This window comes from Mustela lutreola, chromosome 10, assembly GCF_030435805.1.
Source record: "Mustela lutreola isolate mMusLut2 chromosome 10, mMusLut2.pri, whole genome shotgun sequence".
NCBI lineage: Eukaryota > Metazoa > Chordata > Mammalia > Carnivora > Mustelidae > Mustela > Mustela lutreola.
In genome coordinates this window covers 22,734,138-22,803,076 of record NC_081299.1, presented here as the reverse complement: position 1 = coordinate 22,803,076, position 68,939 = coordinate 22,734,138, and the positions used below count along the sequence as shown (strand labels likewise).

At 55.5% G+C, this 68,939-nt stretch overlaps 2 protein-coding genes across 2 annotated transcripts; both read left to right on the top strand.

Annotated features, from left to right (window-relative positions):
- The first annotated feature begins 20,827 nt into the window (after window positions 1–20,827).
- Window positions 20,828–44,567, top strand: LAPTM5 (lysosomal protein transmembrane 5). Its single transcript, XM_059136626.1, has 8 exons — window positions 20,828–20,992; window positions 34,890–34,983; window positions 35,674–35,750; window positions 37,254–37,385; window positions 38,069–38,191; window positions 39,822–39,917; window positions 41,846–41,938; window positions 43,180–44,567. The coding sequence occupies exons 1-8, from the start codon at window positions 20,906–20,908 to the stop codon at window positions 43,267–43,269; spliced, it is 792 nt and encodes a 263-aa protein (XP_058992609.1). The 5' UTR covers window positions 20,828–20,905; the 3' UTR covers window positions 43,270–44,567.
- Window positions 44,568–52,960: 8,393 nt separating this feature from the next.
- Window positions 52,961–61,951, top strand: MATN1 (matrilin 1). The gene is made up of 8 exons (XM_059136499.1): window positions 52,961–53,072; window positions 54,768–55,114; window positions 57,253–57,475; window positions 58,180–58,305; window positions 58,728–59,144; window positions 59,719–59,871; window positions 60,694–60,774; window positions 61,418–61,951. Exons 1-8 carry the CDS (start codon window positions 52,976–52,978, stop codon window positions 61,465–61,467), a joined length of 1,494 nt encoding a protein of 497 aa, XP_058992482.1. The 5' UTR covers window positions 52,961–52,975; the 3' UTR covers window positions 61,468–61,951.
- The last annotated feature ends 6,988 nt before the right edge of the window (window positions 61,952–68,939 follow it).

The window sequence follows — 68,939 nt, the reverse complement described above, 5'->3', positions numbered from 1 at the left end:
GGCCTGTTGTTGGCTGACCCTAGTGCCTTCCCCACCGCAGCTCCAATCAATGGCTCTCTGCTGGGCTTTGAGGCAACAACTACGGGCCTGGTTGGCCTGGCCGATCGCAGCCCTGTCCTCTAATAAGCCCCTTGGAGGAGCAGAGGAGGCTCACTGGGAACCATCTTGGGGCTCTGACTTGCATGGGACGTATGCAGATCATTTCTGCCTCTCTGTGCCTCAGTTTCCCTGTGACTCAACATCCTGGGGACGGTGGGAATGCTATAGTGCTGGGCCCACAATTCCATTTTGTCTTGGTCCCTGTTCTCTCTGGGAAGAGCTCTCCAGGGCAGGTGTGAGTGTACTGGGGAATGCAAGTAACTGGTGTTCCAGTCCTATTCTGCCCTGACCTGCCATGTGGCCAAGGCTCCTCCGCTCTGTAAAAATGTCCCCATTCTAAGCACCTTCCAGCTCTGTGGCTGTGAATCCATGACTCAGGGTGAAACCCACCCAAGGGGAGCTTTCAACAGATCCTGGAATCCTCAGTCCGGGAAGGTGCCCTCAGGACAGTCATCTCTGGGTTCTTGGTTCAGAGCTGAACACGTGCTGGGTTTACTGGTGTAGTGCGCCCCCTGGTGGCTTCTCAGAACCCTGTTCGTCCAGGCCCCAGTCTCCAAGTTCTCTGCTGGGCGGGGGTTGGGAGCCCAGCTGGAGGGGAAACAGCTTTCTTTCCTTTTGGGGGGGGGTGGGTGGAAGTGGGGTTGCTACAGTTCCTGGAAAGCTTTTGGCCCCAAAATGTAACCCTGAAACCCACATCCCTACTTCAGAGAAATCAAGGTCCTTGCTGGGCTTTTTACTCCCTCCCGTTTCTGGGGAGATAACAGGGGTTCCTTGACTCTGTGAGGACGGTGGATATTGCTCATATTTTGGACGAGGAGATCAGGACTCAGGAGTCTCAGTGATCAAGTTTGCTGCCGGCCTCTCCGGCCCTGGGATGCTCTGAGAACTCTGGCTCTCAGGCTGGACTCCCAGTTCCCTCTCCTTGGAGGCTCTCCCCTTCTTTGGAGGAAGGAATGCCCGCCCATCTTCTGGGTCTCGGCTCCAGTGCTCTTTTATTTATTTATTATTTATGGTAAAATATGCATAACCTAATTTGGCGTTTTAAGCATTTGTAAATGTGCCGTTCAGCGTCATTAAGCACTCACACTTGCGCCACCGTCCCCACCATCCGTCTCCAGTGCTCTCCTTATCTTCCCAAGCTCAAACTCCATATCCATCAAACACTAGCTCCCCGTGTCCCCTCCCCTGGCCCCCGGCCACCCCCATTCTACTTTCTGCCTCTATGACTTGGCTTACTGGAGCTGCCTTGTATCAAGCAGAATGCTGTCATACTTGTCCATTTGTCCCTGGCTTATTTCAGTTTGCATAATGTCCCCAAGGTTTATCCACACGGTAGCAGGTGTCTGAATTCCCTTCCTGTTTAAGGCTGAATGATATTCCGTTGTACGTGTGAACCACACGTTGTCTATCCCTTCCTCCCTGGATGGACCCTCGGGCAGCTTCTCCCTTTCCAGCGCGGCTGTGAACATGGGTGTGCAGGTATCTGTTTGAGACCCTGCCCTTAGTCCTTTCGGGAGGATGGCCCGAGGTGAAGCTGCTAGATCACATGGTAATTCCAGGCTTGGCTTCTTTTTAAGAATTGCAAACCCTTTTCTGCGGTTAGGTTACATTCCCATTGGCTGTTATCTCCAGGGTTGTTTTCTGTAGCAGCTGTCCTCCTGGGTATGAAGTGGTATTTTGTAGTTTTGATTTGCAGGTCTCTAACGATTAATGCGGTTGAGCAACTTTTTATGTGCTTCTCCGTCTTTTATTATTTATTTATTTTTACATGTTTATTTATTTCAGAGAAAGGGAGAGAGAGAGAACGAGTGAGCACATGAGCGGCGGGGAGGGGCCGAGGAAGCTCAAGCAGACTCCCTGCTGAGCACGGAGCCTGACACAGGGCTCGATCTCACTACGCTGAGATCAGGACCTGAACCGAAACCAAGAGTCACAAGCTTAACTGACCATGTCTTCTATTTTTAAATGAGCACTATTTCCTCCAGACCAGCAGCTTGAGAATCATCTGAAAACTTGTGAGAAGTGCCAATTCTTAGTCCTCACCAAGGATCGATGGAACAGGAAGCTCCCAGCCAGCTGGGTTTTAACCAACATTCTGGGTAATTCTGAGGGGCACTCAGGTATGAGAACTCCCGATCTGGGCATGGTCCCAGGCGCTTTGCAGAATTATTTCATTTATTACACCGCTATTATCTCCACTTGGCAAAGGAAGAACCAGAGCTTGGAGAGGCGGAGAACCTCACAGAAGTCATGCAGCCTCTGAGGTCAGGCTCCTAGCCTGCCCACCAGCTGCCTTCCCTGGGCTTTCCAGGAGCCGGGGACACTTTCCCTTCATGGCCAGCATGGGGAGCCCTCAACCCAGGACCCAGAGTCTAGGCTTGGAGGGAGTGGGGAGGGCAGAGCTCCGAAGCCTCTGGAAGCTGAGCAGAACCCTCAGGGTTCACCTCCCATTAGACCCACACCACCTGCCTGACCCTCATCTCTCCCACGTGGGCTCTCAGCCCTGACGTGGGGACGTGGGGCAATTGCGTCAAAGTTTGATAGGTCCCATAAACCAGCTGTGTGACCTTGGAACAAGCTGTGTCCCATGAATAGCTGAGACTGAATCATTCTGAACCTCAGTTTCCCTGAGTTTCCCCATCTCTAAAATGGGGTTTGCCATCCCTGCCCTGGGGATCCCTCGAGAACATGGAAGTTCCTTCATGTCTGAGGCACTTTGGCTTCCTGGAGGGTTGAGGCCATCAGTGCTCTGTGTGTGTGTGGGGGGGGGGTGTGGAGGGATGGAGAACTGGACGTTGGCAGGGTGCTAAATGGGTGCTGAGGGCTCTCGTTGGGACAGTCTATTTCATGCTAATGTACTCGGATAAGGACTATTATCCCCAGTTTACATGTGAGGAAACTGAGTTCAGAGAAGTGGGCTGTTCAGAAAATGGCGGCACTGGAGCTCAGACCCAGGCTCTCTCTCTTCTTCCGTAGCCATCCAACAGAGGGCCAACGTGTTGTTCCAGGAGGGACAGGACGGGGACAGATGAGGAGGCAAAGCTCCTTCCCTCCCTTCCTCCTTGGACCCTGGGACTAGGCTGTGGCTTTGGGCTCCATCCCCAAGCAGCTCCCCGCAACCCCAGGACACTCTGCATTCTAGGTGAAATATTTGTGGACCCCCCCTCCATTTATATGTTGGAACAACCCCCAAGGTGATGGTGTGAGGAGCTTCACCTTCTGAAGCCGATTAGGTCAAGAGTGCCGAGCCCTCAGGAATGAGATTAGTGCCCTTAAAAAGGGACCGTGAGAACTCCCTTGTCCTCTGTCGCGTGAGGATCTTCGAGAAGACAGCTGTCTACAAACCAGGAAGCAGGTGCTCACCAGACACTGAACCCACAGGGGCCTTGATCTTGGACTTTACTGACTGCTCACCACAATGACCCCATTTTACAGGGAAAGGCACTGAAGCAGAGAGGCAGGCAGCTGGTGAGCGGTGCGGCGGGGATTTGAACCTCGTCTGGTTCCAGGGCTCCCCCTCTTAGTTCATCTAAAGAACGACTCTAAAGATTGCCGATTATCGGAGGCAGAGGGAAGGGGGTGTTTGGGAGAAAAAAGCTATCTCCGTGCCCTTATGTCACTCGTGGGTCCTTTCACGACACAGAAGGCACCCAGCCCTGTTCATGGCACACAGTGGACCTTTTGGGATGGAAGATCCCACTACTTTTTCTTGGAAGATTGGATCTGCTTCATCACAAAGGAACCGGGTTGGAGTGCCCGGCTTAAAGGGCTCTGTGGGGATAGCCCTGGCCTGCTCCCTGGCTGGGCAAACTGGAAGAGGCCATTGGGTCACTTCCCCTGCAAACCCCACTACCTGGGACAGAGGTCTCTCTCAGTGTGTTGAGAGCCCTGGGTGAGGGTCTGGAGTCTGAGGACACCATGTTCCTTGAGGCATCCGGTACCCTCTCGAGCATCATGCTCTCTCCCTCTGTGTTATCCTTGGAGCCTCTGGGCCGTGGGCTCACCAGGGGCTGGGAGGGGCTCTGCCAGGTACACAAACACCCGTCCGCCATCCAGTGGCTCGGAACAAGGGAGCCCTCAGCAGAACTCCATAAGGTTTCCAAAAACAAGACTGGGTCCCCCTGGAATGCAGCATTCCTCCCTCCTGCTGGTAGCTGCTAGTTTATGCTAATCAGATGTATGCAAACCCCAAGTCCCCAGTGGGTCCTGGAAGGGCAGGGAGGGTCCAGCAGGCTGAGCAGAGGATGAAGTGGGCCTGTGTTCCCCTGGCTGCCCAGTCCCTGCCCTCACCAGGCCTCCTGGAGCGGTCCCAGTTCACCTGAATCCCTGCTGGGCCAGAGGGGCTAGGCCAGGTCTTTGGTGCCGGAGAGCCTGGGGAAGGTCAAGGGGATGGGGGCTTCAGGGCACACAGGCTCTCTGGCTAGGAAAAGTCCCTGATAAGCAGATAATCACACCCACCACCCCCCTTAGGAGTCACTGTAGTTGTGAGAGTCCGAGGCTGGGGGTTGGGCGGAGGGTTGGTGTCTTGCCTGAGGACGGAAGCAGTTGGTGACGACTTTGGGGTCAGAGAACCCGGCGCTGACCTCCTGGACTGGTCCCTTAATACTGGGTGACCTTGAGCAGGGTGCTTATCTTCTGTGCCCCAGAACCCTATTTGTAAAGTGGGGGTGATACCAGCACTTCCTTCCGAGTATTGGGGGATGGAGATGCTGCACCCGGCCGGCGGGAACTCAGCGACGTTGGCCGTGGCCGTCAGCAAACCTCGAGTGGAGCTCCATCTGTCTGACTCTGAGGCCCCAGGCTCTCTCTTCCCTGAGGACTCTGGGGAACAAGAAAATTTCCAAGGCCAGACCCTTTCCAGCCGAGGTCCAAGTGCAGGGTGCTGCAGGGCAGAGGTGGGGTCCCTGGGGCCCATTCTTGGCTCCTCCAGCCCCTGGGTGGACAGCGTCAGGTCATGGGAAGGACACACTGTTCAGGATCAGGGATGGGGCTCAAGCCCAGCTCTGCCATTGTCCCACCGTGTGGCCTGGGGATGGCCTTTTGCTGTGAAACAAGATCTGTGCTTTGAGGGTTCTGTGGTCTGCCAAGTGGCGTGGGGCGGGGGTCGTGTGTCCCCACCTCTGCCTTTGCCTGCCTTGCTTCTGGGCGGGTCTTTCTCATCCTCTTGTCTTTCCTGCGCGCACCTGCACTGGTAGGGCCCCTGCAAGGCCCATCGCTGACTCAAGCTGAGATTCCCTGTCTTTGAACTTTGGCAGCTCCCTCATTCTGCTCCCCGATTCATCCCCCAATGCCCACTGACCCAGCTGATTTGCCCTTAGGGAAGTGCCCGACACCTGCACTGGGCAAACCTCCCTTCTGTGCGTAGGGTTTTAGTCTGCCTTTTCTGGACTCAGTTTCCCCTCCTGCGCGATGCTGGAGGTGGGACATCTGGGCAGTCCGAGGAGCTGGCAGCTGGGTCATCCTCGTGGGGACATTTCCTGACCTCTGGCTCCACAAGGGAGCCCAGAGACCGGGGATGGGCTTCGTTGGGCTTCTGGAACCAGTAGAACCCCAGCAATCAGGTGATTCCAGGTGGCCCCTCAGGAGGTCTGGACCTGCAGCCAAGAAGAATTAATTTAAATTTTCCATGGAGGGGCTGGCTCCCAGTCCTGGCCACATGAATTATTTTGGGGCACCTAGTCAGGGCTCTCTGTCCTCATCCAAATAAACTGCCCCCCACCAGGGAGGCCTGGAAATCCCCCACTCACCCTCATTCATCACTCCGCTTGGCTCCTTGGCCGGTCAGTGGCCGGAATCCGGCAGAGGCCTCGGATTCCCTAAGCCCGGGCTGGGTGGCATGAGCTCAGGATCCTGAAGTGTCCTGCTCTATGGATGGCAGTGTGGCCTCTGGGCCGAGGAGGGGCATCCTGAACCAAAGTAAATTAAAAACAAAAATAAAATAACACAAAGGATCCCAGTGTCACTTGGCTGTGAGGCCTCGGCGGTGTGTGACGGGCCATTCCAGGTAGCTCGAGACCAGGAAGAAAGCCATTTCCCTGTCGGCCGATGACAAATGCAGACACAGCCCATGGGACGGGACAAAACAACTCTGGAATTTTCCCTCTGGAAGTGCTTTAGGCCTTGCGTAGTTGGCTCCAGATAAGTGTCCGGGTGCCTGGGGGTGCCTCTCCCTCTTGGCTTGGCTGCCCCAGTGGGGGACTCGTTACCCTACTGCTAGCTCTGGGTCCTGCCTGGAGACCGACGTGTTCCTGGCTCACCTGGGAGAGCCCGAAAAGGTCTGGCTGGCCTCCTTCAGGGCCTTGCAAATCTTCCAGGGTAGCATCCTCAAGAAAAGGCTGTTTTAGGGGGTCCCTCACAGAGGACGGCTTTGATGATCCCCTCAAACCCGACCCCAGCAGTGGGACAGGGAAGGGACAGGGCTCGGTGGGGCCGGACCCGTTTGTCTCTGTTAGGAAAACAGCCCGGCAGCAGCCGCTGCTTCCTGAACCCGCTGTAGAATCTTTGTTGATGTCCTGACCACCCCGCGGGGCAGGTTCTTGCCAAGCATTTGCCGGTAAACAGGAGCTCTGAAAACAGAGGCAACTGCCACAGTTCCCCCTGGTTGCTGGGACTCTCCAGTGGCCGGGGTGTGAACACCTCCACTGCAGCTGGCTGAGACCGTTGCTGAGCACGGGGAGGGGTGCAGGGGCCGGGCTGGCCTCCCCAGCCGGTGGGGGTCTGCTTCAAGCCCGCCGCTGGCCTGTTCGCTTCTCTCCCAGAACATGGGCTGGGGAACAGTCGTGATTTGCAAACACAGATGTGTGAGGAAGTCAGTGTTCGTTCTGTTTTCTGGACTGACCCAAATTCCTGTTTAGTGTCTTCGGCCCCGAAGTCACGAGAACATCACCACCTAGTAGTCACTGTTGGTCCCCTAGCCTCTGGGTTGCCTAAGGTCTGGGCGTTTAGGTGGCCCTGGGACACTGGGCCATGAGACCCCGACATTGTCACTCTGTGACTGTTGTCCTTGTTCTTGTCTACTCCCTGTGGGGTCCTGCTGGGTCCTCCCTTGCTCCTGATCACAGTGTCCTGTGGAGACTCTCCCTGGGTCCCTGGATCATTGTTCTGCCTGTGCCTCCAAGGGCACAGGGGAGACATGGTCCTGCACCTGCCCCTCTGGGGAGAGAGCGCTCGGGGCACTTGCCAGGGGGCGGAGGGCCGTGTCCTTGGCTCCGGCGCTAGGCAGTAAGTACCTCTGCTCTTGGCTGATCCTGGGTCCCTCCCTCTGTCTTAGCTCTCCAGAGCCATGTGGTGAACTCTGACTGCAGCACAGAGGCCCAGGGACCCCCAGCCTCCCAGCTCCCACCACGGCTCCTGGCCTGCCTCCTCTGTCGCTTAGAAGTCCACCTGCTCTTAAGGCTGGGGGACTCCTCTGGCTCAGTGCGCGGGCTTCCCCATTTTCTGTACTCAGAAGCCAAGGAATTGGACTCCTGTGTTGTCTGCATTCTTCTGTGTTATTCCCTAGGTCAGCAGCACACCCAGCTGCCCCGTGGGGACTGGAGAGGAGGCACGGCATGGCGGGAGGCAGGGTGGGGACCCAGGAAATTCCAGGGAGAGAGGCACTGGTAGGTATTTGAACATGTTATCCTTCCACGTGCTGACAAGGAAGTAAACACAGAGAGGTTAAGTGACCTGGCCGAGGTCGACCAGTAGGTCGGAGGTGGAGCGATCAAACCCAAGTCCTTGCCCCTGGCTGCATAGAAAGCCACTAGCAAGAGCATCAAAGAGACTGAGCTTGTACCTTGGTCCAGATGGGGGATGGGGGCCTAGAGAGGAGAACGAACTTAACTAACAGGTGTGCAGATAAGGGGGATCAAAGGGCGGGCTCCGTCTCTGTCTACTGCCCACCCCGTGGAATGAGCAGTTGCCCACCATCCCGGGGAGGCCTCCGAAGTCTTGAGTGGGGAGAGAGGAGCACACCATGAAGGCAGCTGCAGGTGCCTGACTGCCTCCTGGCTGTGTGGCCTCAGGCAGGGCTGTGCCCTCTCTGGACATTTGCTGGAGGTGCTTGGAACACAAGGAGATCAGGGGGGCAGGGGGAGGCGGCTTTTCTCGAGGCAGCTTGTTTCTCCTCCTGGCCTCTCCTGGGTGTCTGGGCTGGAAACAGAGTCATGACCCGCCCCCTCCACCCTGGCTCCACCCTCTTCTTTTCTAACCCTCTCAAACATACATAGGAAACTTGCAAGTACAGCACCAAAAGCTACGCCCCTTAACCATGGGAGGTTAAGTTGTTCCAGTGCAGACCCAGCCCTTTGATAGTTAGTGTCTCTTTCCTGCCTGCAGGGACCTTGTCCCCACAAATAACGCTGATGAAGTCCCCCAGATCCACTGACCGGGGTCCGCCTGCCTGCCTGCACCTCGCCCCCCGACCCCCGCATTTCGCAGGGAGGGACCTTGAGACCATGTAAATTGGCCCTTACTCATCCAACTTTTAATTCGTTTGTTCGTTTATTCACGTCAGCAAGGACTTAGGGTTTCCACAGCGAGGACTGTGTTCAGGGCATGAGAGCGTGTTACTCACGATTTTTTATTTTGCTGCTCCAAAGGTGCTGGCGAGGCCTTTCTCTCCAGAGGCCGTCTTCCCGTGTCCCCGTCATTCTTGAACACTTCCTAACTTCCTGGCACCAAAAGACGTTCTGTTACCTCGTTCCATCCCTGGCCCAACCCTGGAATCAGTCGTTTCTTCAAGGAAGGGTCTCGAGTTTAAGTTGGCGGTGTGGTTCCCACATGAGGGGGAACAGTGTGTGTAGGCGCCGAGAGAGTTTATTTATGAAACACAACATTAAAAAACCCCAGGTGTTTTATAACTGTGTTTGGGCTGTTCTTCATTTTTTTCTTTTTTAAACACACTAGAAGCTTTCAAAACTGGGTGGGTGGGAGTCGTGGGACTGTGCCCTGGGCCTCTCGTGGTCTCCACTTGGCCTCCCAGCCCATGGGGCCCGCGGGCTCCACCTGGCCCCTCCCGGCCTGGCCAGCTCAGCTGAAGCCCAGAGGGGTGTGAGCCAGGCCGGGGGTCCTGCCAGAGCAAACACAGCCTCCGCGCATGGCCAAAGGCAACAGCCCTACGTCAATATGAGCTCGTGTGGAACAGGTCCAGGGACCGGGCCGTTTGTCCCCTGTGGTTTCTGGGAGGGAGAAGGAGAGGCGGACTCAGGTGCTCAAAGGAGCCCTTGATGTCACTGGGCCCAGCTCCGCCTGTGGGGCCGGGGGAGCTGGGGCCTGGAGGTGGCCGGGACCAGCCTTGGGTCACAGTGTGAGCTGTAGGACCAGCCGTCAGAAGAACATTCATGTCTCCATGCTTTTCCTTTTGCGGGGGCATGGTGTCTCTGCTTCTCCTCCTGGGGCTTCCGGGAGATGGCAAAAGGCAGGTCAGCGAGCACGGGAGTGGGAGTTAGGAATCCCGAGTTCTAGTCCGTTCCACTGTGGGGCCCCGGGACTCCTCCCCTCGTTCCGTCACACACCCCCTCTCCCAGGACACGGCCCGCTCTGAGCTTCACAGCGTCCACCGCAGTAAATCAGGTTCTCGAACTCAAGAGTTGGGGGGCAGGCGCAGAAGGTGGGTGTGTGATGGGAGCTGCTGTGGGGCGCCGGCCGGGGTGAGGGCCGTGGGATGGGAAGGTGTGTGTCCCGTGCCAGAGCACCCTCAGTGCCACAGGGACAGGAATTGCGGGCTTTGCCGGCCTTTGCTGGTCCCCCGATTGTTTGCTCGAGTAGCTGGCTTGAGGCAGAAGGACGGACCCCTGCTTTCTGTCCCCGTCATAGGACTGTAGTGGAGATGGAGGGCTGGCCGGGGCTGCAGCACCCAGGCCCAGGGAAACCCTGCCATGAGCTCTGCAAGCCTCGGCTGACGCATGGGCCGAGAGGCAGGGAGTGGGCCGGGCCAGCCTGGAAATGATGTGGTCCCTGTTCCAGCCTTTGTGTGGGGCCAGCTGTGGGGCTGTGCACCTGGCCCGCCCACCTCCTGCCTCATCTGTGGGCCCTTGGCCTCCTGTCTCCCAGCTCTGGATGCTTCTCCCACCCACCCTCCTGCTCTGAAGGAGAGCCATGGGCCACCAACCACTGTCCTCACCCTGGCTCAGGCTCCCTGATCCCCCCACCAAGCCCTTGAAGAAGCCAGGAACAAGCTTCTGCTCATCCTCAGCCTGCATTCGAGCCCCAGCTCTCTCACGTACTGGCTGGGTGAATTATTCAACCTCTCAAAGCCTCAGTTTTCTCATCTGTAAAATGGGAATCCAGTCCTGCTGGTTTCACTGGGTGGTAGTAACAATTGCCAAGTAAGGTAAGTCTGTGTGTTACAAAGCAGGGGCTCAGTACAAGCCCCTCCTCTCAAGCTTGGCTCCCAGGCTGCATTCAAGACTCAGGTCTCAGTCCATCAGAGCCTGGCTGGAGGTCTTCCTCCTCCTGGAGGTCTTCCCTGATTGCCACAACTCAGGCTGAACTCCAGCCACCAGACGCAAAGAATAAAGAGCTCGGCAGTGGGTAGAGATAAGGAGCAGGAAGGGAGCTTGGTGAGCATCTAGGGCGGGCTTCTCAATCTGACTCTTAGAGAAGAGGAGGGTGCACTGTGGCCTAGGAGCCGAGCTGGTTCTGGAGGTCCCTACTGTTCCTCTTTGTACAATCTCTCTGCTTTTTCTGTTTAATATCCTTCCACAAGTAGCCACTGAATACCCATGGCAGGGGAGATGTCTGATTTCATACAACGTGTAAACTGAGGCACGGAAAAGTAAGTCAGGACACAAGGTGAGGAAAACAGAAGTGGCTTCTTGTACAATGCTCTTTCCCGCACAGCATGTGGCCTCCTGTGTATCTGTTACTCCTTCCCTTCCAGGAACCCAGGCAGCCTGTAGACACACATAATGGATACCAACTCCGTGTCTAGCTTCTCCCTTGCCTGACTCAGCCTCCACTCCAGACTAACACACAAGCAGAAAGAAGAGACAATATAATCAGGGCCTGAAAAGTGGTACAAACCAGGGCACACAAGTAATTGAGAAGAGGAAATGACACAGAAACAATGGCATAAAAGTACTAGAAAAAAGCCAGGTAAGAATAGTTTTATAACCTCACATTTTAACAGATACTATAACCTAAAATACCAATACATTCAAGGATTCTTTAAAAATGGTGAAAAAAACTCATTGGCAAGCCAAAAGATAAACTCTGTGAACATACTTGCAACTTACATTACTGACAAAATATTAACTTCCTTAATATGTAAAGAGTACCTTCAAATCAACAGGAAACAGATCACCAATGAACAGAAAAAAACAGACAAAGGATACAGACAGTTTATAGAAAAAGAAACACAAATGGCTCCTAAACACATGAAGATAGTCTTAACTTATAAAATGAATTGACTGCAAGGCAAGCCATTTTTTCATCTATCATACTGGTAAAGATTCAAAGTTTGATAACTCACTGTGTTGGTGAGGATGTGGGAAACGGGCGCTCTTACATTGCTTGTGGGAGTATATGTCAGTTCAACCTCTGTGAAGAGCAATTTGTCCTTAATGATCAAAATTGGCCTGTCCATGTCCTTTAACTGAGTAATTCAGCTTTTAGGGGTTTGTCTCACACATGTCCCTGAACAGTGTGAAATTGACGCATATACAATGGCATCTATTGTCGTAGTAGATATGCTACTACATTTCTGGTAATGGTATGTATATGGCTGTGTTTGTATACGCATAGTAATCTCCGGAAGGAAACACCGGAAACCAGGTAATAGTGTTGCCCCAGGAGAGGGTGATGGGGTAGATATTGGGTTGGGGGGGATGAATGCTCATTTTTCATTTTGTATTCTTTTCTGTTCTTTAAATTTTATATCATGTGCCTTTGTTATCTATGCAAAATCAATTAAAAAAATGAATGGCAGGGCGCCTGGGTGGCTCTGCTGTTTGGGCATTGAACTCTTGATTCCAGTTCAGGTCATGATCTCAGGGTCATGACATGGAGCCCTGTGCCAGGCTCGCACATACACACACTCTCTCTCTAAAATAAATTAAATCTTTTAAAAAAAAAGTGGGGGGGGGCCTGGGTGGCTCAGCTGGTTAAGGGTCTGCCTTTGGCTCAGGTCATGATCTCAGGGTCCTGGGATCAAGCCCGCTTTGGGCTCCGGGCTCAGCCAGGAGTCTGCTTGTCCCATTCCTGTCCCTCTGCCTCTCCTTTTGCTCGTGCTCTCTCTCTTTCTCTTAAATAAATAAACAAAACCTTTTTAAAAAAGTGAATGCTCTCCCCCACCCCACTGCCTGCCTTTCTGCCTACTTGTGATCTCTGTCTGTCAAATAAATAAATAAAATCTTGAAAAAAAAAAAAAAAAGTGAATGGCAAGGATAGTCCTTTACCCATAGGGAGAAGGGTTAAGAAAGCAATGTCAAGCGGGGCACCTGGGTGGCTTAGTGGGTTAAGCCTCTGCCTTCAGCTCAGGTCATAATCTCAGAGTCCTGAGCAGCATTAGGAGGCCTCATGGTGTGGAGGAAAGTATAAAGCACTTCAAGCCCAAACCTCAATTCTGAAGGTACTCGCAGCGAACCAGTTCACCACGGGGATCCTCAGTTTCTTAGTCTGTACAATGGGGACAAGAACAGCATGTTCACAGGGTGAGATGAGACGAGGCATGTGGCAGGCCGACCCTCTCGAGGTGCTCTGCCAAGGTGCCCCTTCAGCAGTGCCCGCTGCCATCTCTGGAAAAACCCTCCAGAGCAGAGCTCGGCGCCCCCCCGGCCCCCCACTCCTGCCCTCCCCAGCAGGAGCACACAGCCGAGCTGCTCAGCAAAGCGGCTGAGGGGTGGGGTGGAAAATGTCAACATCAGATTAGCCCCATGGGAAATAGCACACTTGTCCAACCACAAACACCCCCACGTTTCCCTCCAGTGTAGTGGGGTTTTAGGGGAATGGGGTGGAGCCGAGGCCGGTGAAGCCGTGACATCTTTAGGCTTGTATCCCTGGGCCCTCAGAGCCGAGGTATCTTTGGGGGGTGGGGGACTGCATGTGCGGGGGCTCTGGGCCTCCTAGCTGCGCCCCTCTATAGGATCCGGAAGACCTCAGAGGAGGTCCTGGCTTTCCTGCCCGGGCGCAGACAGAGGGACAGCCTCTGCTGTCCTCTTAGTGGCTGCTGAGAAAGGGTCCTACAGGCCATGGGGAGCCGCTGAAAGTTCTTGAGCCGGAGAGGGTGTGTTCAGAATCAGCCTTGAGGAAGTATGTCTGGCAGTGGGGAAAGGGGTTGGGTTGGGGGAGGGATAGATGCCTCATAGAGCGGGGGATGGGGGTCAGGGTAGTGGAGGAAGGAGAAGCAGACACGTGCTGAGTGTGGAACCCGAAGCAGGGTTAATCCCACGACCCTAGTTGAAACCAAGAGCTGGACACTCGTCCAACCAAGTCACTCAGGCGCCCCCATTATCTTAATCTTTATAGTGATTTTGCAAGAAAGGCCAACCTACTGCCGTACCCATTTTACACGTGAGGAAACCAAGAGAGGTGGTGAGCCTGGCCCTAGGCTGCACCGCTTAGCAGGGTCAAAGGTGAGAAGTGAACCGGGTTTGCCTCCTTCAAGGGTCTGTGGATTTCCCCCACCCCGACACCCCTCTAACTGAGGGGACAGCTATTTTAAGACCACAGGTGCCATTTCGATGATGCCTTTTACTAAGAAGTGGTATTGTTACCCGTCCGTGTGCCGCTCTTACTAATGTGACTAACCCTGGCCTTTGCCTCCCGCAGCTGGGTTTTGGCCGGAGTCACGGGAGCTGCCACCTGGGGCCCGGGCTGGCCCCAGGCTTGAGGCGGCCCCAGAGAGGCAAGAGGCCCCTGCTCCGACTTCTACGAGTAGGGGGCCGAGATCTAGCGGTCACCTGGTGCACGTAGCGGCCGCTGGCCTACAGCACCTCACTGGCTGCTTGTCTTGTTCGTGGTTCCATCCCCAAGGCCTGGCTTGGGGCTCGGCAGGTGGTGGAGACTCAGTGGCTCTCGTTCAAACAAGCGGTGCGGTCACCCGTCATGTTCGTGCACTTGCACTGTCCCCGGGAGGGGACACCCGAGCAGACCCGGCCTTCGGGCCTGTGTGGCTGTGGCGGGGTCTGAGCAGGGGTGTCTTATCAGGGCAGCCTCATGAGCCAGTGGGGACATGGGGCACCGTGCAGAGTCTGGGGAGGGTGAGGTATGTGGCCTTCGGGGCGAGCATGTGTCCTAAGTGGTCTCCTCGTTTGTCTAGTGTCTTTCACTGTTGAACGACATGCAGGTATGTGTCTGAGAGCTGGGATTGTCACCCAGCCCGGGCTGCTCTTACTGCACAAGTGTATACCGATGGCAGCTTCTGAGGCTACAACTATACACGGAATCGTCCACCTGTTCCTCAGACAGTCACAGGTGGGCAGAGGGCCCCGAAGCCCAGGTCTGACAGCAGGTCCAGCCCCTCAAGCCCCTGGGCCGAACAAACACGTTCCTGGCTCCCAGAGCCGGCCCAGCCCAGGGACTGCTTCTCTGGCCCCGGCCTCTCTCCACAGCCAAGTCCTAGGGAGGAGGTAGTGGCTGGGCCCTGGCCATGGGCACGGAGAAAGGCAGAAGGATCTGGGGGGTGGGAGGGACACCATATCCACCGCGCTTGGTGACTGGCAGGAATGGGAGGCAGGGGCGCGGAGACAGGGATGCTGTGCAGGGGGGCCGTACCCAGAGGGCTTGACATTCCAGGGCATTCAAGGCACATGGAGTGTGAGGTGGACGCAGGGCTGTGTTGGGGGCGGTGGTGGTGGGTCAGCGGCCGACCTGAGCCGTCGACTACCGTGGCTGGGGTCACCAGAACAGGTTTGGTGGCCCTGGGGCAGCATCATGATACAGTGGTGGCCGCATCATGGCCTGGCTTCCCGACCTGCCGAGGGCTGGGCCTGGTGCCGGCAGCCGGAGGTCTCGGCCACAATCGGCCTCTTCAGCCTGCAGCTGGCTGGGGACCGAGCTTTCAGCCGTTGGTGGAGATTTATTGGTGGCCCTTAAAGGGTGGCAGTCAAGAGGCCTGGGCCAGCCCCCCTGGGGCCCTCTGAGCCCTTTACTCAGCACCAAGGAATCTGAGGCCTGTGACAGGCTGGTCAGGGCAGAGGGTGTTCAGACGTGGGGTACAGCTGCTCAGAGGCGCTGACCTGCCTGGCCCGGGGGCCTGACCGAGGGGTGCCAGGCCTCTGAGAGTATGGCTGTGACTCCTTCCTCCATGTTGCAGACGGGATTCTAATAAGAGGGGACTGTCCCAGGGCCCACCAGGTCTGTTCTGGTGAGACTGGAAGTCGGCCTAGCTCGGGCCACAGAGCGAAATGAAGGTTATCCCTCACAGACGTGGCCTCGTTTCTGTGGGTCCTTGGTACTGTCCTCCCACCAGAGTCTTTTTTTTTTTTTTAAAGATTTTATTTATTTATTTTATTTATTTATTTGTCAGAGAGAGAGAGGAGCGAGAGTGAGCACAAGCAGACAGAGTGGTAGGCAGGGGCAGAAGCAGGCTCCCGGCTGAGCAAGGAGCCCGATGTGGGACTCGATCCCAGGATGCTGGGATCATGACCTGAGCCGGAGGCAGCCGCTTAACCAGCTGAGCCACCCAGGCGTCCCCTCCCACCAGAGTCTTCAGGGACCCTGTCTGTCTTGTCCGTTGCTGTGTCCCACAAGACCTGAAAGTCTTGTGTCCCACAAGACCACAAGTCTTTCAGGGAATGGATATTCAAGGATATTCAATGAAGAAAACCTGGCAGGGTTTCCTTTTCTCATATGACAAAGCATCTAGAAGGAGTGGGTTAGGGCTGGTGCAGAGGCTTTGTGACACTCTCAGGGCCCAGGGCTCTGTCTCTCTCCCTCCGTACCCTTGAAGTATGGCTTCTGTTCTCATGCTTCCAGAATAGCTGCCGCCGCTCTAGGCATTGTGCCCGCATCCCTGGCAGGAATCCAGGCATTAGGAACGAGGGTAGAAGGGCAGGTACTTGTGGGATCTGTCCCTTCTTCATCAGGACAGCTATAGATTTCCAGGAAGGCCCTTCATAGTTCATTGGCCAGAGCCATATATAGCAGTTCTCTCTCTGCCTTTCTCTTTCTTTAAACCTCTTCCAGGGCCTTGGCCCTTAGAGGGACCTGTCATTTTTGTTGTTTGGTTGTTGTTGTTTTTATTTGATTAAGTGAAAATCCCCTGTCTGGGGGAAATGCCCCAGTGAGTTTATTCGTTACTGTGGTGTGAATGGCAGGTGTGCGACTTGAGCACAAACTGTTCAGGGACGTGGATCTCTGAGGTGCTTTCCAAGGGCATGGTTAACAGCTGGGAGGAGGGAGGCACTGGGATTCGGTGGCGGGGCGTTGGCTGGCACGGCCCTTCGTTCTGCTTGCAGCCGGCACCGTCTCTGACCATGGCGCCGCGCCGCGTCGTGGAGCCCCCTGCCCAGGGGCCTTCTGCCTGCATGGCCCCTGGCAGCTTCCCAGAGCAGTATAGGGTGTGATTAGGCCCCTGGGTGCAGCCTATGACGGGTCAGTCATAGGAGAGCCTGTTCTCCCTGGCGGGCTGTTCTTGCCAGGATGACCCTCTGAGGTCCAGGCCTGGCTTCCTTCCGCAGGAGAGAGGTGTAGGGGAGCTACCTCAAGGCTGCGTGGGCAGGCCCCTGGGGAACAGGTAGGGTTGCAGGGGATGGACAGGGGAGAGAGGTCTGGGTGGTTTCTCGTGTTTTCCATGCCACTGACCTTGGCCCTGTAGGTCCCAGCTCCAAAACTCAAAAGTGGGGAGGAGGTGGTGAGGGTAGCCAGGAGCTGATCACAGGACCGTGGTGGGGCAGGAAGCTTGACCCTTGTACAGGGTGAGCTGCATAGGGCACTTGGGAGCACCCCCAGGAAGAGAGCCCCCAAACGACCCCTTGTGGCTGCATCACCCATGGGCCTCCCCATAGCCGTCCCCAGGCAGGCACGACCCACATGCGGGTTCCGCTGCTGGCCTACTGTGTGTCCCTGGGCAGGCCCCCGACCTCTTGGGCCTGCCAAGGGGCTGATAAACACCTCTTCACCCCCTTCCTCTCCAAGCCGGGACTGGGGGAAGCTCAATTGAGTTACAAGTTGGGAAAAGGGTTTAGTGACTGATCTGAGCAATAATCCTATCAGTATAGCTCCCCCGCGTTGAGTCCTTACTGGGAGCTGGGCCCTCCTAAGTAGTTCAGGTTAATTGAAAGGATGAGACTCCCCAGCTCTCTGTCTAAATATGAAAGCCGGTAGAGTCCTGGCGGGTTTTATTTTTACCTCCAGGCATGTGGGGGAAGAGAGAGGTCCCAGAGATGTTCTTTGGGCTTCACAAAGAAAGCTCACATGTAACTACCTTTGAGGAAAGTGAGATGTCCTTGGAAACAAGAATAGAGTGTGGCAGCAGATTAGGAAGCAAGACAAGACGTTTTGGGGATGAAAGGTGACCTTGGAGGAAGGGGGAATCCTGGCAGATGCCCTTGTCAGAAGGGACATTCAGGAGGACAACTCTGCCGGCAGGTGCGTCCCTGCTGGCTGGCCACTGCAGGAACACGGAGCACTGCCCTTCTCCTTATCTGGACTTTTGAAGGTCTCCAGTTTGCAAGCTCTCCACCAGCTGGCAAAGAAGTTAGAAAGAAGTCTGGAGAAGCCCAAAATGTATCATTTGTCATGGAAAAGCGCAGAAGAGGGGTGAGGGGAGTGGGAGGGTTGCCACCCCCACAGACATGTCCTTAGTTCATCCTTGCAGACGATGAGATGGGTGTGCTCATGGTCTGATAAGTGGCAGGAGGGAAACTGAGGCTCAGAGAAGTCCGTGACATGCCCAACGTGGGAGCCGTGGCTTCTGTGGTGTGTCCAGGAGACCCAGGGTCCAGGGAGGGCCAGGATGCCTTTCCTGTCACGGCTGTCACAAATGACCATAAGCTCGGCAGGCTGAACAACACAACTTTATTACTTGACTTCTCTGGAGGACAGAAGTCCAAAATGGCTCTCTCGGGGCTAAAACCAGGCTGACATCAGGTATGGGCGGGGTGCGTCCGTTTCAGACAGGGAAACTCTGCTCCCTTCTCCATCTTCAGGACAGCAAATTAGCATCTTCTGATCTGTCTGCCTCCAGTATTCCTGCCTCCCTCTTTCACTTATGATTACTTTCTTGATGATGATTATGATTACAGTTTGATGGTTCCTGTTGATTATATTGGGCCCTGGATATTCCAAGATCATCTTCCCGTCTGGATTCTTAACTTAATCACACCTGCAAAGTCCCTTTACCATGTCAGGTCACATAGATTCTCAAGTTCCTGGGAGGGCACGTGGGTCTCTTTATTCTGCTGATCTCAGTGGCCTTGGTGAAGGGGTCTGACATTTGGGATAACAAGCATCCCTTCCTCAGGAGGGTGGGAGGAAGGGGCTTCCATCCCATAGGGACTGACTGAGCCTCCCCTTCCCACCCAGGGCCCCACATGTACCGGAGGCAGGCTACTCATTGCGGGAACTAAGGATGGATCAGAACTCCAGGGCTTCGGGGAGGGAGAGGGTGGCCAGGACCCAGCCAGGATCAGGTGGATCAGGATTCAAGTCCAGACTGTGCCTCTGCCCAAGGGCCTGAGGGGAGGGAGTGGGGGTGGGGAGCAGGCTGGCCCCGGGAAGAGAAGGGAGGAAATAAACAAACCTCCTCTCATCCTCATCAAGGATGAGGACCCTCTGCCTCTGTTTTGCAGATGGGGAAACAACAGCTCAGAGAGCTCAAGCACTTTGTCTGAGATCACACAGCTCCTGTGAGCATTCCCAGTGATGCCCACGCTGGCGCTGGCTGTTTACTCCACCTGCTCGCCCCCTGGCCTGCAGCCGGCTTGGTATTTTTCTTTAAACCGACTTGCTTTTTTATTTAAATGCATCTGTTTTAAAAAGGGACTTTATATTATACTCATAAATGGAAAATCACAAAATTCATGGGCTAGTTATGTCTATTTTTATAATGCACATTAAAATGAATTTATTACCATAAAAATGAAAAGTGTTCATCCATATACCATACAAAATGGCCTCACATACCAGCAGTGGGTTCTGGCACTCTCTCTGGGAACTGGCTCTACACCTGCTTCAGTTTTCACCAAATCATAATGTTATTCATGGCTCTCGTTTATTATAGTATTAAATTTTCAAGTGGCTTCCCAGCTCCATTACCTCCAGACTCCCTAGCATGGCCTCAGGGCCCTTCTGGCTCCTGCATTTCTCATTTCCTGACACTCAGGTCCTGCTGCGCTTGGGCAAAGCCGGACTTCCCTTGCTGTGTTGGCTCCCCTGCCAGCAGGTGCTAGGATTTGAACCCAGGCAGCGAGCTTTGAGCCCACACGCCGAACCAGGACGCTGTACCTCCTTTCTGGGATGTCTGGTCCCAGCAAGGCCTGTGATGCAAATAAAGAGGCTTGAAAGCGAGGTAGGGAAGGGATTGGCAGGGTCGCCCAGGAGCCACAGGCTTACGGGGTCCCTCTTGGTCTCATAGGCAAACAGAGAAAGGTTTGATCACGCCTACCTGCTCAGTGATGTAGGTCCAACAGCACAATTCCTGCCCAGGGCGAGGAGCCTAGAGACCTTTTATAACCTCTCCAGGGCAGAGATGACTAGAAGCCGTAGTGGCCAATCCTAAGTCCCTGACCTCGTGCGGGAATGGGACTTCAGGTCCCCCATGTTCTCTTGAAGAAGCTGTATGTTGCAAGAGAGCTCTGTGTCTGGGCAGAGCGGACTTGGAGAGATTTCCCAAGTGCCTCATACTCCTTTCTTTTCCTGTAGTACGGATAATTCATCACTCGAGAAGGGAGTAGAGGCCCCAGTGTAGCCTGATAATAGTCATGCTTTATTAATTCCACTTTTTCCCAAGAATAGGGGTGTGGGGGGGTAGATCCCTGATTGCATGGGAGACTCAGGGGGTCTGGAGACCCCCAAAGAGATGCTTGGCGGAGGGTTTCCCAGATTGCTGTGAGGCCTTAAGGAGCCAGCTGTGGGGAGAGCCTAGCCCCGGGCCTGATGCATGATGGATGGATTTGCTCAGTAATTATTCTTCTGTCCTGCTTCGGACGGAACTCAGGAAGTGTGTGCTTCCATCAGAGGCTGGGGATGGAGTGAAGAGAACCGCTCCAAGGGGCTGCCTCTCGAGCCAGTCAGCCCCTCTTCAGATCCCAGTTCCTCCACACGCTAGCTGTGTGACTTTGGACAAATCAATTCCCCTCTCTGGGCCCTGGTCTCTTCATCTGGAAAACAGGGTTAGTCATAGTCCCTCCCTCAAGGGACTGAGGGGAGGGTTACAACAATCCACCCAGGATAATGCTTAGGACGTGTGCGGAACACGACACGGGAGCTACATGGGCCTCCAGGCGGATCTGGGTTTGAATCCTGCCACCGGCACTAACTGCGATGTGACTTGGGGTGATGGTCTTGACCTCTCCAGACCTCCGTTTCTCTGTCTGGAAGTGGGTTTGGTAAAGGCTGCTTCCAGAAGTGATGGGAGCATCCCGTGAGCAGGGCATGTGTCTGCTTGGCTACCGAATGGCGGGGTCCTGAGGGGCAAGAACCTGCCTTCTCCAGGGAGGCCCTCCTCCCCGGGGGGTGGGCAGTGGGTCAGCTGCAGGGCTCTGGAGGCAGGCTGTGGCCCTTCCTTGCTGCCCCGCCCCCATGGTGATGAGTGGGGGCCCCTGCCTTTCTGAGGGGCAGGAAGGAAGTGAGGAGGGCAGTTTGCAGCTTCCCCTTTTCTGCCCTGCCCCAGGCGCTGGGTTCTCCCTGTCAGTGCCTAGGAGCAGGGGACAGCGGCACCATGGCCCCCCGTACGCCTGCCGTCCACCAGACCTGCTGCTGCTTTAACGTCCGCATTGCCACCACTGCGCTGGCCATCTACCACATGGTGAGTGTGCAGGCAGGCATGGGGAGGCTGTGTATGCGTGCGTGTGTGTGTGTGTGTGCATGTGTGTGTGTGTACGTGTGCACGCACGGGTGTAAATGAGAGGGCCCCCATCTACGGAACTCCCCACCATGGGAGGACCACCGCCCACCACTGGGCCTCAGTCTCCCCCTCTGCCTAACAGGGGAGGGGGCTCTGCAGCCACAGCCGGGGAGGAACAGGGGTGGGAGAAGGGGCCTCCTTCTAAGTGAATGGAACTCACTGTTTTCCCCCAAGGCTCAGTTTCTGCCGCTGTAAAATGGGATGACTTAGCATCCACAAGGTTCCAATGCAACAGCAGCTGGGAAGGGGCTGTGGAAGGCAGGCAGGTCTGAGGACCCAGACCGCTTCTGGAGTTGGATCCGCTTCTTCCCCAGTGGGGGCCCTGGGCGTTTTGGTTGGGGAGGAAGGCGGGACTCCCTAGCAGGGAGCGAGGGGGCTGGAGCCTCTGGTTGGTAGCCTGGCACCCCACGGCCTTCTCTCCACCAAAGGAAACTTGCGATCTTGTGCTGATGGGTAGGACGGCTTGCCTGGCCCATGCTCCGGAGAAGCGGCCCAGAGGTTTCCCTTGGGAAGCTGGTGTGCACAGCCCCAGCATGGAGCCTCTATCTTCTCTGAATGTAGGGAGATACTGGGTGAGCCCCAGCCCCCTGGGGCCAGATGCTCCCCACTCTGTCTTGGTGGGTGAAGGTTGGGGTCTCTGTCCGGACCATCTCCCTGCACCCCCACCCACTGTACCACTCTGAGCCACACCCAGCTCCCCCAGGGCCTGTGGGTAACCGTTTTCTCATGAGCCTAGAAGGGCTTCCTCAAAATTAGCCTAAATCTGGCATTCTGTGGTGGGTGTCTGTGACCTGCTTCAGCCTGGCTGCACCTGCCTTCTGCTTCGGGGAAGGTCAGGCAGGGCTGTGGCCAGAGCACGGCCTCCCGAGGGGCATCAGCTCACAGCCTCTGGGTGCACGCATGTGTGCAAGTCCTGGCCTCGCTGCTTCCTAGCTGTGCGGCCTCGGGTTGCTTACCTAACCTCTCTGAACCCCAGTTTCCTCACTGAAAATAGTACTACGTCTCTGATAGGGCTGCTGAGAGCATCAAGGGAGTTCATATCTACAAGGCTCAGAGCAGTGCCTGACGGAGAGGAAGTGTTTGTTATCGGTGTGCGTCAGACCCAGCGCCCATGGCCGCGTAGCCAGAGTTAAGCTGTCAGACCCCAGAATGCTGGTTTGGGGAGTTGCTCAGAGGCTGTCTTGCCTGGCTCCAGCCAGGCAAGATGAGATGGCGAGGGCACCTTGGCTGTCCCCACCCCCAATCCTTAGGGCCTCTTTAAGCTCTGAGATAGCAGAATGTTCTCTGGAGGACAGTGATGGACGCAGAGGGTCCCTGTGGGAGGTGGGCCCAGGTCAGACCCCAGCTCTGCCACTAACTGGCTGTGTGACCTGGGATGACTTTTTCTCTTGGGCCTCAGTTTTCCCTTTAAGAATGATGGAGGGTGTCAGGGGACTGGCCCTGGGGGTTCTAACTCCATCCTGTTTGCGGGCTGGACAGGTCACGGAAAGGAGGGCGGTGGCACAGACGGTCGGCGCTGACCTGGGGGTCCCATCCTGGGTTGGCTCTGGCTTCTGCTGATTGTTGCCACCAAGGAGTAGTGGGCCCGGGAGCTGCTCTTCTGACACCTTGGGAAGCAGGAAACACAGGCTTTTATGCTGTATTTTCTGATATGTTTCTGCATCGGTGACTGATTCGAGATGGAAAGAAATTCCCGTGCTGGCCAGAAGAGGTCCATACGCAAGCCATGTGGGCCAGCCGCTGTCTGTCTTGCGTGGTGCAGACTTGGGGACCCTTGAGGTTTCTTCTTCTTCTTCTTCTTTCTTTTTTTAAAGATGTTTTTATTTATTTATTTGGCAGAGAGACAGCAAGGCAGCGAGAGAGGGAACACAAGCAGGGGGAGTAAAAGGGGAGAAGCAGGCTTCCCACAAGCAGGAAGCCCAATGCGGTGTTTGGTCCCAGGACCCTGGGATCATGACCTGAGTCAAAGGCAGATGCCCAACAACTGAGCCCCCCAGGTGCCCCGTTGGGGTTTCTTCTTTATCCCATTGTCTGAGGTCCTCACCTCTTTGTGGGGAAATGACATCGGGGCCCGCTCACAGAGCTGGAGAAAGTGTGGGCAAGTGATCAGGGAAGCCTTCTTGGAGGTGGTGATGCTGGTGGAGGCATAGATATTTCTTGTGGGGAGTACGGACAGGGTGGAACAGGTGTGCAAAGTATAGAGACTGAGGGGTAGCAGCTTGTGTAGGGATACTACCCAGATCGACTTAGAGGCTTCGGCTTGGGGCGAGGGAGGTGGTATGGGCTGAGAGCAAGCTGAGGCCTTCACTATAGTGCACTACTGATATCTGGGCCTGGAGAATTCTCTGTTGTGGGGACTGAGCTGCACATTGTAGAATGTTTACCATCATGGTTGGTCTCTACCCACAAGATGCCAACAGCACCCCTGGGCTGTGATCACCAAAATATCTGCAGATATTGCCGAATGTCCACTGGGGACAAAATCACTCCCAGTTGAGGATCACTGTCTGTAACATGAACCATGGGAGCCATGAGATGTTCTAGAGCAGAAGGCACGAGAACAGAGGGCAAGCCTGGACGCTGGACTCCTGGCCTGGGCAGTCCTCTCTGGGCTCCTTGGTTTGTTGCAATGGAGAATCATAGTCTGGAGAAGCCTCTGCTCCTTCCCAGAAAGGACAGGGAGGGGCTGGGTGGCAGGTGTGCTGGCAGGGTCTCTAACATCTGGATGGAAAAAGAGAAGCTGCTGTCCAGATGTGTTGATGGCCCAGACGGTTGTCATCTGGGGCCGGTCATGGATGACAATGGTACACTGAGCTATTCCTGGACTTGGCCTCTCTGGGGAGGGTTAAATTAGGTCTTTGGTATCCTCAGACAGCGCTACACTTTATCGGTCATGGGGGACCTCCTTATGGGAGGACCCTCTTGTGTCCAAGGTCTGGAGGGTCTCCCTCAAGGTCCCGCTGGGTTTGTGTAGAGGGTTTCCTTGGTCACGGGTGGTTTCTGACTCAAACTTGCATGTGTAAAGGAGTCAGAGAACTTTCTTTTCTTTTCTTCCTTCTTTCTTTCCTTTCTTCCTCCCTTCCCCTTTCTCTCTCTCTCTCTTTCTTTCTTTCTTACAGATTTTATTTGAGAGAGAGAGAGAGAAAGAGAGAGAGAGAGAGCATAAGCCAGGAAGAGGCAGAGGAAGGAAAAGCAGACTTCCCCCGGAGCAGGGAGTCCGATGAGGGGCTCTATCCCAGGTCTCTGAGATCATAACCTGAGCAGATGCTTAACCTACTGAGTCACCCAGGACCCCCAGAGACCTTTCTTAAATTGGCCTCTTTGGGCCTGGCTTGTCTGGCAACCCAAAGTACGTCCTAAGCCAATGACAGGAGTGGGCGAGTCCCCAGAAGACCCCTTTGCCCAGAAATAGCTCCTTCCCTGACTTTTCCCCTCCAAGCTGCCTAGAATTGCATTAAAATGCCTTGCCCAGATGAAAAGCTTGCACCTGCTTTAGGCCAAGGAGAGAAGGAGGCTAGCTCTGGCTATCTCTGGGTAATAGGGTTATGAAAACTCTAATTTTTCCTACATGCCTATATTCTCTCTACTTGGTACAATGAGCATAAACTACTTTTTTTTTTAAGCTTGTGTTATTTATTTATTTATAGTATGAGCAGGGGGAGGGACAGAAGGAGAGGAAGAGAGAATCTCAAACTGGCTTTTCAAGGAACAGGGAGCCCAACTTGGGGTTTGGTCCCATGACCCTGAGATCGTGACCTGAGCGGAAATCAAGAGTCGGTCACTCAACGGACCGCTCAGTGCGTGTACTGCTTTTTAAAGGAAATTTAATTTTAGAATGGTTTTGGATTCACAGAACTCTTGTGAACACAGTAGAGTTTCTGTTCGCTCCTCACCTGGTTTCCCCCGGGGCTAGCATCTTACATTAGAATGGCACATTTGTCACCATCGAGTCCCCATCAGGACCCTGACTCAAACCCAGGCTTTAATCAGATTTTCTCAGTTTTTCCCTCGGATCTCTTTCCTCTCTCAGCATCCCACCCTGGATACCACGTTACATTTAATCCTCGTGCTTCCTCAGGTTCCCCTTGGCTGGGACAGTTTCTCAGATTTTCCGCGTTCTGGGTGACCTTGACAGTCTTGAGGAGTACTGCTCATACATTTAGTCAAATACTCATCAAAAGGGACTTTTAGTTTTCTCTTGGTTGGGCTCCGGTGAAGTGTTCTTGGGAGGGAGGCGGCAGAGGTGAAGGGCGATTCTCAGCCCATCCTATCGAAGGTGTGGACTCCCGACATGTCTCATCACCGTTCATGGTGACCTTGACCGCCTGGCCAAGGTCGTGTTTGTCGGGTTTCTCCCCGCTGTCCCCCACCCCATACTGTCCTTTCTGGAAGAACGTCACTGAAGGAGTGGAAAGTTACTTCTGGAGGGCAGACGAGCTACCTAATATTAGAGATATGTGGAATTTCTCATGGGAGATCGGTTTGTTCTCCTTATCTGTTCTATAACTAAACGATGTATTTATTTACGTCCGTAGAAACTTGTGGTTATTTATTTTATGCCTTGGGTTATAACCCAGGGCTGCTTTATTTTTCTGGTTGCTCTAGCATGCTACTTTTTAAATTGCAAAACAAAGAAAGTCAAGCAAACCTCTCTTGTGTAAAGGAGCCTGTTTTTAATGCAGATAAATTCTCCAACAGGACTTCGTTTTTCCCGTGCTGAGCCCCAGGCCCGGGTGTGGGCCTGACACGTCCATGGCCTGTGCCTCCAGGGGCTCTGGGCTCAAGGAGAGGCGTGATGGTGGATGACACAGGCGCACTGATGAGGGGCCTGAGCCCAGTCCTGGAATGGAGGCTGGGGATTCAGGAACGGCTTCTTGGAGGAGGCCAGAGGTGTGCTTAGGATGAGGGGGTGTGTGCTTGGGGCTGCTGGGGAGGGAGCAGCCTGAGCAAAGCCTCGGGGGAGGGAGAGGCTCTGTGATGTTTGGAAGACTGAGATGTTCCTAGAGCTGGGGGTTAGGGAGGGATGGCTGTGAGGAGTAGTGGGGGAGGCTGGATGGAGTTTCTTATTTCTCTCAGGCTTCATAGCCCAGAGGATGGATCTCTGCTTGGTCCAATCCTCTCCTTTTAGAGATGAGAAAGCAGTGGGCCAGGAAGGTTCCTGGCTGGCTCCAGAGGGTAGACAGCGGCTTTTTTTCTGGGGGCGCCCTTTCCAGTACACAGGTGTGGGGAATGAACCAGTGGGTGAACAAATGAATTCCTTACCTGGCCCGTGGACTGGGGGTGGCCCGCCTGTCTGGGAGATCCTTCCCTCCCCAAGTCTTCATTTCTGATTTATGGTCTAGCTCATAGGAAGCATCCTTCTGCAGGAAGCCCTCCTGATTTGTCCTTCTCAGACTCCCAGGGGTTCTTCTTTCTGTTCCATTTTGAGATTGAAAATCATAGCACGGTCTCCATCACTAACATGTGATATGACCCGGAGTAAGCAGACACCTTTGCCGTCGGGGCCTCAGTTTCCTCATCTGCTACCCAGGGCTAGGAATTCCTGCCTCAAGGGTGACTGCTTTGAGGTATTGAGCTGGTGTGGCCCCACTGGGGTGAGGGGCTGCCAGCCGGGGCCCAGAGCGGGATGGGGGAACAGACACACCTTTGAAAGCTCATCTCATCTGTTTAGGGCCTAAAAATAGGCCCCAATTGCCAGGTGGGGAAAGCCCCAGATGAGAGTCTGTTAGGGCCTCTGCCTTCACACCTGATGCCCCATGTGGGGCAGAAAGACCTTGGTCTGTGCCCCTCCTGAAGGTGTGAAGAGGCCGCTAGGGGTAGTCGGGGAGTTGTGGTTCCTCCCCAGTGCCATGGCCCAGAGGGCCCAGTTGGGCCTGAGTTACGCTTCTCATCTCTGGGACATGTAGCTAACTTGTGAAATGCTGGAGGCCCACACAGCTACTTGTGGAGGCTGCTGGACCCACTGGACCCACTGCGGCCTGGGCGCTAGATCCCCTGGGGGCAAAGTGGAACATTTCCTGTGCCACCAGGCCTGGGGGGCTGAGTGGTGGAAGTCTCCACCCTGTGAGGTGGGAGAGGGTAGGCCAGACCTCAGGCTGGGGAGACACCAGCTGGGAGGAGGGGGTCCTCCTGTTCAGACTGGGCCCCATGACTGGAGGGCAGAGTCTGGGGGGGTCTGATGCTTCTCGGTCACCACCTTGACACTGAGCTCCCCCAGGAAATGAAGCTTTTAGTTTGAGCCCAAGGCAGCAGACCCGGAACCCAGACTTCACTCTGTGCTTGCTGTGAGGCCTGCGCTGGTCTCTTTGGGGATGGAGGTGGGAGGGGGGAGGTGACACAGAGTCCTGAAGCCCTAATGAGGCAGGAAGCTGAGCATAAAGCTGTGCAGGGGCAGGTGCTGGCTCCCTGCCCTTCCAGCCCTTAGCCCTGCTGTGAGCCCAGGGCCTCCCTCCCCCATACCCAGCCTCAATTTCCTCCCCTGGCAAATGGGGGTCAGTGACGCTAGCGTGCAGGGTCATTTTGAGACTCACAGGAAACCAGGTGGAGGCACACCCAGTACCTCATGAACACCCCCACAAATGGCAGCAAACCTGGGAGCCTCCATTCGGCCGGAGAGGACAGAAGCTTGGAGGGGCCAGTCAACTTGGCAGCCTGTGGTGGAGGAAGAAGGAGAGCCCCCCCGGCCCCCCTCCCCCCACCCCCGCCTCAGGCTCCTGGTCCGGACCTTGTAGGGAGGGTGCGCCTCTTGGCAGTGACTGGGTAAGAGTTGCCTCTAAGAGCCAGGGGGCCTGGCTCGTCCAAACTTGGAGTCCACGTGTCTCAGTTTCACCTGCAAAGTGGGGAGCAATGGGGAGAGAAGAGCTTTTCTCATGAGGCTGAGCTGAGGGTGAAGGGCTGCGGGTGTCCCCAGGAGGTCTTGGCCTCTGCCCTGTCCCGTGCTAGCAGTAGCCCTCAAGGGAGGGGGGTGGCCTCGCTCAGAAGGTAAAGAGGGGATTGATGGCTTATGAGAATAGTTTGGAGGCACGGTGTGTCCCCAGATACCCAGGAAGTGGAGGATGATGGGGGCTTTGGCCAAACCTGGAGAATGACCCTGAGCCCCTCCAAAGGCCCACCACGGTACTTCACTGTTTGAATATATCACCATGTATTTGCCTGTCCTTCTGTGGAGGCTTGCTTCTAGTCTAGGGAGGTTATAGTTAGAGTGGCCGTGGGGGGCTGTGGTTCGCCAACCACACACGAGCACTTCTGCAGGTCAGTGCGTCTTTCTGAGTGGATCCGTCTTTGGTAGCAGATACGTGTCACCTCATCTGCTCCTTGTGACCACCTCATGAGGCAAGGGATCCTTCCCTCTGTTCCACAGATGAGGGAACTGAGGCCCAGAGAGGCAACCTGGCCGGGTGGAGGGGTCAGTGAAGAGTGGAGGGGCAGGGGTGGGGGCGAGGAGAGCAGAGCAACAGCCTTGGTGGGGGTTGGGGAGGAGAGCCGGCTCTGGGGCAGAGCAGGCAGCCTGGCCCCGGGCGGCAGCAGAGCCCGGACTCCTCCAAGAGGGCCGGGCAGATGGTACCTGGGGTTGGCTGAGGAGATAATGCTGTGAGGGAATGCCCCCCGGCCCCCCACCCGCCGCCCTGGCCTTCATAAGTGTCTGCAGGAAGTATGGGCTGGTGAGGAGGGGCTGGGGAGGAGAGTTTCCTCTTGACGCTCGTGTGTCTGGTTCTCTTCTCTTATCCTCCCCCCCCAGACAAGCCAGGGGCCCCCAGGGAAAACAGGGTGGGCAGACGAGCTTCAGCGAGGGTGTGATGACGAAGGTGATGATAATGGTTTAAATGTGCTGCTACCCTTGGGTGGCTGGGCCACCAGAGCCAGAGGACACAGGGTCAGGGTGGGGGTGGCCCTGAAAAGGGAGAGGGGCAGGAAGGGGTGTGTGCCCTGGGGACCCACTTCCCATTTTGCAAACTGCATTATCTGTTGGGGAAGGGTTGAGGACATGCCCGGGCCTGGCTCCTTGTGCAACCTCTGCCAAGTCATACTGAGCACCACCATCCCCCCACCCCCCTGCCCACCGCTTTCCTCCAATGTAAGTGGGGGGACAATCTGACCTGGTAGATTTGCCAGGAGCAAATAAAGTGGAAGGCTCAGAAAGGGTCCTGCATTGGCTGGCACCTGGTAGGTGCTCACCGAGGAGTGGGTCTCTGTAAAGGGGACTCCCTGGCATCTCAGAGGGTGGGGCTCTGCCCACCTTCTTCTGAGATGATGGGTCCTGAGCCCCCAGAGGTCAGAGAGGGTGAGCCCACCTCCTCGGACTGGAGAGTGGTGTTTGAGCCCTAGAATTGGGGATTTCGTGTCTCCACCGCCATGATTGTCGTCGTGGTCGTCATATCAAGATGTCACTGCTGTCACCAACATCAGCAGCAATGTCACGGCCATATTATCAAGGCAGTCCATCACGGCTTCCCAGAATGCCCACTGGGGTTCTGTCTATCGCCTTTTGTCTGTTACCCGGTCACAAACATGGTCACCTCTATTATTGCTGCCCCTGTCGTCAAAACATTCACTGCCACATGATGGCCCAACCCAGCCACATGATGGCCCCCCACCTCCCAGTACGGTCGCCCCCATCAGCCCCGCCCGGCCAACATTTTGTCCATCACACTCAGCTGGGGCTTCGCTGCTGTTGTGGCCCTGGCCATATTCACGGGTGCCCCCGTGTCTCCCACCTTCCGTGATTTTGCCGCCTCTAGTTCATTCAAGCTGTTGGCTGCTCCTTGGAACCACCAGGCAAACCCACAGGCCTTCTCCTGACTTCCTGGCCACTTGCCCCATTGCTGAGCTCTGGGAAGTTGTGCGTGTTACTGAGAGAGAAGGGACGAGTTGGGGATGGGAATGGGAACCGAAACCGGGAAGAAGCAGAGGGAAGAGGTACAAAAGAGGAATGGAGAGCAGCGGTGATGGCGGGCTGGGCTGAGCCTGGCCACCACGGATGTGGTCTTGTCGCCTGAGCCCTGACTCCGTGTCAGGACTGAGGCTGATTCTGGTTCTGCAGCAGACTTCCCGCGTGAACCTGGGCTGGTCACTGCGTTGTCCTGGGGCTCAGTGGCACACTGGGAATGTTCCCTCCCTCAGGGAGAGGCATTCCTGCCTGTGGGTTTCCCTGGAGTTGCCCTCTCAGCCTCTGGGCCTCTGCATATAGTGTTCCTTCTTCCTGGAATGCTTTTTTTCTCTTCTCTGTTGAGAAACTCCTACTTATCCCTCAATACCCTGCTCGGACTTTTCCTATTTGTGAAAGCCTTCCTGAGTCTTCCAGATGGTGGTGATCACTCCCTCATCAGGGGCCCATGGTCCTCCTCGTGTCCTTTGTTATGGCACTGAACACACTGGTGACCTGTGGTTTCCCCAGGGTCCACGACACCTGCAGGCCAGGCCAGGGTCAGTGGTTTCTCTGGATAGAGCCTGGAGCCAATATGTGCTCCAAAAGTATTTACCAGATGAACAAACAGAAGGAGTGAACGAATATCTATGCAGATTAATGAATCCTGACCAACGTGTTCGTTTATGGAGCACAAGCTGTATGCCTGGTTCCATGCTAGCTTGTCCTTTGACCTGACAGCAGCCCTATGAGGCAGGTCTGGTTATTGTCCCCATTCCCCAGACGAGGAGACAGGCTCCGAGAGGTTAGTGGCTTGCTCAGGGGCACAGAGCTTGGGTCGGGCCCGGGACCACCTGACCCATACACCCTAGCTCTACTCTGCATGACCTCAATGCTGCAGAGGGAAGGCAGAGAGAGACGCTGTGCTGGAGGAGAGGGTGGTGAGTGGCTGCTGTTTCCCAGGCTTGTGGGAGGAGAAGAGCCCTGTCCTGTCCCCAGAGGTCGTGGGTCACGGGAGAAGGCAGCTCTTTGTCCTGGTGGGTACTCACAGGGGTGAGGGGTGGGGCGAGAGGCAGGTGAGGGCCTGGGCCCTGGGACATCTGGATGCTGGGGGGCTCCGGGCCTCTCCCAGCATGCACTGTAGGTGAGCCAGTTAGTTTCCCAGAACTACAAAGCCTCTTGGTCAGGGACATGGGTGGAGCGGTGAGGGCCTTCTGATGTGCAAGGTGCATCTCCGGGCGGGCCACCCTGTGTGCCCTAGAGGTGAGAGGGCATGGTTTGCAGGAGTTCAATCATCCTAGGGGCCCTGGGTGCAAACAGGAGTGTTTGTCCTCATTGACCAGAGCAGGTAAACTGAAGGTGGGGCTGAACTGGGAACTGGCCCACTGGGAGCTGGGAGGCAGAGGGTGGCCTCGTGTCCCAGCTGCCGGGTCCTGAGAAGGGGTGGTGGTGGTGGTGTCTAGAGCTGCCTGGCGGGGGAGTAGGCAGTTGGTTGGCAAGACCACTCAGCCCTGGGTGGAGCCTTAGGGGCACAGGCTCCAGGGTTCAGATGCCTGCTGGGCCATGTGACTTCTCCTCTCTTAGCCTCTGTTTTCTCATCTGTAAAATGGGGGAAATATTGCTTCTCTTGCAAGGTTTTGGGAGACTGATATAAGCCTGTGTGTGCAAATCTGAGCACACAATAGGTACTCAAAAAATATCAGTAACTTTCCATCCCATCTTCTAGGGAGGCGAGACTCCTATCTTTCTCCTGGATTGAGGCTGGTGTCTTCTGCCAAAGGTTAGGGGGCCAGCAGAGGGTCTGAGGCTGATGCTGAGGTTGCCTGGCTCTGAGACTTGGGGCTGGTGCCTGCCTTCTATGGGCCTCAGGGTTCTCATCTGGCAAATGGGAACAGAAATCTCTCTCTCCCCTTCCAGGACTGTCGGGAGGGTAGAAATGGAGGAAAGGCTGAGCCTGGTTTTAAACCCAAGGGGTTTGTACAAAAGGAGGATGATTTCTTGCCCCTGCTGCCCTGGGAACAAGCTGTGGGGGGAGGAGGGCGTGGTGCCCCTCTGACTCAGCCAGGGTGCTGGCATGGGAGCGGGGAAGGGGGCCAGGTATCGGGCAGAGGCCAGAGGCTGGGAGGCGCTGGAAGGATAGCGGAAGGTGTCAAATCTAGGGCTTGTTGGCCTGGGCTTGAATCCTGGCCCTACCCATTACCAGCTGGAGGCCACAGACAAGTCCCTGGCCCTCTCTGAGCCTTGCTTCCTTGGTCTGTGAAATGGGGGTGGGAGTATTCACAATAGTCCCTTGGCTTGTTCTGGGAGGATCACTGGGACGTGAGGGCAGCGCACCTTAGTCAGGGTGTACTGGGGTCCCTCCCCTTCCCTCCCTTGCTCAGGGTCATGGGATACGGTGGGGTGGGGGGGTGGGGGTAGCTGGGATGCTAATGGCAGGATGACAGGTGCCGTGGCAGGGCTGGGAGAGATGTTTAGGGCCCGAATTTAGGGGCTGCGGACAGCTGTGGGTTAGCACTGGTCTCCAAAGGGGGGTGATGCCTGAGATGATGGGGGGGGCCCAGGAGGACAGTATTAGAATTTCTACTTTTCAACTACGTTCTTTAGTAACTTCTGGGTGTGTGTGTGTGTGTGTGTGTGTGATGATGTTGGTAATAACAGAACAGTAGCACATGCATATAATTTTGAAAGAAAGAAATATAGAGGAGTGTGTTCAAAAGGTTTTACTGATATAGGTGCATGATCGAAATACCCGCACACTCTGGGGTACTGGCTAGCGGGGGCTCCGAGGTGTTTCAGGGAGTGGGGTGTGTGCGAAGACACCAGGACACCCCTGGGGGACTTAGACTCCAGTCTCCACGGTGTCCGCAACTTGCCGTATGTCCTTGGGCAAGCCGAGCTTATCAAACAAACAGAGGGTGCTTAGAAGATAAGTGGGCAGAGACCCTTTCAAGCAGCTGGGAGCTTGGGATTGTCTGATTCTGAGCTTCATTCCAGATCTCCGACAATTCTGGATTCATGGGACTTCCAGAGTCTTCTCTTGCCACACCTGGTAGATACTCATGTGCCCTTCTAAGCGCAGCTGCATCTTATTGGTGCTCTGCTCACACACCCCCAGGGATGGGGAGCTCACCCCCTCGCAGGGTGTCCTGTTGTGTCTTGGATGGACCTGTCATCTGCCTCCCTCCCTCCTTCCCTCATTAAAGGTGAAATTGGGGAAGAGAGGGGCTGGAGCCTCAGGCTTCAGGGGCTAAGGAAGTGGTTTTTCTCTTTTGCGGCTACTTCCTGTGGGTGCCAGCCACAGCCCCCACAGCATCTGCCTTCCCCTTGGGGCTGATCTCAAACTTTTTGGTGAAACAAAGCGTTTTTGGTTCACCCTGTACCAGGTAGATGGTGCAGCTAGATCGAGCTCGCTGTCCACCCCCCGGCACCCTGCTCTTGGTCTGTTCCACGACCCCCTATAAGCTCACAGGAGCCAAAAGCAGATTGTGTTTGCTGAACGCTCACTGCAGGCCCCGGGCTCAGTGCTTTATAAACACAATACAATTTATTCCTTCCTAAATCCAGTGATTGCCAGTTTCCAGATGAGAAAACTCAGAGATGTGAAATGACTTGCCCAAGGTCACATATGGACCCAGGTTCAGCACCATCTCTCTCTGACTCTGGAGCTCAGCTCTTCATCACTCTTCCGTGCTGTCCCTTTGTGCCCCCTGAGCAGAATGTAACATGGCAGGAAGACAAATTGAGACCCGTGTCTGAGCTAAAAAACCCTCACACAGTGAGCAAGGGGAAAACAGATGGTGGGTGTTTTGTTGCCTGTCAGCTAAGCACGAGTTACTAGTGCAGGGCCACCCAGAAAGCCAATGTAAACTTCGGCTATATTAAAAGAGGTAGGGCATCCACGGCAAGGAAGGAGATAGTCTTGTGATTCTCAGCGCAGCCAGACGGTGTCTGGAGAATTGTGGGTGTGCAGTGGTGGGGGAGGGGCAGAAGGCTTGCTGCAAGGGGGTGGACACACAGAAGACTGGGAGTTCCCCTGGCTGGATGTACTTAAAGGAGTCCTGTGTCTGATGGCAGAGGGCACAGGCAAGGTGACTTCCGAGGTCTTTTCAAATTTGTGGCTAGACTCCTGTTGTCACCAGGGCCACAACACTAAGGTCTGTCAGATTTGGATAGGGTATATTCATTGTCCATCCATCCATCCATCCATCCATCCATCCAACACAGTAGCTAGGCCAGTGAACAAGAGAGACATAAGCCTTTCCTGCCTGGAACCTACCTTCCAGGGAGGATAATAGCAATCATTATAGTGAGCAGAGCTACTTTAAGTGAATGATTCCACCCTGCCCCACTATGACCCTACGAAGCAGGTATTATAGTACCTGCATTTTGCAGATGGGGACATTGAGGGGCCATGGGGGATAGAATTGGCAGGGCTCCCTGGGGAGTCATGGGTCAGGTGCTGCCACGCCTCTGTGGGTAATTCCAAGAATCTAGAGCTCTATGCTGCCCAGAAACTCTGACCAAGATCCTGAAATGCCCAAAGCCCATTGTGGTAAAAGGGGTGCAGAAGAGGGACCCAGTTACTGGTAGGAGCCCTCAGACGCTCGCCCTCCAAACTTGACCTTCAGTAGTCACAGTTATTGTTTTATTGAGAACCAGATGTGGTTCTAAGTGCTCTCCTGGGATATCCTCACTCACTCTTCTTAGGTAGCTATAGGCATTAGCCTCATTTTACAGATGGAAAAACTGAGGCACAGAGAGGCTGAGCAGCTTGGCTAAGCTCACATAACTGAGAAAAGGAAGAAAGCTTGAGCCGTCTATGTGTATAGGCCACACTTGATTCAGGGTGCTCCATAGACCCAGCCCTCTGGGGGGGGGAGGGAGCAGGGGTGGATCTGTACAGGCCCCACTGATGGATGTTCTGTCTGCCCTCAGATCATGAGTGTATTGCTGTTCATCGAGCACTCAGTGGAGGTGGTCCACGGCAAGGCGACCTGCAAGGTGTGGCAGAAGGGCTACCTCCGGCTCGGTAGGTCCTGGGGACTCTGGAGCGGGAGGGGCAGGTGTGGGGAGAGCAGGTGCGGAGAGGGGCCCTGGCTCTGGGCAGATGGGCTGGGGTTAGTTGCCCTGCCTCTTTCCTTCTGAGCCACAGGTCTTTCCTCTGCAAGCAGAGACCTGTCTCCACCCAAGTCTCTAAGTGTGAGAACAGAGAGGAAAGTGCTTTGCAAACCCAACTGCCTTAGGAAGGTGACAGCAGGACTGTCCTGATGACATCCGTCAGTGACTGCCCACCACCCTGGAATGAGACAGAAACTCCCCATGGTGGGATCCCGCCCCCACTGGCCTCTCTGGCTCTGGGTTGCAGCACCCCCTCGCTCCCTGCTTCTGCTGTGTAGACCACACCGAGCTCAGCCCCGTCTCAGCTGCTTGGACTCCCGGTCACTCAGCTCACGGGCTACCTCCTGAGAAGCCTTCCCCGGCCTCTCCCTGGCTAAAGCAGACCCGGGCCACTCTCCCACCCTGCATCCCATATTACCCCAAATGCTCTTTTGCTATCTCCGTAGTCCCCCAAGACTGAGAACAGCAGGAGGGCAGGGTCTGAGCTCACTCCTCACTGTCACAGCCCCCACACCAGTGGTTCCCAAAATGTGGTCCTCGGAACCCGCCTGGGGTTCCTGGGGTCACCTCGGAGCTCCTCACTGCCCTCCTTGCCTTCCAGCTAACCTGGTCTCCAGCTTCCTGCTCATCACCATGCTCTTTGCCATCAGCTTGAGCCTGCTGATCGGAGTGGTCAAGGTGAGGGTTTGTAGGGGAGGGGAATGGGAATCAGGGCCTGGGGGCTGGCCAGGAGCCCCAGCTACACTCCTGCCAACCCCCATTCACACCTGCTGGGTAGGCAGCAATGGCCACCAAGAGGGTGGGAGGCGGGTGTTTTGGGAGACCGCCCCCCTTCGCCCTGCACCCTAGAGATTTTTACGCTCTCTTGCAGTTTGGAAAGCCTCGTTTCCATACTTTGACGCAGACCCCCCCCCCCCCAACCCAAGTGTAGGGTCAGGCACATGGACACTTCGGTCATACCAGCTGGTGACACACATGAGTGAGAAGAGGAAGGGGTCATTTTAAGGTGTGGGAAGGGGAGAGAGCAGTGGGTTTCGTAATCAGGGAGAGGAACCAGACTAGGGGAGGGTAGATGCGTCAGGCTCAGTTCCACCCAGCGAGCTGGTGAGAGAGAGAGAGAGAGAGAGGCTGTGGCTCAGGCTTCTGTGAAGAGGAACCGGGCTGTCCCTTGGCCCCCAGGGGGCAGGAAGCCAGGGCCTCAACACAGAGCCACCAGAGCAGGACCCAGCAAGAGTGTCCTCCCTGGGGAGCTGGTGGCCCGGCACTCACAAGCCAGCAGCGTGGGGCAAGGAAGGAGCAGGGGCTGTTTGGTATATATGCCCCTTGCCCGCCCTGCCCCCATCGCTCCCTGAGCCAATGGCATCCTTATGGAAGCTTTGTGCCCCAGGGGGCAATTGTACCTCGTGCAGAGCCGGGTGTGATCCAGCTAGGAAAGTGGACCAGGGTTCCAGAAGGTCCTGAGACTGAGTCTTGGCTCTTTCGGCTGCCTCCTGAGTGATTTTAGACAGCCACCTGAGAAACCACAAAACCACTCTTCTGTGATTTTGTCCCCAAGGGTGGGTTCATGAGCACTCACACTGGTCACAGTCGTCCCTTGCTTGAAGTTGAAGGAGAGGACCTTCAGTGTTGGCCACCAAGGGCCTCTGACCGTGACCAAACACCCCAAAAGCGGTCCACACGGAGGAGGGTCCCACCACCAAAGCCGTGTGGCCTTCCCTCCCCCTCACTAGACCTTTGCTTATGTTGGCCCTTCTGTCTCCAATACCCTCCCCGTTTCCTTCATGGTTCTTTCCAGATCAAGCCTCAGCGTCCCCACCTCCAGGAAGTCCTCTCTGACATGTTCCCATCTGTAAAATGGACACAAAGCCCTTCCTGGCTGGGTTCTTGAAGGCTGTCCTGGCTGCTTCTGGAGGCCCAGGGGCACTTATCTCCGTGTCTCTGGGGACACCAAGACGCCTGGCATTCAGGGTCTGGGTCTTACATTCTCCGCATCCCAGAACCTCCTTCAGGGGAAGGGATGCGGGTCCACTGGGAATGACCTGGGCCCAGTCAGGAGGGGAGGATTTGGGAGAGGGCCATATTACCCAGGGACGGAAGGGAGCTTCTAATGAGGTTGGGGGGAGGCACATGGGGACCTCAGGCTGTGGGGGACTCCCTGATAGTGCTGAGCCTATCTTCTAGAACCGGGAGAAGTACCTGCTGCCCTTCCTGTCCCTGCAAATCATGGACTACCTGTTGTGTCTGCTCACCCTGCTGGGCTCCTACATTGAGCTGCCCGCCTTCCTCAACTTCACTTCCAAGAGCAGCTGGGTGGTGAGTACCCAGCCCTGCTCCACGTCCCACAGCCGGCCAGCTTGGGGGTGTGTGTGGCAGGAGGGCTCTGTCCCCTGGGCCCTCCCTTGTTGATAAGCCCAAACCCCATCAAATCAGGTCAGCTTTCTTCCTCTGTAAAATGCACCTGTGAGGGTTCCCCATCCCCATGTGTTGGGGTCATTAAGAGAGGACAATATATACAGGGCAGGCAGCACGTTGTGGGGACTTGGCTAATACCAGCCGTTTGAGTTTACACAGCAGGAAAGGGCACATGCCCACTTCCGTGCCCAGACCCCGCTTTGTCCCTCCTCTGTAACCAAGTGGAGAGAAGGAAGATAAAGTTGATTAAAGCCAACTATGAACATCCATAGGGGAGATGCCCATGATGGAGGTGTTGATCCCTGCCTCAGCTCCCCAAAAGTTACTTTTCAGAATTTCCCTAACTGTTGTCCTGGAAGAGATTGAATTGCTGGTCCTGGGCTGGGCATCAAGAGGCCCTGGTTGGAGCCCAGGTCCCGCTGCCAGCCCTCGGCGGGATGTCTCAACAATGGGCATCCGTTTCTTTCTGGGTCCTGTGGGTTAGAAATTCCCCGGTGTCTCTGGCTGACTGTGTCGAACAGCACAGGGACCTCTGGCTTAGGGCTTCATTGCTGGTTTGTCTCCTTCCTGCCTTTGCCCTCAAGGGCCCCTCCAAGGTCCCACTGATGACCCTGCAGCTGCTCGACTTTTGCCTGAGCATCCTGACCCTCTGCAGCTCCTACATGGAAGTACCCACCTATCTCAACTTCAAGGCCATGAACCACATGGTGAGTGTGGGCTGGGGGCCCGCCCCCATCACTGGCTCTGTACTCTTGAGCGAGCTGCTTCCTCTCTGTGCCTTTGTGCTTAGGCTGGGTTCCTTAGAGGTAGAGCCGGTGGAGAGGGTTCTTGTGTGAGTACCTGACTGAGGGAGAGCTCTCAGGAAGACCCTCGAAAAGGGGAGGGAGGAGCGCGTGAGACTAAGGGAAGAAGCAGGCAGACCTGTGACTTCAGGGACGGCCTTGCCTGATCCCAGAGGGAACCTTGTGGTGTGAATTGCATCGCAGAAATAATATGCATTTTTTTAAAAAATTCATGGAGAAAGGCGGCACTCAACACATCTCAAGATGGCCCTTGAGGCTTCTCTGCACGATTTCAGGGCACTACCCTGTATAACTAAAGAGGACCAGATGACTGCCTCAGGTCCTTTCTCTACAACCCTTGATCAATGATAAAGTAGCCTGGCTTTTATAAAGATGCGTCCTCAGATTTTTGCAAATCCCCAAATTAACACCACTAAAGGATGTAATTATCCCTGGCGTGATTATCAGTGTAACCGCACATACAATACATGAAAAACTACAAAAGCATTCTGATATGACAGGTTGATTTCCAGTCTCACGTGTTACCTATACAACTTGTTCCCACATGCCAGCCTTGCAAAAGAATGTCACTGTTCAGGTAGGGCCTTTCGCATTTTTGAAATTCCGAATTCCGAAATTTCGAATTTTGAGAATTCGCATTTTCGCATCATCTTTCGTATAATCCCATGTTTTGGTTTAATGTTGGATTTAGTATTTCACTCCAAAGTGTGGATAAGCGTAACAGAAACAAAACACAACCCACAATCTCATTCTCGACCTTAGAAATCATTGTGGCAACAGAGTAAGTGATTTTGTGAAGTTCAGGCTTTAATTCTACATATACTCTTCAGACATGATGAGATTCTTGAATCAATGAGATATCTGAGTTGAAGAAATTAAGGATGTCCATGATAAGAACACACACACACACACACACACACACACACACACACACTCAGATAAACATAATAAAGACTCTCTCTAAGGGAAAAAAATAATATTCATTTTTTATAGTGGTCTAACATATTGTCCCCAAACCTAGTGACTTGAAACCATGCACAACTGCCATCTCACAGTTGCTGAGAGCCAGGAATCTGGGAGTGGCTCAGCTGGGTCATTTGCACTCAGTGTCTCTCATGAGGTCCCTCCCGCCCCCTGACATGGGGATGGGGCTGTGGATGCCAAGGGCTTGACTAGCTCTGGAGGGGCCATTCCCAAGATGGCTGGCTGGCGTGGCTTGGCGTGCCCCACACGTGTGTGGGGACAGGGTGGTTCTGTCAGTGAGCCTAGCCTCTAGAGACGGGCCTGTGGCTGCTGGGGGCTGGGGGGGTCCAGCCAGGGAAGAGCCAACTGGGCGGGTAGCCACTGCACCTGCTTCCCTTGGTTTACTCGCCTGCCGCGGGGGACTGATGGTACGGAGTGCCTGTCTCCTAGGGCCCTGGTAGGGGTCAGCCGGGACAGCGGTTGTACCACATGGTCTCATTCTTCCACGAGTGGACCCCGGAAGGGTTCCTTGTGGGCAGAAGCACTGATGCGGCCCCCAAATCTGTTGCAGAATTACCTCCCCAGCCAGGAGGGTGTGGCTTACAGCCAGTTTATCAAGATGATGATCATCTTCTCCATCACCTTCATCACCGTCCTCATCCTGAAGGTGAGAGGCCCCCCGACACGGCCCTGGGGAGGGTGGGGAGCCTGTGTTGCCCAGGCCCTCCCATGCCAGACTGTTAGGAGGCAGGGAAGTCTTCCACTGTCTCCCGCTGCTGCCCAACTTGCTCTTGGCTTCTTCCTCCAACCCTCCCCCACCAGCTCCTTGGACCCCACTTGGGATCCTTGGGGACACTGCATTGAGGGGGAGGGGGCTGCAGGGAAGACCACTGCGTTCGAGTATCAGAGACTTACTTTGTAACCCAGAGAGACCCTGATCCAGGGAAGGAGGAGCTGTTCTGTCTGAAATCAGATTCAGAAAATCTTGAATATGAGTTCCAGCTCTCCCCTTGCTAGCTGTTTGGTTGCCTTCTGAGTCACTTCTCTCTGGGCTTTAGGTCTCATCTGTGAAAGGGACAAAATTAATATTGCTTTGTCCCTGTCACAGTTTTATAAGATTCAGGCACCAAAGTAAAGATGGGTCCTGAGGTCACATTACTAGAGGTTTGGTCGTATGAAGGAGGGAGGGGAATAGTTTAATTCCTCTCTGAGGGGGTCAAGCCCAGAAGATAGAGTCCCATGTCAGGTCCCCCATTCTTAGAGAGAGAGGACAAATTGGAGAGTGTTAATAGCCACACAACCAGGAGGGAGGAGAGGTAAGAACACTCTTCCATCTGAGGGAGTCAAGGAAACCAGGGCAATTCAGCTTGGAAAGAGATGACTGAAGGGGTTTTCAAATACCAAAAGGACTCTCATGGGGATTCTAGAGGCCAGGCCTGGAGGCTGTGTCCCAAAGCTCTGGGGAGGCTGATGTCAACTCAGCAGAAGGAAAGGCTTTCAAGAGTGTTCTTTTCTGACTGTGAAAGTAAAGTAGGATCATCGTAGAAATTTGGAAACTACAGATGAGCAGAAAGAAGGCAATCAGCTCACGACCCACCACCACTCAGAGACAAGCACCCCTGATACTGGGGCGCATTTCTTCTCAATCTTTCTGTGTATGTGTGGGTGTAACTGGGTGTCGCTGCCTGATTTTTCTGGCGCCCTGAGCAGCTTCTGCTGTCATCTGTTGCCAGCCTGGAAACGGAACTTCCCCCCTCTGAGCCATCCTCAAAGGATGGGCCTAGCCCAAGGGCTTCATTGAAGTTCAGTGAGAACTTTCCTGAAGGATTCAAGGAGCCAGTGTGGGGTGGGGTGGGGGGGTGGTGGTTTGACATCCTATACCCTCCTGCAGAGCCAGTCCCCAGGGCCCAGCACACAGCTCTGTCTCCCTTGCCCCTCCAGTTCTTTATCTGCCTTTGGGGGAAGTTTTCTCTCTTCCTCACTCTGTCTCACTGGTCACCCTCCCTCACCTGCCTCCTACTTCCTTCTTTTATAATTCATTTTATTTATTCCTGCCTCTTGAGTTTCCATCATGGGGTTCCATAAGATAAGAGAAATCTCAGAAGACAGGGCCCACCCTCATTTCTTAGGAGGCACCGGGGGCAGAGACCTATATAGGTTATTGTTCCTTTGACAGGCCCCTGGGGGCCTCCCTCCCCACCCTGAAAATCCCCCCTTAACTTACAACCACTGCTAAGAGAAAGCAGTTGCTTACATCATCGGCCATCTCAGGAGGTGGTGAGCTTCTAGCCCCAATGGGGTAGAGAAGAACAATTTGCAGGACCATTGCCGGGAGGCTGGAGGGGGGCCCGAAGTCCCCCAAAGCCCCCTTCTGCCACGAGGTCGTTGGGGGGGGCGTGGAAAGAACTATATTCAGAACACCTGGGACCAGCAGGTGAGGTAACCCTGCTCCGGGACAGGGAGCTGAGCGCAGTAGCCAGATGTCACCTTCTGGGTTGAGCTGGGGCTGCCCAGGAAGTGCCTGCATCTGTCCCAGGCCTGCCGGGGCAGTGAGGACGGTCAGCAAAGCATTGTCTGATCTGGCTCTTTCTCCAGGTCTACATGGTCAAGTGCGTGTGGAGATGCTACAAATTCATGAAGTACGTGAACTCGGCTGAGGAGAGGAGCGGCTCCAAGATGCTGCAGAAGGTCAGCCCGGTGGGGGATCAAATCTCAGCCTTGCCAATCCCTGTGTCCCCAAGGGCAGGTCTCTCTCCCTTCCTGGGTTGCGGTTTCTCCCCTTGTGAGATGATTGGACCAGAAGAAATGTGGAGATCTCTTCTGGCTCTGATAGCCTAGGATTTATTCCTTCATTCATGCATTCACCATTTCTGCCTCATTGTTTGCTTTGCATCCAACCGTGAGGGTACAAAGAAAGCAGATGCCACCCCATCCTAGGGGACTGTAGAACCCACAAGAAATCCAGACACAGAGCTCTGATAGCAATGCAGTGTGAAGTATGGGGGAAAGGGAAACATTGAGGAGGTACCTGGCTTCACCTGGGGTATCAGGGAAGGCTTCCTGGAATGGGTGATACTTGTCCAAGTCTTAGACTCTCAGCTGATACAAGTTAGCTGGGAAAGGGAAGGGACCTTCTAGGTGGAGGGATGAGGTACACTTAGAAGTAGCTCATTGAATACATCATGGGAAAAGAGCAGCTGGTTTAAATTTTTGGTGTCACTTTCCTCATCTATAAAATGGGGATTGTATTAGTCAAGACCCTTTTGGTTGCAAGTGGCAGAAACCCAACTCAATCTGACTTATGTGAAAAAAAGGAATTTATTAGCTCCCAGAACTTGAAGGTCCAATGTAGGTCTGGCTCACAGAGGCTGGCTGTGAGGTTGGTCACCTGGGTGTGACCTCATCCTCTCCATCTCTTGACTCTGCTTTCCTCATGGTGGCAAAGTGACTGCCAAAAACCCTAGGCTGACATCCCCCACCCTCTTAGCAACCCCAGCAGAAAGGCCCAGGAGCATGTCTCAGGGACCAGCTTGGCTCACAAGCTATCCTCAAACCACTGATGTTAGCCAGAGAGGACGAAATTCTTCTCTGAGTGACCACACTCAGGTCACATGTCCCACTCTGGATCTGAGGGGTGGGACCAAGTTTTCTGAAAGCATGTGGATGGAAAAGGTTCTTCCAGGGAAAATGGTGCTTTGTTAACACCACACAGGGACTTGAAGCTGGGCAGGCAGAAGGAAGTCTGTCCCCTGTAGAAATAGACAGTGCACCTGTCTCGGGCATGCCGTGTCTAGTGTAGGATGTCCCCAAGGCGTGCTGGTATCACCATCATCCATTTTGTCAGAGGTCGGGGCTGGAGCCTCTTGACTCCAGGTTGGGATCCTGGTTCCTTCTGGCCAGTCCTCAGCTCCCATCTCTCTTGCTCACAGGTGGTCCTGCCGTCCTACGAGGAAGCGGTGTCTCTACCATACAAGAGTCCGGATGGGGGCCCAGCACCGCCCCCCTACTCAGAAGTGTGACACCCGCCAGGCCCCAGCCTCCATGCTGGGAGGAGTGGAGCTGTCTTGTAATCTGCTTCTCTGCTTTGGTGGCCCCTGGTGGCCCCGGGTGAATCACCCGGCTGACTTCAGGACAACCCGCTTGTGTCCCCCTCGCTGGCCTGCTTTTCCCGTGGGCCTGGGGGAGGCTCACAACTGGGTCAACTTCAGGCTGAAGGACTCCTTGAGTCTCTCGGAAATTTGGTCCAATAGTTCTTGGCTTATTGTGATCAGCCCCAGCATCTGTTTAAACCATTTGTCATTCTTAGCCCAGTGGGTTTGGTTAAAGGACGTGGAACTTGACCTGTGGAACCACGTGGCTGACAAATGAAAAGCATGCTTCTCAGTGCAGGGAACCAGTTGTGGGGGAAAGCTGCCATCCATTGCATTGGTTTTAGACAGTTGTCCCTTCACACGGCCATGCGGCCAAGTCATCGTCCCTGGGTCCTCTCCACCAAACACCTACGTCCAATTTCTGGTTTCAACAATTACAGACAGCCAACCACCAGTCGATTCAAAGCAGAGATAAAATTCACTAATAACAATAAAAATCAAATGAGCCCCAAACCATTCTCTTCCATTGAGTCCAGTAACTGGCTGCCCACTCCGATCCACCCGGTACTTCCGAGGGGCTGCGTAATTGTCAGTTCAAACGAAAATCCTCGCACTTGCCCAGTGTCATCTGACAGCTACTTGCAGGAGGTAACAGTTGTTCCCACCACTGAACTGTCCCCCGACAAACAAACACACAGTCATTTTGCTGAAGACAGTCATCAGTAACAGTCGGCCACATGTGGCTGGCTTCCTCCCGCGGCAATGGGGCTTGTGACAAGGGCGGCCTCAGGCACAGTTGTCCCCGGCGGTGAGCTGCCACCAGCCCCCAGCGGGGGCCCCTCTGTCACCAGTCTGGGCCGAGGCCCTTCTGTCCTGCCCAATGCTTGTGCTTACACAAGTTAGCCCTGACATCAGGCAGATCTGGGGGCTGGACTAAATCCACGTGTTGGTTCGGTCAAAGCAGGGGAACTCTTTGTGGGCTCAGACCCTGCCACGGGCTCTCGTGGCGGTGGTGGTAGATGGGAAGGTTGGGTTCCCACACGCCCTCTTTCGCCTGTTTCCCTGCAGGCTGGGGTTCTCCAGGGACCTGATCCCGAGGAGGAGATAACAGGGCTACGGAGGCAGGCTCTCTGGGGTCTGGGGGGGGGCTCCCCGCCAGCACCTCCTCATTTAATTGCTTTGTGTGGGATGGGGAAGAAGTTTGAATAAAGCAGCACCACGCTTCACTTTGGCTGATGTGGTTCTTAAAATGTGGCATAGGCAGGGCTGGGAGCGCTGCCTACGTATCCCACAAAACCTTCACGTGCACACACACACGCACACACACATGCACGGATTCATTCAGTCTAGAGACTCACAGGGGCCATGTCCAGCTGCAGTGTCTTGACCCCGTCCTGTTTCTCATCACAAGTCACAGACACATAAGTGCCCTGATGTCTCCCCAGAGAAGGTGTGAAGTCCACTCCCTTGGCGAGTGCTTGCCCGGAACCAGGTCCTGGGCTGGGTACTAGGGGTGACCGTAATGGGTCAGATGTGCCTCCAGTCCCCCACAGTCTGGGGTGGGAGAAGACAGATCTACAAGTGATTATCATAGCCCATGGCCAGCACCACAATAAGGAAAGTCCCAGAGATCCCTATAGTCAGCGAAGGCTTCCTGGGGGACCTTTCACCAAGCTGAGCTGGAAGGATGAGTGGGCAACGGTAAGCAAAGGGGGAAAGGACGCAGGGGGCCTCTGCGGAGGCAGGGAGAGGAGTCGGGGGAGGTAGGTCAGTGTGGCTGCGTGTGGGGATGGCAGCCTAGCGAAGTATGGGGCCTGGATCGTGGAGCCTTTGCATTCATTAAGGTCCTTTGGCCGTAAGCCCACCTGGGCTTGCTTCAGCCAAGAAGGGCATTTGCAGGAAGGAGATGGTTGCAAGTAACAGAAACTTGTGGGAGCCAACTTAATTAAAAAAAAAAAAAAAGGTGGCTGTGGTATAGCTTGGCTCACATAAATGAAAAATCCAGAGATTTCTGGCTTTGGGCATGCTTGGACTCAGGAATCATATTCTGCAATAAATCTCTCTCTGTCTCTGCCTCTGGCCTTCCTCTGAGGCTGAGCTGCTGAGGGCTTGCTTGAGTGAAGTCAGAAGAAAGCCCGGGGCAGCGTGAGTTGGGCTTGGTCCCCGGTACTAACAGAGCCTTGAATGTTGCACCCAGGAGCAGGGACTTATTCTGGACTGGGGAAGCCTGCGGGGTTTGGGCAGGGGAGTACAGGATCAGGACCTAGAGAGGATGAGAGCAGACGCAGGGAGCCATAGAGGACTGAAGAAGGAGTTACCGACCTTCGAGGTTGTCAGCTTTTCTCGGGAGAGCAGATTTCTTTATGGCTTTTGTCACTCTTTGTCAGATCCCCAGTGAACTGATAGAGTGAGGTTTTAATAGAGATGGACAGCAAGCTCCCATTCAAACATGAGAACACTGAGGCCAGAGATGTCAAGTGACTTCCCAAAGCCACACAGCATTCAACAAATTAGACTGACTGCCTTTTTTTCTATTCCAATGGTGTCTGTTAAGGTCTGAGGCTCTAGCCTGTGTGAGCCCCTGCATCTTGGGGTGAGCCACGCAAGGAAGCTCCCCAGAAGCCCCCATCAAATGGGCACAGAAGGGAGGAGAGGGGAAGACTGATCTCGTCTCCAACCTTCCATCCTCATCGAGAGGACGCCAGGGGGCATTGGTTGTGTGTCCTGAGGACCAGTGGAAGGACACCCTGCCCCTCCCCCCTCCCCCGTAGCCGGAAGCTAAGGCACAGGCAGAGATGTGTAGCGGGATTGTGCCCCGTGGCCAGGCGGCCCGGAGGGGGCTGGCCCGAGAAACAGGAAATAGCTGGGTTTGGGGAAGTTGCGTGGCCTGGCCAAGCCAAGCCAACCTGCCATCGGCTGGGCGGCCCTCACTACGTCCCTATCAATGCCCCGTTTGAGGCTTACACAGGGGTCCTTTGACAGGACTGAGCTGGGACCCACTGAGAAGCCCTGTTTGAGCTGGAGGTCCGGAAAGGAGCCAGCCCTGGGAAGGCTCGGGCTGCCTGTGCATGGATGTCTCTTGAAGGGCAAGAGAGTCAGCAAAATCCAATCAGGGTCCCCGAGCAGGAGCCCTGGTTTCTCAGGACTCTGAGGGTAGCTGGAATGTGGACCTCTGTGACCCTCCCAGACTTCAGGGTCATCTCTGCCTCTCCCCCCAGACCCCATGTGGCAAGCGCTGTGTGACGATCAGTTCTGAAGTTCAGACTGACAAATCACTTGCCCAGAGTCACGATCTGTTGGAGAACAACGCTGAGTTTGACTTCTGCAATAGGCCTGACCGGAGTCTGAGCTTGTCCCCCTGGTCCTCTCCAGCCTACTCCATCCACCTGACAAGGGCGTGATTTTAGAAGCTTGGAAAGCACCTGGCAGATAGAGACTGATGGATACCCATCGTTGCGCACTTGACGCTGAGGACAGGCCTGGCTCGAGAGCTTGTAGTGGACAGGGGTCTGATGAAGGTGGAGGGCCCAGCAGAAGGTGGGTGGGGGGCGTGGTCCAGGGGAGAGATGGTGGGGGTGTGAACTCAGGCAGCGGCCATGGGCCTGGGTAGACTCAAGAGGCATTTAGGAAGCAGAACCCAAAGGGCCCAGACAAATAAATGAGGAAGAGGGAGAGTCAAGGCTGGTGTCCACATTTGGAGAGCATGTGAGAAGGTGGTGCCCAGCTTTGAGTTGAGGACACAGAGCAGGGAACAAAAGGGGATGTGCTGGGTTTTGTTTGCATTTGTGCTACCTAGGGGGACATGCGAGGCAGGAGCTCAAGGTGCAGCTATGACTACAGGTCTGGAGGTCAGGAGGTAGAGGAAGGAGGGAGGTTGGGATGTGAGTGTCATCTGTGGACATGTGGGGGGTGACATGTGGTGGGGTGTCACCAAGTTTCATAGAGGTGTTAACCCATCGTGGGACCTAATCTGACCTGTGGCCACACTAGATGCAGCCTTGGATGGAAGCCACTGCCTCCTTGCCCTGTCTAGCCTCTGGCTTCCCACCCGATCCAACTGCTTAGGCCTGATGGACACCTGAGGGGCCTCAGAGGCACTGGTGTGTCCCAAGGGGCCATGGACAGGATGGGCACCTAGCTACATCTCAGCAGCCAGGGGCGTGGGGATGAGTATGCCCACTTTGCAGGTGAAGAACCCTTGCCCTCTGCTTCCCTGAGGAATGTCCCCAGTCTGCAATGAAAAGTGTCAAGAAAAACAGTTCCCCGAGTAAAGGAAGGGGATGACCCGCCCTTGGGACCACCTTGGATTTTTCTGGGAGGTGCTGGAAACTCTGCTGTGGATATAAGCAGCAGCTGCTGTGGGTCTCCGTCCACTGTCTTCCTGGATGGGCTTTCTGGGAGCCCACACTCGCATTCCAGTTTCCTGGCACTCCAGCAGGAAGCCTGCCTAATTAGCCACCAGGAGCGCTCTGATAGGCAGTAGGCTTGGCAGAGAGCAGCCAACGCAAGTGAGCTATGGCCCTAAATAAACAGAGTCCATCTGGTCAACCTCAGTGGCCCAGCTGGTCAGGCAGGACATTGGCCTTGCATTTTCCTCCGTTCCATGTGCTGGAGGGACAACCCAGGCAGAGAGGCAGCCTGGGTAAAGACCTGGAGATGGGACTGCCTATCAGGGAGTGACTCCGGCCTGGGAGTCTCACCTGTGATGACCATTCTGAGCTTGTAATCCCGCAGATATGGTCGCTTGACCTTGACCCAGTTGCTGAAATTTTATAGTCCCTGGAGCTGAAATCCTAACAGAAGGTTTTGGGAAGAGCCAAGGTATTCTTGAGCACTGTGTGTAGGACTTTGGAAGAAAGAAAGGACATGCCAGGAATCTTGCTGCACACGTCTCTGGCCCCTCTTCCTGGGGAGGTGATGTTGGGTATCTCAGGGGAGGGTCGGGGGTGGGGAGGAAAGGTTTAAATGTCTCTGGCATTGGACATCCTTAGGAATGCCCTTGTGTGTCTGTAGTCATTTTGTGAGTAAGGACCGTGCCAAACCTTGTTCCCCAGACATCAGACTCCATGGGTCACTTTTCCCACCCTCCTTCATTGCTGAAGGCACCACAGAGGCAAGGGCCTGGAGACCGAGTTATGAGACTAACCACTGGGCTATCCTTTTGGTAGGTCAGGGAGCACCTAGTCCTTCCCATACTGACCCCGAAGCAACTTTCCCCAAACTGAAGAATGCTAGAATTATCAATCTCTTGCCCTCTGCCCCTCTTCCCGCCCTCCCTCATTCTACACCGGTCTATACCCCCTGAGCTAGGCAGAATTCTAGGATAGCCTCCTGGGAGGACCCCATGGGACAAGATAGCTCATGGGACAAGAGCCCCCACCACTGGTCAGTAAAACTTGAAGTGGAATCCGCTGCAGTGAAGGAAAAGGAACACTTTGCTCAGTGCCAGAGAAGAGAGGGGACAGAGCTGGGGAGGGAGAGAGGGGACAGGAGCGAGACTGGAATGGCCTGGAAAAGGTGGCAAGAGACAGATTGTGAGAAGGCTCGAATGCCCGGTGGCATCTGAATTTTCACCTAGAAGGGATAGAGGGTCCACAGAAGCTTTTCTTTTCCCTCGGGAAGGTGACACTGAATACCCACGTCCTGTCCCCGGGCTTCTAGGCAGAGCCAGGCAGTGGCTACTCCTTATCAGAGGGTGTGCAGAGAGATTCTTGCTGTCATTGTCTTGTTCTCGTGGCCGGAGACAGAGGACTTGGAAATGGTGAGATAGTCTGATGGAGGAGGCTTTGGGAAGGGGCTGTGCGGGGTTGGGGGGGGGCGTGTGTCTAGTCCTGGGCTGTGTCCTGAGAGAGAAACACGCCTTTGTGCTAATAAGCCATCCGAGGGCTTATTTGTCACTGTGGCTTAGCCTGTTCTCTAACCGATACAAGAAGGTAAGGCGGAAACAAGAAACGTGGATGGAGCATTCATCCGTGTCATTCTCGACCCTCCCGTGACCTGGGCGCCGAGGTCCCAACTTGGCAGACTTGAAGCGGAAGAACAGAACCGTGAAGTCAAGTGCAGCCAGCGGGTGAAGCCACAGGGACTCCCGCCCCGGGGCTGTGTCTGATTCTGGAGCTTTGCACTTCACAGGATTCCTCAAAGTCTGGCATGCAGGCCAGTGGCAGGACCCGAGGTAATTTGCGGTGATGTGCGGATGCAGAAGTTAAATTTAATTAGTTTCGAATTTATCTGAAGGCCTCTTGGAATACCTTTATAAATTGCACAGCAACCCAGAGATTTCACGGCTGTCATTTCTCAGGAGGAGGAGGGGAATGTTTTATACCAAGTGTGTTGGTTGGTTTAGAGTTAATTAAAGAGAGTAAATAAATAAGAGTAAAAGTATGTGTGGATCCCGCCAAACGGCGAGGCTGGTGGTGACGGAGGGAGGAGGAGCGCGCGATGACCAGGTTTGCTCTTCAGGAAAAGAGTGGAGTCATGGGGCGCGGGAGGGGGCTCCTGCGCCCCTGCCATGGAACCACGCCTGCCCGGGGCCCCTCGCTTTAGCACTAAGGCTCTCTCGGACGAAACACTAAAGGCTTTAAGTTTCTGGAAACCCGAGGTGTGTGAAAACAAGGAGAGGGAACAGCGGGAGCCCTTCACAGCTGCCCGTCTGACTTGAGAGCGTTTTTTTTCCCTCTGGGTCATACCGGACACACTGTTCCTGATTTTCATTCCTGGGGGGAAGAAAATTGCTTCACATTTTGAAAACACAAATATTTATATTCTTTCCTCAATGTATACGCTGAGCTTCCTCCCTCCAAGCCCTTGCTCCTGCTGTGGAATGTGAAAGCTGCCCCCCCCCCCCCTTTGGGAAGAAACCTATCTCTGCTCCTGAAAACGTACCTGTGGCCCATTTCTGTGGCCCTGCTAATGAGCCGATGGGTGACACAGAAAAGGCGCCTGTGTTCCTCTGAGGAGCCCATACAACGGCCATTCAGATGTGGAGCTGAAAGAGCCATTTCATGGGCCCAGCTGCTGGCTCGGCCAAGAGAGCCGTGTACTCCGGGCTCCGGCCGCGGCCCGGTGCATTTGGGAGGGGATGCGGGGCTGGAAGGCTGCAGATCACGTTCTCCTCGAGCAGCTCCGCTGGGCCGTGGCCACCGCTGCAGACCCCTGCCTGACCCTGTTCGGTTCCCAAGGGAACGGAACCCACTTGTCACCTGTTGCTTCTTTTAATGCATTGTTTCGCTTGATGACCAGATACCCTGTTCCAGACTCGCGCTGGGTCCTGAAGGTCGTTGGAGGCTGGGTGGGGCCAGATGCCCCCCTTGGAGGGAGCTGATGGCCAGAAGGAAGGCAGTTAACCCATTTATGATCCGTTGTGGGGAAGTGAGAGGCACTGCAGTCATTGTGCCCTATAGTGTCTTTGGAGGAAATAATTACTTAAAAATTGTAGAGGGAAAGGGACCGGCAGCCTCAACTAGCCATTTGAAGCTGGGGACGGCTATGAAGGATACAAGACAATAAAATCTAAATGGGAAACATCAGAGGGAAATACTCTTTGCTTCCTCCTTCTCTAAACCCGGGGCAAAGAGGGGTGAGGCCCGAGTTCCAGGCAGGGCTAACTGGCTGGTGGCTTCAGGCTTCTTCAGACCTCAGTTGTCTCATCTGACAAATGGGATGATGCCCTTGGAGACAGGAAGACACAGTAATAGTGTGTGGCTGCCATTATCGCTCAAGATTGTGAGACTATTGGTTGGGTCACTTTAAAAAAAAAGGGGAAAAAAAAGGGAAAAAAGGGAACAGGGGCGCCTGGGTGGCTCAGCGGGTTAAAGCCTCTGTCTTCAGCTCAGGTCATGATCCCAGGGTCCTGGGATCAAATCTCACATTGGGATCCTTGCTTGGTGGGGAGCCTGCTTCTCCCCCTGCTTGTGTTCTCTTTCTCTCTGACAAATAAATGAATAAAAATCTTTAAAAAAAAGTCTGTACATTTCTTTTTGAGGCATAACTCGTATAGTCTTAAATGTTAACGGTCTTGTCTCCCAGAAAGATGACAATCCTTTGACCCCCATCTGCCCTGTCTTCTCATTGCCTCTTCACCTGGTCCCAGTGAGGCAGGGATGCCAAGAACCACCATTCCCACCGCATGATAACAAGCTGAGGCTCAGAGAGGTTAAGTTAGCTGCTCCAGGTCACACTGCTGTTCAGTCACAGACAGAGATCTGAACCTGGGCCTCTCAGATGGCCAAGCCTGTGCTCTTTTCATGTGATCTCATCAGTTACTGAACCTCCATGCAGCAGCAGGTCCATTTCTGGTGACGCTCCTTTATTTACAAGCCTTTATTTTTGCCTTCCAGCGCAGAGCCTGGACTGGGCCCAGACACAGGGATGAATCAGTCAGACTCTTAACAGCTCAGAGGTGAGACACACAATGACAGAAGCACGGGAAGGGGGTCCTAATCCTGGGGGAGTGAGGGAGAGGTGGGCCTGGAGAAGGCACCTCTGCCAAGCTACACCCAAGCAAGCAGGGTGGCCGAGAGCACTGGCCTGGGGCCCTGTTCTGTCAATGATACTTTAAAAAGAAAAAAGATTTATTCACTTATTTTAGAGAGAGAGAGATCATGCACATATGTGCAGGGCATTTGGGGGAGAGGGACAGAGAGAAATCCAAACCGACTCCCCACTGAGTACAGAGCCTGTCTCTGGGCTCCATCCCACGTCCCTGAGATCATGACCTGAGCCGAAACCAAGAGTCGGGCACTTAACGGACTGAGCCGCCCAGGTGCCCCTGGCAATGACTTCTTGGCAGCGTGACTTCAGACAAGTTACTCCATCTCCCTGTTTGTCAGTTCTTCTGGAAGATGGGGGTAGTAATAGTAGCTGCATAATGGGGTTGTCAAGGGAATTAAATGAGACTGTTCCTATAACTCTGCTCCTCTCACCCATCCTAGGAGGTGGGATCAGAAAGGTGAAGCAACTGGCCTGTGGTCACACAGGTAGCGAGCAGCAAACCTGGGTAATTGGCTTCAGGTCTGTGCTCCTACCCATTGCCTCTATTGCCCTGTGCACACATGTCAGAGTGTGAAAGGGAGGGAGGGGCGTTTGGGGTAGGTGACCCTGCTGGTACAAAGCCCTGGAGGGCCTGTCAGGGACCCCAGGTATGGCTGCCTGGCGGGGAGAAGGCAGGGAGGTAGGGGACAGGCCAGGTGAGCAGGGCGAGTGCCAGATAAGGAAACTGATGGAGGTGAGAGTGGGGGTTGGGGTGGGGTGTGGGGCGAGGGTGCAGGGCTCGAGGCCATTGGGCTGGCTTTCCCTGGGCTTGGAGCAGCAGCTCTGGGTCAGGGCAGGCTCCAACCCCTGGCAGAGCTGCCCTCCACCCACCTGAGATTTCCTGAGTTCCAGCGGCAGGTCCGCTTCTGCAGGCAAAGGAGCCCTTGTGGTCGGAGGGGCCTCTTGAGCCCAGGCCAGGCGGCTCCCTCCTTCTCTGGGCACACACACCTCCATTCAGCCTGGGCCACGCCCCCCAAGGGGGCTAGGGGCCCCTGGCAGCCACCCCCATGTCAGTGGGGGCCGCCTGGCCGCCGAGGTTGATAAGACCGGGACCCCACTGGCCCTCAGCACTGTGCTGGCTGCTGCCTGCCCTGCCAGAACCATGAGGCTCCTCTCTGGCACTGGCCTCGTGCAGTGTGGCCTGCTGCTGCTGCTGTTCCAGGCCCTGTGCACATTGGGCCTTGCCCCCCAGGCCAGAGGTGAGGGGGTCCATGTGAGGTGGGGGACATAGGGTGAGCGGCCTCTGACCAGCAGCCTGGCCAAGAGGAGCAGAGGTTAAATGGGGTACGGGATGGGCCGGGGTGCTGAGGGGTCGGGGGACAAGGGGGTAGGAGGACAGCAGGCTGGCCCGGGAGCCGACAGCAATGGTGACATTCATAAGGGCCAAAGCAGGGATGATCCTCGGTCTGCGCTATTGAGGGACAGGAGTGGGCCTTTCTCTGCAGCCTCACAGGCTTCCCTGGGGCTCCTTAGCTCCCAGGCCCCCCTTGGGGACCACGAATGCTGCCAGAGCCAGTCTTGTGGGTCCCTGAGGACAGACGCTGGAGCTGCACCAAGCCCAGGGCTGCATGCACACTCTATCTGGGGTCACCAGGACTCCAACCCCTTTCCTTAGCCCCTCCAGCCTCTCCGGGTGTGGGTTCTTGCCTGCTGTACCACTCCCAGAGCTTCTGCCTTGGGCACCGAGTCCCAGAATGCCCAGCTCCTCCTGTACAGATGGGGAAACTGAGGCTGGAGAAGGGTGTTCTCCTGGTTCCTGATGCTCCATGGTGTGGCTAATTCCCTCAGCCTCTCTTGGCCTCAGTTTACCCGTATGTAGCCTTAACTAGTAGGGACCAGGGTGCGGCTGCAAGGTCATTACTAAGGTCCCTTGAGGAGCTCTGATACCTAGGGCGCTGTGGATGGGGGGCTGGGACAGCCCAGGACCCCTTTCCTTTTCTGAGCCTTCCTGAATCCTCTCTTGGGAGCAGCTCTGCTCAGTTCTGGGGCACAGAGAGGAGGGCCTTTGTACTGAGCCTCTCCAGGCTGCAGGGTCAGGCCAGTGAGAGTAACAAGCAGTGAGCCTTATTCTCCCCACTGGACAGATGAGAAACTGAGGCTCCTAAAGGTGCAGTGAGCTGCCCAGGACCACAGTGGGGCTGAACCGGGATTCGAACCTCACTCTGCTTCATTCCAGCTTCATGCACGTCCCAGCCCATGGGGCTGCTTGCTGGGGTGTCTGGAAAGACATGCCTCCATGGGGATGTGTCTTAGGAACCCACCGGGTCAGGCTGCCACGGTGGCCACGAGGAATCCCTGCCCTTTTCCCTGCCCACGGACACCAGCCAGAAGACTCCTCGGGGCTGAGGGAAGCTGGGTCCCCTCGGGTGACTGGCTTTGATGCTGAGATGAAAGAGACCAAACCCATGGGCCCTGTTCTGGGCCCTGGGGCTCTGTCCTCTGCGCCCTCTCCCCCACCGCCCCCACAGGAGAAATTCTGCCGTGGCCATGGCAGCCACTCTGGGCCACAGCCTGGGAAGTGTGTCTTAAAGTCTGTCATCTCCTTTGCCGCCCCCTGGATACCAGCTGCATGCCTAGCCCTGTCCTGGCACCTTGCACGCACTCCTGCTCAGCCCTGAGGGTTCTGTAAAGAGGGGACTGTCAGCTCATTGTACAGACGAGGAAACTAAGCTCAGGGAGGTACCGTGAGTTCCCTGGGGCTGAGATTTGAGCCTCTGTCTTCCCCAAGGGGCTCAGAAGCTGGGCCAGCCACGGGTGTCCACATGTTGACAGAAGGTCCGAGCTGGCCTGGCCCAGCTTCAGGTTATACTGTCCGGGACCTCCAGTCTCGGTCTAAGCAGCCCCTGACCTTCACCCCCTGTGCTTGGCCCTCTCCCTCGTGCCCCCCCTTGCAGGGCATCTCTGCCGGACCCGGCCCACGGACCTGGTGTTTGTGGTGGACAGCTCACGCAGTGTGCGGCCCGTGGAGTTCGAGAAGGTGAAGGTGTTCCTGTCCCAGGTCATCGAGTCTCTGGACGTGGGACCCAATGCCACCCAGGTGGGCGTGGTGAACTATGCGAGCGCTGTGAAGCAGGAATTCCCGCTGCGGGCCCACGGCTCCAAGGCCGCTCTGCTCCGGGCCGTGCGCCGCATCCAGCCGCTGTCCACGGGGACCATGACGGGCCTGGCCATCCAGTTTGCCATCAACAAAGCCTTCAGCGACGCCGAGGGGGGTCGGGCCAGGTCCCCTGACATAAGCAAGGTACGCGACCCACCCCTCCCGCCCTCCCGGATTCCCCAAACATGCTTCAGGTTGTGTCTTAGGCCCAGAGAAGCCAAGGGGCAGAGCTGGGCCTTGAAGCCATCTTTATCCACGCTCTGACTGCAGGGCCTCAATCTGGAGCGTGCTTGATTTTTTTCAGATTGGTGGACCTTGGCTCCCTGGGGCTGATTGAGGCAGTCCAGATGCCTGCCCTCCACCCTGTTCCCTGGACTAGCTGTCACCCTGAGCAGCACGTGTCAGTCCCTTCACGTCTAAACCACAATGATGCAACTCGTTTTTGAGGGACTGTCAGCAGGCCTCTGTGAAGTCCATTGCACAGTGTGCTTGGAACAGGGCACGGACCCACCAAGCCCCATGGAAGGGCTAGCTCAGTTTGATTTAATAAGCCTCCGAGGGCAGGGGTTTGGAAAAATGAGGTGATGTGCCCCAAGCCGACGTCAGTACGGGCTCCAGGCCAGGTGCCGAGGAGTTCACAGACCTGGTCCCTACAGCAGGATTTCCCAGCACAGCCCAGGACCTGTAAGACCGGTCAGAGGTTGCATCCCAAGGTGGTCTGCCCACCGATGCCCACACCTCTCCTTCCTAGCCCTCAACAGCCTCAAGGAGTCAGCCTTTACCTGCCCAGGACCTCAGCCCCGGGCACATACTTTCTGACCCCCACGCAGGCCATGTCTGACATCTGCGTGCTGAAGGAATGCAATCCTGCTTGAAGGTGGTGACTTCATTTTACAGATGAGGAAACTGAGGCACAGAGGCCCAAGTTGTCTTGCCCAGCTAATAAGTAGTAGGAACATCTACAGAGGATAGGCCATAATCCCGGCCATTACAGCCCTCAAAGAAATGGCCTGTGAGCGCTAAGCCTGTTGGTCGTCCTCTGTGGGGGCTCTTTACAAGCTCTGCTGTGAGGTTGATGGTCATGGTCGTTACAGGCTGTGGTGACCTGGGGTGATCCTAATGGAGAGAGGTGGTGAAGGGGATGGTGGCAGTGTCTATAGGTGTCACACCTCCAGTTAGGGGCCTGGGGTAGGCACATGAAGACACACAGAGCCCCCAGACCTGTGCCATCCAGCCTGGAATCCACCTGTGGGAGGCCCCTACAAGGTGGGTTCAAGGTCACAAGGCTGGATTGAAGGGGGATAGTCGGGGCTCCGGGAGACAGTGGGTCTCGGGGAGTGGGGCAGCCTGTGACAGTGGACAGTCATAGCCAGGCGAGCCTCAGCCTCTGGTGGGGAAGGGCAGGGTGCAAGATCACTCCCCAGGGGTCCCCACAGTGATAAAGAAACAACCCACCCCCTTCCTAGATGACTCAGGAAGGTGAGCGTCATTTCCAACCACCATACGACAGGTCACTAAGACAGGGGTTTGGGGCCCCGGGCGGAGGGTGGGGACCCAGGTCAGAAGCAGAGAAGCACTGTGAGGACTCTGGCTTCTGGGCAGGCTCAGGTGGGCGTGGTGAGGTTAGGCCAAGCACCAGGGTCCCCTCTGTGCCCCTTCCCAGGGCACAAACAGGGGAACCTTGTGGGAGGGCAGCAGACAGTGTTATCTCTTTCGGAAAGGAAATGTAGCATCCTGGGGAACGGAGGGAGAAGAGGGAGCCATCATCTATGTGGGAACAACCCCCCTCCCAGGGCCCGGAGGGAAAGGATGGTCAGGCTGGAAGCAGAGCCGCCGTTTATTAGCCTCGCCTGCTCTCTGCTGGCCAAAGGACAGAACTGCATGGTGTCGGGCCCGCTTGCCGGGCCCCTGTCCTCAGAGGCCCCAGTCTGAGCGGGGAGACATGGTCCTGCCCTCAGATCATCACAGAACTGCGGCCTGCCCGAGCGGGGAGACACCCACAGGCCCTAGTCAGATGGAAGAACATCTCAGCCATGTCTTTCGGTGAGAGAGGAAACCTGTCTCCTCTTTTGCTAGTCAGGTTCCCCTCCCTGGGGCGAAACCCTGGCGGGGAATCAGATCCATCTGGTGTGGATTAGCTGTGTGACCTGGGCAAGCCGCTCTGCCCGTCGGGCCTCAGGGTCCTCTTCTGCCAGTGGCCCCGCGGGCTTAGTGGAGGGCTGAGCGGCCCTGCGCAGCGCGGGAGGAAGGCCTGGTCCTCACACGCGCCCCGCGTGTCTTAGGTGGCCATCGTGGTGACGGACGGGAGGCCCCAGGACAGCGTGCGGGACGTGTCTGCACGGGCCCGGGCCAGCGGCGTCGAGCTGTTCGCCATCGGCGTGGGCCGCGTGGACAAGGCCACGCTGCAGCAGATCGCCAGCGAGCCGCAGGAAGAGCACGTCGACTACGTGGAGAGCTACAGCGTCATCGAGAAGCTGTCCAAGAAGTTCCAGGAGGCCTTCTGCGGTGCGCCGGGAGAGGCGGCGATGGACGAGGCTGGGGTCTCGGGGAGCGCTCTGGGGAGCTGGAGTGGGGGCCAGACCGCAGGGGGCAGGGGCGTGGCTGAGAGCATCGGGGCCGGACTGAGTGCGCTTCGGGGGTGGGACCGGGGCGGGGCGGACGGGAATGGATAGGGCCGCGATTGAGCTCCGGGGCGGGGCCAGGGAAGGGGCAGGGTGGGGGCGTGGCTAGAGTCGATTGGGGGCGGGGCTAGATAGGGCGGGGCTGGGTAGGGCGGGGCTGAGTTCACGTCAGGGGAGGACTAGGGCGGGGAGCATGGAGGGATGGGGTGATGAATGGGGATGAACAGGGCTGGGACTGAGCGTGGGGGTGGGGTCAGGGAGCAGGGCGGGATGGGGGAGTGACTAGAGAGTCGATCGGGGCAGGAGCAGGACTGGGCGGGACTGAGTCGGCATCGGGGACAGGCCGGGGCGGGGCCGGGCGGAGATGGACAAGGCAGAGGCTGACGGGGCGGTGCTGAATAGGGCGGGAGGCGGGGCTGAGAGAGTCCGCTTGGGGCGGACCTGTGATTTTGGCCTGGGGCTGGGAGTGTGGGGCTCAGACCTCAGCTAGGGGATGGTCTGTTTCCCTGAGTGTGTGAAGGGCTACCCTGGCTGAGATGTCCAAGGCCCTGAGACCGTTAGATTCTGAGTCTCCTTTTGTCCCCACAGTGGTGTCAGACCTGTGTGCCACTGGAGACCACGACTGTGAGCAGGTGTGCCTCAGCTCCCCAGGCTCCTACACCTGCGCTTGTCGGGAGGGCTTCACCCTGAACAGTGACGGCAAGACCTGCAATGGTCAGTGGGCTGGACACAGGCAAGCCCTGGGGAGGGTGGGGAGGAGAGGGGATGGGGCTTTGTTTCTGGGCTAGTCTGCAACAGTGGTAGATGTCTCCTAGAACTTGGTGTCTGCAGAAAGTTATTTTCTACTTTTGTCCCTCTTTGTCACGGTGGGTGGTAGGTTTAGTATGGTGGAACAAGTTACATAGTCTTGAGTTCAAATCTTAGCGCCACTCCTTCTGAGCTGTATGATTTAACGGCTTTTGGAGTTTTAGTTTCCAACGCTATAAAACGAGGCCAGGAACCTTGGCTTTCGAGAGGGAGTTTTGAGGACAAAAGAGGCTGGGATAAACCTCAGGTGTGTGATGGGTTCCTGACTTGTGGTCAGGATGAACGACGGGCTCCTAAGCTTCATCTCCTCGCCTTCCTACCCTTCCCAGTCTGCAATGGCCGTGGTGGCAGTTCGGCAACTGACTTGGTCTTCCTCATCGATGGATCCAAAAGTGTGCGTCCGGAGAACTTTGAACTAGTGAAGAAGTTCATCAATCAGATCGTGGACACGCTGGACGTGTCAGATAAACTGGCCCAAGTGGGGCTCGTGCAATACTCAAGCTCTGTGCGGCAGGAGTTCCCGCTGGGCCGCTTCCACACGAAGAAGGACATTAAGGCGGCAGTGCGGAACATGTCTTACATGGAGAAGGGCACCATGACTGGGGCTGCCCTCAAGTATCTCATCGACAATTCCTTCACTGTGTCCAGCGGGGCTAGGCCTGGGGCCCAGAAGGTGGGCATTGTCTTCACCGATGGCCGGAGCCAAGACTACATTAACGATGCTGCCAAGAAAGCCAAGGACCTTGGTAGGTGGTGCCTGGACCCTGAACACCACTGATGGCCAGGGATACCTAGGGAACAGCTCGACTGGAAGTTGTCTGTCTTGAGTCTAAACCCTAACCCCAGGTGCAAGATAAATGAGGAGTTCTGGGTCTGTTCAACTCTTTCTTATCTGTGATGAGACAACAGAGTCCCCAGAAAAGTAAGAAGTTTGTTTCAAGGGTCCTTTTGTAGGTGGGGCTTGGAAATTTGTCAGTTGAATGTTCTCCAGAACACACCAACTGTTGGAAGGCAGCCCCACTTTGGGACAAGCCGGAGTCTGTTTTATCACCTACTTAAGGAGGATAATAATAGCCACCAGATGGATGGTTCTGGGGGGTATATGAGATTACGGAGTTCCCCGTCCAAGGAATCAGTGCAGGTCTGACATAAGGGAGAAGAACCTCAGGGAACTCTGGAAGTCTCTTAGGCACTCTGCTTGTAATTCCAGCAGCTGCCACTAGAAGTGTCTGGTGTTGATCAGCTGGACATTTCTCAAGAGGCTGAGATGCTGCTGCCTGTCCCCATGGCCACTGTCACTCATCTTGTTCCTCTTGGCAGGCTTTAAGATGTTTGCTGTGGGTGTGGGCAATGCCGTGGAGGACGAGCTCAGGGAAATCGCCTCAGAGCCCGTGGCAGAGCACTACTTCTACACGGCTGACTTCAAGACCATCAACCAGATTGGCAAGAGGTTGCAGAAGAAGATCTGTGTGGGTTAGTGAGGCCAGAGAGGGCACTGATGGGAGGGGTCGGGGGGGCTCTGTGGGGAGACTGTGGAACCATCCTGGAACTGGATGGGGGTGGGGAGAAGCAGGAGCTGCGGTGGCAGCAAGAGTTGGCAGAAGCAGGAGGAGGGCTGACCGTTCTCACTTTTGCAACTAGCAAACATATGCTTCTTACATGAATGGCACTGTTGTTAGTACTCTCCAAATACTAAATCATTCAATCCTAATTAGTAGAAATATTATTCCCATTTTATAGACAGGAAAACCAAGCCCAGAGGGGTGGAGCGATCGTTAATAACCAGAGGTGCCAGGATTTGAACCCTGCTACCTCCCCATCCTCCTGTGGCTAGAGAGTATGGATTACAGAGCCAGAGGTGCCTGGGTTTGTGTGATTGCTGTGACACTGCCTATGGGCCATGATCCAGTGGTTTCATTTCTCGGGTCCTTTATTTGTAAAATGGGATGATTAATGACTTCCAACCCAAAGTGTTGGGTGAAGCTGGCAAGATGACCTCGAGGTCCCTAGCAACCGTGTCCTGCATGTAGTAGTTGACCAGCATGGAGGTGCTGGTATTGGAGGTTTATTGGGGCTCTGTGGGGTTGGGAAGACTTTCGGCGTCTCCCCCTCTGTCGCTCCTGGGAGTTCTGCTTCAGAACCCTACACGTGTCTCTGTCTTCTCAGTTCTCACAGGCCCCCCACACTTCCCCAAGATTCCTCAGTCCTGGTCTTGGGCTGTGAGCTCTCCTTGTCCCCCTGCCACGCCACCGCTCACCTTCCCCTTTCTCTTTCCCTGCTTCCTGTCCACTCCAGAGGAAGACCCGTGTGCCTGCGAGTCCATTGTGAAATTCCAGACCAGAGTGGAGGGGCTGCTGCAAGCCCTGACCAGGAAGCATATCCTTTCCCAGAGGCCACTGAGGGATGGGGGCAGTGGCAGGGTGAGGGGCAGGGAGAGGGAGGCACCCCCTTGTGTGTGGGGTCGCAGGTGGGGACTCTGCCTCCTGCTGGAGACAGGCTGGACTCTGGACAGATGGGCTGGCATGGCCTTTGGTACTGATCCTGTCAAAAGCAGAGGCTCCTAGAGGGTAAACAGAGAAACTGAGGCAGAAGCCAAGACCTAGAGATTTGGACACCCATCCAGAGTCCTAGCTGTGCTCAGGAAAACATGGAGTGTGTGGCTTCCCCATTTCTCAGGCTTTCAGCGACATGACAGATCCCAGTCTCCACTCAGACGAGGCTGGGCCTGGAACAGGTCCCCTGGCTCTGTCAGGATAAGGTGGGAATCCAGGTGGGGGACCCAGCAGGCCTGAAGCTGCCCCCGGCAGGGCTGGGCCTTCAGGGTGTACAGTAACTACTGGGTTTTGGGGAAGGCACTGTTCTGAGGGCAGTGACATGTTGTAGATGGGGTGGGAGAACTCCCTGGAAGAGGGGCTCTCGAGAGGTGGGGGACACAGGAGGTGGGGTCCTGAGGGCAGGTGCCACAGCCATCACTGCCCTGCTCTGGTCAGCCTGGGCCTATCCTTAACCCCGAGTCCACTGGAAGCTGTGAGCCAGCGGCTGGCCGTCCTGGAGAACAGAGTTGTGTGAGGCTGCCCATCCCCACCGCAGCCTCTCGGTCTCCCCACTGCCCACGTAGCCCCCTGAGTCCTGCGTGTGTCCCCTAGAGCCCCAAGTGTAGTCTAGCTTTGCCATTTCAGAGAGGGGGGTTTGGAGGGGCAGGCCCTGAGGGCACCAGGCCTCCCCCACCGTCCTGCCAGCCCTGCTGGGCTCGTGTGAGTGTGCCAGGTGTGTGGCTGTGTCTGGGAGCACATGCGTGTGTGTGAGTGCATGGGCATGTGTACGTGTGTTAGGAGCGTGGGTGTGTTGGGGAGTGTGCTTGTGTGTGCCTGCGTGCCTGAGGGTGGGCGTGTATCTGGAGCAGGGATGTGTGTATGTGAGTGAGAACATAAAGGTGAGTGTGAAAGGGACTGCGTTTGCATTTCTTCAATCGAAACATAATATATTCCTATTTTTTTTAGTTAACCCTTTCTTGACTGCGAGTGCTGTGAATCTCTTTCCTGTTTTTTTCTATTGCCTTCTGAAAAACAATGAAATATGATTTAACTTAAGCCCTGAATGGGGCCGGAAGTAGCGTGGTCATTTGGGGAGCGGGATGAAGGACTGGGGGGGCGGGTGCAGGGGGACCCTGCAGGCTGGCAACTGTGGTGGGAACAGGGGTGAAGGCCGCTACCCCAGAGCTGGCACGGGGTTGCCCTGCCCTTGCAGCTCTTGCTTCTTTCTCCTGCAGCCCTGCCTGCAGCGGACTTGAGTCGCCCTCATTATATGCATGGGGAAGCTGTGTCTGGGTGTTCAGATGACTTGCTCAGTGGAGCATCAGTTGGAGAGCAAGGACTTGAATCTAGGGCTACAAGACATCAAAGAAGAAGAAGAGCCAGGACACCAAACAGGCCGGTTCATGCATTCATTCATACATTCATTCATTCCTGCTTCATTCATTCATTCACGTGTGCATGCGGAAGACAAACACAGAATACGGGCCCATGGCAGGCAGAGGGGAGATGGTGGCCTTCGAGGCAGATGTAGTCCCTGCCCTTAAGGGACTTACAGTCCAGTTGAGCACCTGTCACCCTCACCCCAGCTGGGGAAAAGGAGAGAGTGTTTAGGTTGTAGCAGGAACCGGTGGGCTGAGTGTGTGTGCGTGAGTTAGAGATGCTGGGAGGGTCTCAGCTGCGCCAGGGCTGGCCCCGGGTGCCCCCACCAGCCCCACACCCCATGCCCGTGTTGGTGTCCTCTCTGTTCCCTCCTTGGGTGTTAGCAGCTTTGCCTCCATCCCCAGCACCAATGGCGGCACCCCTCTGCCTCAAGGATGGCACATGAGAAAGTTTCCCGAACCCCATGTCTCCCCCAGCCCTACCTGAGGTCTTCTGGCCTCACCCAGGCCCCTCTGGAGCAGTGCCCCCCACAGTCTCAGTCCCTGGTGTCCCACAGTGGGAGCTGGGGTGATTTGCTGAACCTATTCCTGTGTCATGGGGCATTTTTAAGTTACTACTAGATTCACACTTGGGAGTCTTTAAAAGGCTTTTATGAGAGACTCAGACCATCCTGAGAGGTCTTCCTTAGAGACACTTCCTGCAGACAGAATTATATCCCTGCACCTGCTAAAACTTAGTGACTCAAAACATCACCAGCCCCCCCCGAAAAACACCTGTGCCCAGCATGATTCTGCGAGTTGGCTGGGCTCTGCTGGTGGTTCTTCTGCTCCATGTGGAGTCGGCTGGGGTCACACTTGTAGTGGTCTTGACCCGGCCGGAGCCTCCAGCATGGCCCACTCCCCTGTGCCACAGGGCCCATTGGTATGACTGCTACCTGGGGAGATGGGGGTGCAAGGCTGGGCTTCTCTCCACTTCTCTCTCCATGTATGTCCCTGGGGGCTCTCCGGCGGGGGAGCGCAACTTCTTCTCTGGCAGCCCAGGGCTGTGGAAAGCTTTTTAGGTCTGGAGCCCCATGTTGGCACTGCACGACTTTTGCTGCATTATTTTTTGATCAAAGCAGTTTTAGGCCAGGCTGAACACAAGGGGTGGGGAGGTACACTCCACTTCACAGAGAGAGAGCAATAAAGAATTTGCAGCCACTTTTAATCCATTGCAGCGGGTCGTTCTCTGGCGTCCCTCTCTGGCTACACTCCCTGCCTTGGCTATTCAGGACACCCAGGAAACCCTTGCATCGAAGCGGGACCATCCTAGGTTCCAGTGCCGTGCCTTAGCTGCCTGGTAACTTGGGGGGAACCCTTTCCCCCTCTGAGTTCCCCACCTACATCCAAGGCAAAGGATACTGGCACCACCTCGAAGATCTTACGGGGTGTCAGTGAGATGGGTGGGGGGTACCCAGCTCAGGGCCCGCCCACATTTTGCACCCAGAGTGGAGTTGGCATCATTGTTGCCATCTGCTGAGTGGTTTCCCAGCCTCAGGGACGCATTTAAACCTGTCAGCACCCGAGAACCTCCCTCGTTCCCGTCTGGGGCCAGTGTCCCTTGAGACCCTGCAGTCACCTGGTTTCCGGGGACTGTGCCACCTGGGGCACCTGTTACCTGCTGGAGACCAGAGTGTGCACCATGGCTCTGGCCCACCTGCGTCACGGTCATGGGACTGATCCCCCAGCTCCACCAGGAGGCAAAGTCAGGGACAGTCTTTTCTCTGCCTGGAGCAGTGCCAGTATGTGGGGGGAGGGGGTCACGGCTCAGGGAGTTGAGGCTCGGAGGGCGGCGTGAGCTTGGACAAACCATCCCTTCTCCCTGTGGGCCTTAGTCCCTCATCTGCTAAATGGAGAGATGATCTAGAAATAAGCAGTCATTGAGGATCTCCCAGGGGACGCATGAGCTGAGAGCTGAGAGCTGTCACTACTTCCTTGAAGTCGGACGAGAGAAAGGTGTGCCAGGGGGTGTCTGGCCTGGCAGAGACCAAGCGTCAGACTCCAAGCTCCCAGGAACTATCCCATGGAGAGGTGACAGTGGACAGGTTAGCAGTTCAGGGTCGACAGTCTTGGTGTGAGACCCGCCCCACCAACCCCCTTGCCTTGGACAGACTCCTTTGTGCTCTGACCTCAGCTTCCTTGACAGTAAACAGGGCAACAGCACCCTCCTCACTAGCATTCATGCTGATGGCACCCAGACAGAGGGCTTGGCATGGCCAGCCCTGTAGGGCTCCCTGGAGGAGACCGGCAGAGGTGGCTTAGCAGGGAGACTGAGGGCTGCCCCTGCAGGGCAAGTCTGGAAGGTGAGCAGTGTGTGGAGGGAGGAGGGGCTGTGAAAGGGCACATGCCTGAGAGGGAGGGGCCGGGGACTGCGAAGTCCAGCCAGCCGGGTCTTAGCCCCACCCTCTCCCCCCATTCTTTCCTTCCTTCCCTCCTTCCTTCCCCATTCACCGAGCACCACCAGAGGCCAAAGCATGCACAAGGCGTTCGGGATAAAATAGAGAAACGCCCAGCAGTTTCTGGCCTTGTGGTGCTCCCAGCCTAGAGGGGCAGACAGACAGAAAGCCTCACCGGGAGTCTGGCTGGGGTAGCGGGGGAGGACTCAGGGTGTGCCACAGGAGGTCTTCCCCTGCTGTGGGCAGGTGGAGGAGGCTTCCTGGAGGCGGTCGTCCTACGCCTGAATCTGAAGGCACTTGGGAGTTAGGAAGGCAGAGGGAGGCTGGGGATGAGTGTGTCAAATAGAGCAAGTGACGTGTGCAAGGGCCCTGAGGAGGAAGGTGTGCGGGCCCCCCCCTAGATCCCGGATGCAGCTGCCTGTCACAGGGACCAAGGCACAGGCCCAGGACCAGAGGAGGCGGGACTCCCCCTGCAGGGTGGTGTGAAGCCAGGCAAGGGTTTTAGGAAACAAGGTGATGTGATCAGAAAGTAGAACGGACTCTGATTAGAAATGGGACTCATGTTTTCCCCACAAACCCTGGAGGGCATGCGAGATGGGCTGTGAAGAGACCTGAGCTGGGGTGGGTGGGGACCGAGCATCCCTCTCACTTGCCCAGGGTGGGGTGGGGACCTGGAGGCTGGCCCTGCTGGGTCCCGTGCAGGGCGGCTGACCTCCCTGTCACCCTGAGGCAGCGACATCCTTACTTGCAGGGAGAACAGAGAAACTGCTAGGACGGTGGCACTGAGGGCCCAGTGAAATCCTTCTGGTGACCCTGTGTGACAGTTAATGTGACCCGTTTTACAGGTGATAGGGTTGTCCGAGTCAGCGCCGGCACCATTTCCTAGGTTGACCGAAAGCTCAGGCCTTTCTTAAGAGCAGCACCAACTCAGCTTTGCTGCCTGTGACAACGAATGTCAAGCCCTGGGCGCACAGTAGGCCCTCAGCAGACCCCGGCAGCCAGTCTCTTCCCCTGTCCTCCTCCAAGAGGGTCGGCAGGCTCACAGTTTGGCAGAGTGTGGACCTGGTCGTAGAGGAGCCTGGAGCTGGACCCAGGATCCCTGAGCAGAGGGAGCAGGGTTGGACCCCCACAGAGCGGCTGGGGGGAGCCAGGCAGGGAGCGAGCACCTTGTCAAGCAGGCTGGGGGTTGGAGAAGGTGCTGGATGGGGAGATCAGCACCCAGGAGCTTGGATGCTCCTGTGGCTGCAGTTGGCCTGGTTCAGGCCCCGGTGCAGCCTGAACTGGGGTGGGTTGGGGATTTGGTGCCTCTGGGGCTGAGGCTCAGGATTTCTCATAAAGGAACAAATGGAAGGGGGTATGTGCCCAGAACTCACCCATTTTTGAGTAGGAGAAGGTTGCTTCCTGTTTCCAACAGTGCCGCCCAAATCATCCTGTGGCAGGAGGGGGAGTCCTGGGGTGGCTGCAGGAGAAGCAGGGCAGGTCGACCACCTGGAGACTGGAAGGCGGGCACCATTGGCTCAGAATGAGTTAGGGCTCTGGGCTGCAAGGGACAGAAATATCACACCAACCGACTTCAGCACGAGAAGGGAGTTGATAGGATCCCATGATGGAAGGTGCTGGGGAGGAGCTGGACTCCGGGACGTCTTTGGCCTCCAGCAATCTCCCCTCTTTTTTTTTTTTTTTTAAATTAACATCTAATATATTATTAGCCCCAGGGGTACAGGTCTGTGAATCTCCAGATTTACACACTTCACAGCAGTCACCATGGCACATATCCTCCCCAATGTCCATAACCCAATCAACCTCTCCCTCCCCAATGCCCCCCAGTCCCCTCTTTTAAAAATTTTTTAAAAAAAGATTTATTTGTTTATTTATTTTTGAGAGAGAGAGAGAGAGAGAGAGAGCGAGCACGAGCAGGGAGCAGGGGAGAAGGAGAAGCAGATTCCCTGCTGGAGGAATGACGTGACTCAATCCGAGGACCCTAGGATCATGGCCTGAGCTGAAAGCAGACACCCAGCTAACTGAACCACCCAGGCGCCAAGGGTTCTTGCCACTCTTGACTCTGGTCTCCGACCTGGAGGCCTCATATCCAGCCAGGCCTCGTCTCAAGGTGGCTCCAAGCCCCCCAGCTCTGAGTTCGCAGCCTTCAGCCTCCTTGGCTCAGGTTGGGTCCAGTGCCCACCCTTGTACAATCACTTGTGACCAGTGTGATGCAAGGCTCCGACTGGCCAGGCCAGGGCTCTGCCTGTCCCTGGATGATGGCTGGACCAGCCGCACTGGCCATCCCAGGACTAGGACTGAGTGGTTCCTCCAGGAGAAGGAGGGGCGTGTAATCGGATCCAGGGTCTGGGTGCAGGCCGAGCAGAACCACCCGATATCCCCAACAGGTAGGGTCCGAGCTGGGGTTTTATTTAGCTCCTGGCTGGAATAGATCCTGTATTCTTCTCTGCATGGGGACGGGGGAGCTGGCGCATATAGAACCATGTTGCTGAGCTCTGAGGACGGCGAGGGCAGGCATCTTGGGGTCTTCCAAACCTCAGCTCCTGCCCAACTCATCTCGATTCTCCCCACGTCAGTTGCAGCACCCTCTCCATGTAAATTCCACATCTTCCCCTGCTCGCCATTTGATTAACAGAAGGTTATAAACAAGTCCCACAAAGAAGGAAAACCAACATCTCCCCAGGGCGCCCACAGTCTATTGGCAGATGGCAAGTTACTCTGTAACCGATATTTTTGTTGTTTTGATTTGTGTATAGATAAACAGAACTAAACTAATTAGGATTTTTTCCCCCTGTCTTTCCCCAGGTCTTGGATTACAATGGGAGTCCCCTGGCCCCAGAGTGAATTGGTTACCAGGTTTCAATAAGGGGTTTGTCTTTGCAATTACAGTTCATTAATGGATTTACAAGGGAGGGAAGACAGTACAGTCCGCTAAGGGGATTGTTTTGCATTTCTCCTCTTTTAATTACATGATTTTCTCCTGGATCAATGCTCTGTGAAAAATGGTGGTGGTGGTGGTGGGGGGTGTAGTCCCAACACCCCATATGTTCCAGATGCAAATGCAATTAATATGAGAGGAGACAGTAGCTTCTTGGAGGCTTCCTGCTGCATGGGTATGGGCCAGCCTCCTCTGGAGCTGCTGTGCGGATGGGCAGCTCTGTCACCGTCACAGGAGCCCAGGAGCTTCGTGCACACAAGCCTTGGTTGGCTTGGGAGGGGCCATCTCTGCTCCTGAAGTCAGAATCATATTTAGCGCCCCCACTGAGTTACCCTTTTTTTGGAACACACATAATTTTGAATTCAAACTTCCCAGTGATGTTGTGAATAAATTTGTTTTGCAAACGGGGAAAGCAAGGCTGCCAGATGTAAAGTACCACACAGCCAGTAAGTGGCAGAGCTGGGGTTTGAACCCTGGAATCTTTGGCTCCAAAGTCAGGACTCTTTCCAGAACATTGCCTCTCTGCGGTTTGGACTCACTATGATGAAGGTGGGTTCTAGTCCTTTCTCTCCAGGTTGGGACCATAGCAGGTTAACTGGCCTTCCCTCCTTGTTCTTTAGTCCATCCTGCATACTGATATCAGAGTGATGGTCCTACAGTGCACATCTGATCAGGTCTCACCCTCGCTCAAGATCCTTCTCTGGCTCCCTATTGTCTCCAAGATAAAATTCAGACTTAGTTGGACACCCTAGGACCTATAGGGTTTGGCTGTTGCCCAGTGCTGTTGAACTCCAGATTTCCTACTATTTTCACTCACCCTTTGCTGCTACCTGGGTGACCCAGTTTCCCCATCTGTGAAATGGACTCCTGACCCTGGGTAAGATGATCTCAAGGACCACCTTGGATCTTGGAGATCATACAGTGGCCTGAGGCTGCTAGGGATAAATCTGGCCACTGGATGGCGGCATCGGCCCAGGAATGAGATGGCAGCCAGGCTGGGGGATGGGGTTCCTCACCAGTCCCTGCCAGCTAGGCTAGCGCCTGTCACCTGTGGCATTCAGTAGCCTGCGATCTAATCCCTTCAAACTGTCCCCTCCCTCCCACACACAAAGACCCCCAAGGAGGCAGCAATCTGTCTCCAGGGGCAGAGCGTGGGCGGGGGTCTCCCCCAAGATGGTTGTTTTCTCCCGGCTCTGGCTGGCTGTGCTCTTCCTAACCCTCACCCTGACATGCCCCGTGTGGGGCCTGGGCTAGG

Excerpts from the sequence above, each read along its gene's own strand:
- LAPTM5 (XM_059136626.1), top strand. The coding sequence starts at position 20,906 with ATGGCCCCCCGTACGCCTGCCGTCCACCAGACCTGCTGCTGCTTTAAC. Across the intron at positions 20,993-34,889 it reads CGCTGGCCATCTACCACATG|ATCATGAGTGTATTGCTGTT; the intron begins GTGAGTGTGCAG and ends GTCTGCCCTCAG. Across the intron at positions 41,939-43,179 it reads GCTCCAAGATGCTGCAGAAG|GTGGTCCTGCCGTCCTACGA; the intron begins GTCAGCCCGGTG and ends TCTTGCTCACAG.
- MATN1 (XM_059136499.1), top strand. The coding sequence starts at position 52,976 with ATGAGGCTCCTCTCTGGCACTGGCCTCGTGCAGTGTGGCCTGCTGCTG. Across the intron at positions 53,073-54,767 it reads CCTTGCCCCCCAGGCCAGAG|GGCATCTCTGCCGGACCCGG; the intron begins GTGAGGGGGTCC and ends CCCCCCTTGCAG. Across the intron at positions 59,145-59,718 it reads CAAGAAAGCCAAGGACCTTG|GCTTTAAGATGTTTGCTGTG; the intron begins GTAGGTGGTGCC and ends TCCTCTTGGCAG.